Below are 72,089 nucleotides of genomic sequence, written 5' to 3'. Positions count from 1 at the left end.
TTTAACCCTTGAAACTGATAGCTGGTGTAGCCAAGCCACTCAACAAGTCCTGAAGACTAATTTATCCAGATCAAACATATCATAATGCGGTCATAAATGATTTTGGCTAGTCAATGTTTCAAAACAAAAGGCTGAACGGAGTGAAAACAATAGGTGAACAAAATGTATCAAATCCCCAAATACTTAACATGTTCATATGCATGTGATGCTTAGTAATGTAGATAAAATCCTTGCTATAGGATGAAAACCAGGCAAAGCTCTCAACTCTATCAACTTAGTTTACAACTAGAGCAAGCTACTGTGAAGCCCACGCATCACATTGATAAGCATTTAAAACTGAATGGTACTGATTCTCGACATACAAAATTTATGGCAGCATTAAACTACAGTATCAAGTATTGCTACTCTGGAGTTATTAGCCATCGTCAGAGTTTCTAAGGATTTCAGGGTAGGGCAATGTGTTACGAGCTCATGAGGTTCTTCCTCACATAAATTTTCGAAACTTGAAAGCTTGTAATATGTTATACACTGGCCTAAACATTTTAAATGTGCTAAAATTTCAACTGAGCAAACATACCAATCTATGTCTCCTATCGACCGTGGCTAAAGCACGCCTTCGACTAGTATCATCATCTGGAATATCCGTTAAGAATGATGCTGACCTTTGATTGGGTTGATGCTGTGCCCGACTGGTCGATGCTGCTTCGTGTGAGGATGAAGATGCAGAAGGAAAAAGGGCAGAGTGACTTCTCTGAGTTTCAGAATCAGAGTCAATGTTAAGAAAAGGAATCCAGGGAGCGACTGCGACTTCTGACAATCGTTGACCAATTTGCGAAGCCATGTTTAGATGAGGCAACCAGGCTCCAGAAGAATCCGGGCCACCAGAACTGGGACCACTCCGTGATCCAGAAGAATGGTTTCTAGGTGATGTTGAAGTTCCAGGAGCAAAACTCCAATCGATTTGATCATGAAAATAATTTCTTGTCTCAGGTGCAGGAAAAATCATGGGAAGCTCGGAATTAGTTCTATAAGAACTCCTAGCATTAGCTAAAGATCCTCTTTCTCCAAAGACCACAGAAGAACTCGATGAACCACCATCTAGTAAAGTAGATTCCCTCCATGGATGCGATGGCAGGCCCCTAACCTCATTTAAGTGCATTGAATGAGATTGATATGGGATATTGGTCGGATTCAACGGTAGTTCAAATGGTGACCTCAATTCCAACGAATTAGTGCTCAAGATAGGTCGCGATAGCAGCTGGGAAGAATGCACACTAGAATGCCTTGCAGAAGTGCCTCTAGATGTTTCAAGTGGATCTGACTCACAGTGTTCAAGGTTTGATGTGACAGAGAAATTTATGGCAGGGCATTGTTCACTTGTTGGAATTCTCGGAGAAGGGAAAAATGCAGGGGATGCTCTATTAACACCAACATTAACACCAACACCAACACCAACACCAACACCATCACTTGGATTTAGCTGCTCGGGGTCATTAAGTTGAGACAAGTTCAGTGGGCCAGATGCTATACCTAAATTTCCTGGATCTTTGTAACATCCTGAAACCGAATGCATCATCATTTCCTCCATTCGCTGGTTGGTGCTTGAACTTCCACCATGGTAAGACTGTCCAGAAGTACCTTCAATAGCCTTTCTCTTGCAAGATGTCCCCCAAGTACTGAAACACGGTCCTGATGTTTCGTTATTTTCCATGTACATACTTGAATCACCTACAGAAGATCCTACGTGACTGGAAGAAGCATTGAAATTATGAATATGCTGAGTGTCTGTAAGGCTACAGGGGTATTGAATATGAGGTGGGCCTGATCCTAACTTGATATAACTACCGCTCTCTCTCACATATTCATGGTTTGAACTTACTTTCAGCGAACCACAATTTGAGTAGTAATTTCGAGCACTCAAGCACCCGCCATCTACTTGATTTCCAACATAACTGGCACTACAGATATTAGATTGTTCAAAGGACTTATCTTCGGATCTTGCAGCAAAATAATCAGGAAAAGAGGGCCGACATCCAAGCCTTGTTTTGGGATCATCACTGCAAGCTTGGTCTTGCAGATTATTTGTACTGGAGCTGGATTCACCACATTCCCAACCACAAAACCTCTGACCACAATTTTTGGTGTCATTCGTGCATCTAATGTTTTCATCACTGGATGCAAACATATAATTTGGTAATCGATTTTCAACGGGATTTACCATGTTATCCCAAGAAGGTGGATAATCTATGGACGTATTATTGGGAAAAGATCCTTGATTCAAATCAATTGTTTCCGGAAAGGAATTGAAGGTACTTCTTTCCTCTTGCATATTTGCTGCTAGGCTCACGATACCACCGGATGCTGAAACATTCTGCCAAATCTGCAAATGATAAGAAAAATAAAGAATTATCTCTAAACAGTATATTGATGCAAAATTGTTAAAACACTCAAAAGCATTGAAAAGTTTAAATAGTGCAGCTAGCATCATTAACTTGCATTAAAAGAAAAAAAAAGAAAGAAGGTTTATGAGAAAAAGCAATAATGGGATACTGCCATATCAATCATAATTTCAAGAGATATACAGGCAGCAGAATCATGGATCCAAAAAATTGAGAAACAACATCCCAAATTTATTGGCAAAAGAAAAAAAATCAACAAAAATAAGATTCAACATCTTGTAGTAAAGATCCCCATTTTCCATATTTTCGATCTCATCCCACGTTGTTCCAACAAAAAATTAACAAATTCATGACATCAAATGCAAAAAATCAGTAAAATTCAGCTAACAAATATTCACAAACAAAAGAAAAACAGCAAAAAATAACAAAAATATATGAGATGGGTCATGAATAAAACCTCCAATTGAGAAGAACAGGCGATCGGATGATTGATTTTCTTCAGCTATTTCCTCTTTTCTTCTGTGGAATTTTTCCAAGAAATCAGTGGGTGGAGAGTGAGAGGCGTTGTTTCTGAGCTCATTTTATTTCTCTTTGAAATTAATAAATAGAGTAAAAATAAAATAACATAAAATAAAATAAAGAAAATGTAATCCGCTATACATACCTGTATCAAATAATCTAGCTAACGTAATAGTCTGTAAATTAAATTTATAAAATAAATTATATATATTACAAGCTCGTCCGAGATAAATAACAAAAAACAAAAAATGTTAGGGTGAGTTTCATGTGAGATCGTCTCACTGGATCATAATTTATGAGACAGGTCAATCCTACCCATATTCACAATAAAAATTAATACTCTTAGCATAAAAAGTGATACTTTTTCATGAGTGACCCAAACAAGAGATCCGTCTCACAAATAAGATCCGTGAGACGATCTCACATAAATTTTTGCTAAATTGTTAATGTGTCACAGTGAGACAATGGTTTCATATGTGGAGAGATCAAAGAACATGATCACCAAATAGATTGTTAAATGAAAGTTACCTTGTTAATGAAAATGTGGACATTAGACCCAACTAATTCGGAGTCAAGTCATTTAACCACTTATATTATATTATATATATATATATATATAATATTTTTTTACTTCCAAAATCATATTACATCCGACTAATCATTTAACATTTATCGTGTGATGAGTTATTTTAATACTTAAATATTGACTGACAATAATAAAATTAGAGTTTAACAATGATTTTCGATTTTTTTTATAGTTTTTGAAACGCATATGGCTAAAAACATGGCTAATATATCTTATATTATATTAATTTAAAGGTTGGATGATAAGAGCATGTACAATGGTATGATGTAGGGGTGGGCAATCGGCAGATCGGGTGCAATTTTAGAGTAAAATCGAGTAATTAGTCGGGTTTGGGTACTACTCGAACCCGACTATATTTTAGTCGGATCGGGTTCGGATATAGAGTTGCTACCCTCGGGTATCCGATTGTTTTTTAAAAATAAAAAAATATATATGAGCTTATAATTGGACCGATCGAGTTTAATAAATTGGAAAAAGTTGCACCACAGCTAATCAATTATTACATTCTCATCCAAAGCTGTATATGTACGTTTCTCATTCCAAAGCACCACAATTACTGACCTTTACTTGGAACGAATGTCGGTGATTGTGAGCGGCAGTCCCGGGAGAAAATGTTGTTTTGTAAAAAAAAAAAAAACCCGAACCCGACCTTATCAGGTACCCGAAAACACGGGTAGTGTCCAGAATTGAATCGATTTCGGGTAATAAAAATGCTACCCGAAAAAATCGGATACCAGATCCGAACTACCCGAAACCCGAAAAACCCGACCCATACCCACCACTAGTATGATGAACTTGATAACTTCATTTCATGTTATGTTCATTCGATGATGAGATGATGTTGAAATATTGACTTTTTCTAATTTTTAATAACTTTGTTGATGGATCGATTCGGGCACATTTGAGGGTGCTTCAAACACAATATTCTCAATGAGGTGCAATAGCTTGTATTTTAAGAATGTATACACCGATGAATTAGATCGAGTTTGGTTACAAACCAAGCGGAAAATACTCGAAGTAATCATTCGTTAAGAAAAACTGAAAGATTTTGAAATCTAAATACTTGTGTAAACTGATCGACTGAAATACGTGGAATCATTTCTGGCTTTTATCAGTTCAGCTATGGATTTAGTCAAACTGATATCAGCTGAATTGATCAAATCAGTTTAAGACACAGTTAAAAATTTAATACACAAGATATGATTATGGGTGTCCGGAGACTTCTACTACTCATGCGTCACCCCTTCTACCACCTCATGTAGGATCCACTAGAAGACTTTGATTTATACAACACTTTGTACAAACCCACCCAGCTTAGGATTTACCCACTGCCTAACTGAACTCCTAGTTTGGACTATAGACATAACCTACCAGTCAACATTTGTTTAACGTCTGTGTGTCAAAGACTACAAACACAAGTTTTACATTTTTTGCGCAAGATGGTATTTTGAGTGGTGGTGTAAGGACCGTGTATCGTATTATCGTAAATCTTATGTTGATTATCGATAATTCATGAAATTGTCATGCGATTACGTGTATGATGTATATTATGACAATGAAAGTGAGAAAATAGGTGGTGAGGATGAGAGATTGTATTAGAAAGTGATTTGTGCTTGAAAAATATGCTGAACCGCGACAGAAAAGTGACACATGTTACGGTTTTTGGCATAATCATTTGAGTGTTAGTCCAAATGGTATGAGACTAATTCCATTAGAAAGCTAGTACATAGTACTAAAACTTTCATGTTTTGAGTTTTGTCCAAATCCATTTGAAAATAGGGGCAAAAGCATTCCGAAAGTGTATCATGTGCGTTGCAGTTCTTGCACTGACACATTTGGGGAGAATGAGCATAACTCTCGCATCCCATATCCAAATTGAGTGAGATTGGTGGCAAATGAAAGCCACGACTTAGATCTACAACTTTCATGTTTACCACTTTTGCAAATTCGAAACATAAAATAGCATTTCGTACAGAGCAATGCGCGTACCCGCGCAGAACTGCGCGCGCGGGCAGAACTATGCACGCATATGCGCGAGTTTGGTCGTTTGTACAGATTTCTTCATCCCTTTGCTGAAGCTTCGAGAGAGAAAGAGGGAAATCGATTTCTTTTGTACGGAATCACCTCGAAACGTTATCCAAACGTGAAACAAATTACATATTCGGAATCCTCGCGTTGAGAGGTTTCTTTTGAGGTAAGTTTCTTATAGTTTCAGCACCTTTATAAATTAAAGTGCTTGAATAACATGTATTTGAAGTTGATTTCAATATATGCGATAGAATAACCTACAAGAAACTAAGCTTTGAAGTTGGAATTGAATTATATTATGATTTCAATTTGATATGAAATTTCAAAGTTTCAAAAGATATTTGAAACTTATATTGTTGATTTTGAATGATGATATTGATTGAAATGAATATGTTATTGATGTAGATAGATTATTATACTGATATCTTCAAGCTACATCGACTGGAACGAAGAATTGATGTATGTTGCGACCGGGTAACATACGACATGTATCTGTATTATATGATATATGTTTTATTGATTGGATTGAGAATACATGTCTATATGTCTTATTTGTTGAGTTTATGTGGCATACATGACATTCACGTTGAGCTATGGTCCTTGGATACCCTGATATGATTGGATTTGATTCTGGGGTTTGTGAACACGATGCTATGTTTGTCATTATGTGGCCCTTAAAACATAGTCATTAGTGGCCCCGATGATTGATTGAGATTTGGGATTTGATGGCGCTTTGTCAACGCTATCATACGAGTATCCCTGATTGAGGCCGGTGTGCCAGCTCGAGCATTGATTTGATAGTGATTCGATTGATTCTGACATGTGCTTAGTGGATGTGCATTTGACTTGATACCTCCACGACATACATGCATTGCATATCATATATTATTGTTTAGATACTTGTGATATATATTATGGTTGTTTCAGACTGAGCTTTGCTCACCCCAGATGGGGCTGTTGTTGTATTTGTATGTGGACAATGACAGGTACTCCAGGATATCAGGAGACCGGAGATGGTGCTTCTGGAGGGAGTCACAGTTTGAGCAGAGGTTTTATGTTTTGTTTCCCAGTATATATATGTATCTATATACCGTGGCATGTCCCGAGGATATGAGTTGTTTGTATGTGATTGGTTTTGATTATGTGTGGGCATATTTTGTGATATGAGATGAAATACTATTTTTAGTATTCAAATATGATATTTTGGACTCATTGTAAAGAAGATTTAAACTCGTTTTCCGCTGTAAGTAATTAGCCCTAATCAGATTGAATTGTAATAACTCGTTTTCAGCTAACTGCATACTTATGTAAGTTCATTAGTAACAAAATAACAAGTTTTATCAACATTAAAATCAAGTAAGATTGCGAACATGAAATGTTCCAACATTTACATTTAAAAACAGAATAAAAATGTACATATATTTTTTTAAAAAAAATATAATTAAACTTAATTAAATTTTAAAACTTACACGTAATTTTTTTAAAAAAAAAAACATAACATAATTAGAAAAATTAAAAAATACATAATTAAAAAAACACATTATAAAAAATGACATGTGATAAAAAAGTGGATGAATTTCACTTTTGATCATCGTATAAAATCTAAATACATTTGATCGTGTATTTTTTAAGCATGTGGTCCAATTTTCAGCGCTGAATGTCGACACATTACTCCATAAAGGCGTTGAACTATGTGGTATGATTTTTCAAATGGACAACATCTGAGGACCATCCATATATTCATCATCTCGAACTGAGAAATCATGATCTTCGAGTATATCACCATTTTCATCCTCCACAATAATATTATCGAGAATGATACATGTTTTCATAATATAATCTAAATCAATTAGATCTCACATACGATATAAACCTCACTATATTTCAAAGTTCTTGGAGCACTGTTGCGTGTTTTCTTGAATGCTCGCAAGCGCACGACGTCAAGTTATAGTAAAATGTATTTTTGAGCACAATTGTCGATCTCACGAGGAGTGTGTATAAAAATGTATATCAGTTCTTGTAATTAAAATAGTCAAGACTTTTAGAAAAATCAATAACCAGATTGGTTTGTTTGAACGAACTAATTGAAAACAAATAATTAATCTAATCACCGAGCTAAAGAATAACAATGAGAGAAAATATCTAGAGAGATGATTTCACCATGTTTCCACGACAATTATTCCGAGTTAAAATTATATTCCGGAATTCCAATTATTTAATGGCCAATAACACTTAATTATTTTATTCCCCCTTTCCCAAGTGACGAATAGCTGTATCAACCCTTAGCTGCAAGATTTGACGTGCTTCGATACCCTCCCTGCATCTTCTAATTACTTGGTCAGCACACCTCTTATACACAAATGGATCATCCCAATAATAGAACTTGATATCATGGACGAACTTCTTCTTCTGATGATAGCCCAAATCTGGAGGGAGGGTGCCGCAAGACAAAAAATTAGCAATATCAGCAAACCAAAGAAGTACAGAATTTACCTCAAAAAGTTGTTCATCTGGGAATGTTTCTTGTATAGATCCCTCTTCTTTCTTATCCTCCAGCTCAAGCCTCGACAGGTGGTCAGCTACTTGATTCTCACTACCCCTTTTATCCTTGACCTCAAAGTCAAATTCTTGTAATAGAAAAATCCACCTTATCAAGCGTGGTTTTGTATCCTTTTTTGCGAATAGGTAGCGAATAGCTGCATGGTCAGTGAAAACGATTACCTTTGTGCCAATCAAATAAGGTCTGAATTTGTCGAATGCAAATACTACTGCAAGCATCTCCTTCTCGGTCGTAGTGTAATTTTGTTGTGCAGCATCCATCGTGCGGCTTGCGTAGTAAATCGCCTTAAACATCTTTTCCTTTCTTTGGCCTAAGACCTCGCCCACTGCATAATCACTTGCATCATATATGAGCTCAAAGGGCTCATTACAATCTAGCGCTATCATGATCAGTTCAGTCACCAATGCCATTTTGATTTTCTCAAACGCCTGCAAACAATTATCATCAAATATAAAATCAGAATCTTTTTCTAGCAAATTAGAGGGGTTTAGTGATCTTAGAGAAATCATTAATAAATCTACGATAAAACCCCGCATGTCCTAGAAAGCTCCTTATTCCCTTGATGTTCCTTGGTGGGGGAAGCTTTTCGATTACAACGACTTTAACTCGGTCCACCTCTAATCCCTTAGAAGAAACTTTATGTCCAAGAAAATTACCCTCTTGGACCATAAAGTAACACTTCTCCCAATTAAGAATTAAGTTCTTATCCTGACATCTCTGCAAAACAAGGGATATGTTATGTAAACAATGATCAAACGACGAACCAAATACCGAAAAGTCATCCATGAAGACTTCCATTATTTCCTCCACCATATCTGCAAGTATGGCGATCATGCACCTCTGGAAAAGTGGCAGGTGCATTGCATAGCCCAAACGGCATTCTCCTAAAAGCAAACGTGTCATAGGGACACGTGAAAGTAGTCTTCTCCTGATCTTCTGGCGCTATAGCAATTTGGTTATAACCTGAATAACCATCTAAAAAGCAATAATGACAATAGCCAGCAAGTCTATCAAGCATTTGATCAATAAAAGGCAGTGGAAAATGATCTTTACGTGTAGCATTGTTCAACTTTCTATAATCAATACATACTCGCCAACCGGTTACAATACGAGTAGATATCAGCTCATCATTTTAGTTTCTAACTACAGTTATTCCATCCTTTTTAGGCACAACTTATACATGAGATACCCAACTACTATCAGAAATGACATAAATTACACCCTCATTTAACAATTTTAGCACCTCACTTTTTACAACTTCCTTCATTGCTGGATTCAATCTCCTCTGATGATCCACATAAGGAGTATACGACTCCTCCATCAAAATTTTATGCATGCATATAGTAGGGCTAATTCCCCTAATATCAGAAATCGACCATCTTAAAGCAATTTTAAATTTCCTCAATACTCTCAATAATTTATCTTTTTCAGTACAAGTAAGAGAGGAAGAGATGATTATCGGATATGTCGATTTTTCACCTAAAAATGCATAACAAAGGTGGCTTGGCAGTGCTTTCAAGTCAGGAGAAGGTGGTTTTACCTCAATTTTTTCATTTACATTCAACTCCTCAGGCGGTGCATCTTTTCTCCTTTCTTTCTGCAGTGCTTCAAGAGCCATCATTTGCTCTTTCACTTCCCAATCATCTTCATCAACAATTCCTGTAGCACTTGTCAAACAGCTCTCCAAAGGATCCCTTGCTCCTGCACATTCAAGAGACATACATGAGTCTATAACATCAATACTCTTACAAGTGCTTACCTCATTCGATCCCTTCATGGCGTGATAGATGTTAAAAATGACTGCTTTACCACCAACTCTCAAGGTGAGTTCACCCTTATGCACATCTATCAATGCCCTTCCAGTTGCCAGGAACGGTCTCCTAAAGATTAATGGAGCATCATGATCTTCTTCCATATCTAATATCACAAAGTCAGCATGAAAAATAAATTTATCCACTTTTACCAGTACATCCTCAACGATCCCACGTGGATACGTGAGACTTATGTCTGCAAGCTGTAAGGTGATAGTGGTTGGTTTGACATCTCCAAGCTCCAGTTCCCTGTAAATAGAAAATGACATCAAATTAATACTTGCTCTCAAATCACATAAAGCTTTAGTACATTTAGAACCACCAATAAAGCAAGGAACAGTAAAACTCCCTGGATCTTTTAGTTTTTGTGGTAGCTTCTTTTGCAGTATGGCGCTACATTCTTCTGTCAGTTTCACAGTCTCAAACTCCCGCAACTTCCTCTTTTTAGACATCACATCTTTAATAAATTTTGCATAGTTCGGCATTTGCTCCAAAGCATCAGCAAATGGTATGTTGATATGTATCTTCTAAAAAATCTCTAAAAATTTTGCAAACTGATCATCTAAATTCTTCTTTTTGAATCTCTGAGGATAAGGAAGAGTTGGCTTAAATACTGGAAGTTGTTCAACTTCAACTTCAGCTTTGGATCCCTCAGTTTCTTCTTCTTCAACTGTCTTCTCCTTGTCCATTCTCTCCTTAGTACTTTGTAACTCTAATTCCTTTCCACTCCTTAAAGTGACTGCTTTGCACTGCTCTTTTGGATTTACTTCGGTGTTACTAGGAAATTGACCCCTGTTCTGTCTCTCAAAGCGTTGGCCAACTGCCCAATTTGCGTCTCCAAAGATTTTATTGTGGCACCCATATTTCCCATGTGAGTCTCCATGTTGTTAAGACGAGAATCAGTCCTTGCCATTCTTTTTCCAGATTCAGCAACAAACGTTCCTAATAAATCTTCAAATGAAGGCTTTCCTTCCCCCTTTGATGTATTGAACCCCGGTGGAGGATTCAACACATTTTTATTATTTGCATAAGAAAAATTTTCATGATTTCTCAATCCTGGATGATAAGTATTAGGGGGAGGTTACCTCTATATCCTTCGAATCCACCAAAATTTCGGTTATTGATGTACTGAGCCTCTTAAGGTAGGGATGGTTCTTCAACAACAGTCGATGGATCCTCGGTTTCTGAAGTGCTCACTTTATTCATCGCTGCTATTTGTGTGGTCAATGCAGATACCTGTGCAGTGAGTGATGTAATAGGGTCCACAGCATACACTCCGGCTGTCTTTTTTACTCTTGCCCTTTCAGATGGCCACTTGGTAGCTATTTATCGTCATCTGTTCGAGCAAGTCATAAGCTTGCTCAGGAGATTTAGCAAAGATCGTGCTACCAGCTGCGGCATCCATTGTTCCTCTAGTTTGCCCATTTAGACCGTTGTAGAATAATTCAATTTGCACCCAGTCCTCAAAACCATGGTTCGGGCATTTCCTCAACATCTCCTTGTATCTCTCCCATGCCTCATACAATTGTTCAAAATCAGTCTGCTTGAACGTGCTAATCTCGATCTTCAACTGTGCAGACTTTGCAGGAGGAAAGTACTTTGCCAGAAATTTCGTCGCCAGCTCCTGCCATGTCGTGATACTTCCCAAGGGAAGCGATTTGAGCCATCCTCTTGCTTGATCCCTGAGAGAAAACGGAAACAAACGCAGTCTAATAATATCATCAGGAACATTATTAATCTTTACTATATCCGTTATCTTCAAGAAGGTCCTCAAATGAACGTGAGGATCAGAAGTGGAAGTCCCAGCAAACTGGTTTTGCTGAACCATATTGATCAGAGCAGGCTTCAGCTCGAAATTATTTGCGTTGATGGTCCCTCTTGCAATACCAGAGTAATGATTGTTGATCACTGGTCGGAAGTGATCTCTGATAGGTATAGTCTCTGGCGGGATGTGTCTGTCATTTTCTCTGTGTTCAGCCATTGCTTGGAACTCTTCCCTTCTTGCTTTTCGTAATTTTCTCGTAGTTCTTTCGATCTCCGGGTAAAAAATCAGCAAGTCTGAGTTTTGCGATCTTAGCATACACTATCAAGCAGGAAAAAATGAAAAACTCAATCAATATAAAATAAAATAAAAAATAAAAGCTCTAAATTAAAATCTAGATTAATTGGTAACAATACTGATATAAATTCAAATTTGACACTTCCCTGGTAACGACGCCAAAAAGTTGTTGCATGTTTTCTTGAATGCTCAGAAGTGCACGACGTCAAGTTATAGTAAAATGTATTTTTGAGCACAAGTGTCGATCCCATCAAATGCTCCTGGTTTCTCGCCTATGTTCCTTTGCGCGTGGCTGCGCGTGAAGTGGCGCGACCGCGCGCGCACTTCTGTCCAATACCATGCTCTCGGTTATTCTTCATGGTGCACAGCTCTGTTTTCTTGCATTTACTTGGCTTCGTGTGCACTTTTTATCTATTCCTGCAATGATATCAAAAACAAACCAAAAATGCATAATTCTGTTCGAAACCAGCATAATTCAGAATGGATTCTAAGGTAAATTAAATGCAAATCTTGCACTTATCAAGCACATCAAATGCTCACTCAACATCTTTACTCATTCTCTCTTGATATAAAACAAAAATCTTATGTTTTTGTGAGATGGATTGAGTGATGGTTTTCATAAAGACATCTCAGGATGGATAAATACCATCGTTCATCTCAAACAGCATTGGAGTGGCTTCTCCCTTTGCATGTTTAAGAACAACTTGTACCTCTTCCGTACGTTGATGTCGATATTGTATCCTGGTACGCCGAAATAGGCATGCCAAATTAATAAATCTTTAGATGCAACTGCATGTGGTATGATTGAAGTTTTTTTTTGGTGTTCACTTTGATATTGTCTTGTCCTCAGTGTATGCAATAAAAATTTCCAAGCATCTCCGGAAATCCCTTTGAGCATTTCAGCATTTAGCCGAGCAATGTCTGTAGGTGTTGGTTGTCTCATATATTTCTTAGAAAGTATATCGCACATCCACTGCAAAATTCTTTCAAACATTCCAATGTTGTAGATGCACCTGTCCTCAAATATTTGTAACATCTCATGCAACATCATATACAATCATTCAGACCACAATCGCAACTTTTTGAAGTGATGACAACTCGAGCTTACCAATCGTGTTTCTCAATTGGATAGAGTAAGACATTTTGATTTGTAAAGATTCCACAATTCTATAAAACAAAGGTCACCTCATTAGAAATCGCCTTCGAAAATATTTCTAGATGTAAATGGGACTATTGAAGAAGTAATCTTTAAATAATTTTTGTGATTTTAACTTTGTACACATTTAGTTTATTTAAATTATTTAAATTTTTTTTATAAAGAAACTGATTTAAAATCCTAAAAATTACACAATCATGCCCGTATACACAAAGGAGAAACTTTAAAGGCTCAATAATGATGAATTTTTATCTAATAAGAACTGTAAATATAAAATTGTATTTTTAGAGAAATTCTTCGTACAAAAAAATTGGAGAACCTCTTCTTAGACATATTTTTATAAATATATACATGAATATGATACAAATATTTTAAAAATATTAATATAATTATATCTAAAACAAATCCAAGGCCCAACGGTATCAGTCAAAATAATTTAGTCGGCCCATAAAGGCCCAACACCATTTGGTTTAAACTTTAAACCTCTCATTGCATTCTCACTTGTCAGCTTCTAGGGCTTCCCCACCGGCGTAGTCAGAGATTAACGAAAGAAACCACCACCTCAACCATGGCGGCGCCAACGGAATCCGTCCAATGCTTCGGCCGTAAGAAAACAGCGGTAGCCGTTACCCACTGCAAACGCGGCCGTGGCTTGATCAAGATCAACGGTGTCCCCATCGAGCTCGTGCAACCGGAGATCCTCCGCTACAAAGCCTTCGAGCCAATCCTCCTCCTTGGACGCCATCGTTTCGCAGGAGTTGACATGCGTATCCGCGTCAAAGGCGGAGGTCACACCTCTCAGATTTACGCCATCCGCCAGTCCATCGCAAAAGCACTTGTCGCATTCTACCAGAAGTACGTCGACGAGCAGTCGAAGAAGGAGATAAAGGATATCCTCGTGAGGTACGACAGGACTTTGCTTGTGGCTGATCCCAGGCGCTGCGAGCCGAAGAAGTTTGGTGGACGCGGTGCTCGCGCGAGGTTCCAGAAGTCATACCGTTGAAATATTGGCAGTACATGTGTTCTTCATGTCATAATTATCATCAGTACTATGCTTTTTGGGATATATTAAGATTAATTTCTGGTTATGTTTTTGATATTATGGTGGTTGTTTCCTTTTCTGTTAAAGGATCTTATTAGAGTTTTTTTGACAGCTTTTATCTGATACTTTTTACATTTCACAGTATAATTAGCATGATAATAGCTTCAAATGTTAAATCTGTGGCATTTAATTTCTCTGTGTTTGTTTCATCTGTTGCTATGACTTGCGTTCTGGTACCATTTGGGATTTGATGCAAATATTATTTTTTTATCCAATTATCATAGTGTGTTGGAAGATCAATAACAACTGCAAAGTGATGCATATCTACGAACTCGTTTGTGCTTTTGGCGACATTATACTATGGATTGAGAACATGCACGTTGTGTTAGTACGCCCATTTGTTTGCTTGAATCAATTTCTCTTCTGGGATTTTGTGGTACTCTTTGTCTGCCATTGCTGATATTATCGTGTATTTATGGATCACTAGGCCTAGCTAAGCTCGTAAATTAGCATCATTGTGCTGTGTGTTGGAATCTATCAGCTGAGTCTGTGGTTCTTTTTGGTTTCCATTTCATATTAGTGTGCATATATTGATAAATTAGTTAGGCTTCCATATTTGTGCCATCGGTCTGTATGTTTGAATAAACTTCTAGCCTGATTGTATGCGGTTCTTGTCGAATCTAGAGATTATTATGTTCTCGTGCATTTACATGATCATTTAGCTGAGGTTTTGAATTAGTATCATGATGTTAGATGATTTCTTCAGGCCAGGTGAAGCTCGATTCTTACTTGATATATAGAGCAATAAGGTGGGAGTGCTTTCCTTTTTATTTAGCAGTATTCGGGTACATATGTGTTGACAAATTTGTTATCAAAGTCTTGAATCTCATTTGGATGGTTTTTGAGCAGAAATTATGCACGAGAGTGCTGGTTTTAGGTTATTGGCAATCAAGGCTCAATCTGTGGTTGGTTTGAATTAGAACTAGTAACATGTAGAAGAACTCTTGAAAAATCATGGACACGTAAAGGTTCCTATTTTTCAAATGAGTCTGTGATTTCCCAGGGAATTATCAAAACATACTGGATCCTTCTTCTTAAACCCAATTACTTGAGCTGACATCCTCTGTTTGGCATCCAAACGAAAGTAACCGTTCTGCTGCTGAATTTTCGCTATTACCCTCAAGATTTGGGCCAATGATGCCCATTGAATCAATGGTAGGAGATTGATAATACTCCCACTGGAACAACTCATCAAACCCTGTTATTCTGGCATCTTAGATGCCTTTGAAACATGAAGTCCGAGGCTTAATAATGCGCTAGCACTATGAATTATGAGGTTCAGAACACCTTGTTTTAGAAGAATTATACAAAATTTATTATTATTTTTTGTTATTTGAAAGCATTGATCAATCGCATGCCACATACCCTCCCCTAGTTGTGGGTTGGCCATCTGCACAGCCAACAAGGCGAATTCTCGTGGTGAAACAAGTAATCCCTGAGCTGAAGATACTGAATACTTATGCCTTCGGAATGAAAAAAGAACGGGACATCGACGTTAAACCTCGAGGAAAGCGTGTATTATAGCAATATATTTGCAAAATTCTGACTTGAATGGATGCATATTTAAGAAGATCAATATATACAGATCATGCTGTTTTTTCCACACGATTTCGATCTTAATTTTCGATTCATCACACACAAGCATTATTGTATATATATTCAGTAGCTCGAAATCCCACGGCAATGGTACAACATCAGTATAAGAAAACCAAGTAACCCCATAAAACAGAAGGCAAAATTATAAGCATATGAAGTCGATGTCCAAAGCTGAAAAATACACCAAAATAAAAAGAAAAAGAAAATATTTAATTTCATCACAACTTGCCATCCATAATCCCAAAGTAGAAAGTTCAGCGAGAACTCTTACTTCTGAGCATCAGCTTTCTAAGAAAACCTAGTCGCCCCTTCTTTCTGCTCGGAAAAAATCACCAAGGCCCTTCCTTTAAATAAACAGATTTCAAGTTTGCAATAGAGAAAATAAGGTAAGGCCAAAAGTTATCTTTATTGGATTATTATATGCCAAAAAAAAAAAGGTATAGGGAAGGAGCTAACCTTTGTTATTTATTGGAGGGATTTAGCTTTTGAATTTTTATGTTTCATATCAGAGAGTCGTTGTTAGGATCGAGAAAAAGTTTAGAGGAGGTAAATAATTTTTTTAATAATATTTGCTTTTAAAATCTGTTTTCAAATGTTTTTGGGCTGTTGAAATTTTTTCTCAAATGGTTAGAAATATGAACCACTCGACAAGTGCGAAAATTGGTTCAATATTTCTAAAGATGATTAAGCGGTTGGCAATCTAATTAACAAGATACAATTAAAACTGTAAGAACTTGCGGAAAATAAAAACACGAGATTTTTATGGATGTCCAGGAATAAAACTCCTACGTCACCCCTTCTTCCTTTTTAGAAAGGATTCCACTAAAAGACTTTGGCTTTACAAAACTCTTTGCAACAGCCCACTCCAATCAGGATTTATCACACTGCTTATTTTGAAACTTTTAGTTATCACTTTACACTTCTGGATTTTAAGAACTCTCGGTACACCATACGCAACTATTAACAAAATAACCGAAATTGACATAAAGTAAACAATCTTGTTTTGGTAGCACGAAAAAGATCCTTGAAAGATCAGTATCTTTCTGTTGAGTGCATGCTTGATGAGCTATTGAATTATGTAATCTTTAATTGCGCTCATATTCTTGAAATATGCAAGCTTGGAATTCTATCTGTAGAAAAGCTTGATGATTGTATATGTTGGATCGGGAAAATCCTCTAAAAACATGATGAGCTGCAATAGTTCGTATTCTAAGAATGTATACACCGATGAATTAGATCGAGTTTGAAATTAAATCAAGCGGAAAATACTCGAAGTAATCATTCGTTAAGAAAACTGATCGGTTAAAGCTTTTAATCTCGTGTAACTAGTTAACTGAAGATAAGGGGATCAGTTCTTGCATGTATCAGTTCAGTTATGAAGCAAGGGGTTAACAGTTATAGTACACAAGATATGTTTTGGATGGAAACTTCAACTGCTCCTACGTCACCCCTTCTACCACCTCGGGTAGGATCCACTAGAAAACTTTGATTTATACAACTACTTGTACAAACCCACCCAGCTTAGGACTTACCCACTGCCTAACTGAACTCCTAGTCTAGACTGAAGGCATCACATTCCAGCCAACACTTATTTAACGTCTATGTGAGAAAGACTACACACACAAGTTTAACGTCTTTGTGCAAGACTGTATGCTGGGTGGTGGTGGTGTGTGTGTGTGAACTGATATCTGAAAACTACCCGAAAGTGTTGTCACATACTGAGGGAAATATGCTTCTAAACTAAGTTGATATAACTTTGGAGTGTTCCCTCAACTGGGCGGTTGCTTCTTTGTAAGCTGATACGCGATATGCATGCCCTCTCTGTATTTTATTTTTTCACTCGTCAACTCTCATCATCACTCATCATCGTCTTCACTGAGCTTCGGCTTCTATTCATAGACGTTTGGCTGAACGTATAGTGAGACTCAGTGAATGAAGTCGTTGCTATTTGAATTTGTTCCCCCAATTAGATATCTGGAACATTTGACTTTAAGCGCTGCTGCAACGTCTCTTATTGTAGCTTGATCGTACAATAGCTTTTGTAACTTTGTGCACGGCTGGATTAAGCATGTCGTATATGCAAACTGGTTCGCTCCTAACTGATGTTTTGAACTGGTCAGTTGAACTGGTCTTGAACTGGTGAGGTGAAATCAGTTGACTCGTCAGCTGAATTGATTTCACTGATTCAGTTAAACTGATCAGTTGGGCTCTTCATCAGTTGAACACTTCATCAGCTGGTCGGGCTTCTGAAGGTCTTCTGCTGAACCACCTATCAACTGGACAATCATTTGAACTGCTCTTGATACTTCAGTTGTCCTGGTTCAGTTCGATCGATCAGTTGACACTTTCAGTTTGCATCTCGATAGCTTCAGTTTAAGCTTGGTAACTGATCAGTTCGATGCTGGTCAGTTTCAGATTCTGCGCACTTAGGTAAACTCATTATAAATAAATAAACAAGTTTTGTTAACATCAAAATAATGATTGCGAACATGAAATGTTCCAACAGTATATCTCATTTTCTCGCCAACATCTTGCATACTACCAGCTCTGCTTATATAAGTTTTCATTCCAACGGTCGGAAAGAGATGAGCAACGTTAACTTGTACCCTTGGAATGATGTGTCACTATTAACCGTAAATATATTAAATGTTCTCTAGCAATGCATTTAATGTTCTCTTTGCTAGCACAACTTTGAATCTCGTTCCTTGAAGAGTTACTTCCAAGTATCCTTTTATGGCAACTGTTTTTACCATCAGAACTTGTAGGACACAAATTAATCTTTCTCTTCTGGGACAGTGACTTAAATGCATATCGATATAGGGATTTGTGAATAACATGGTTGACTTGTGACTATGCATACCCATTTGAATGTACTAAATCGTTAAGAAAATGTCTTTCATTAAGTAAGCAATAAATGAATTTTAATGACTGTGATATCGTGTTCTTCGAACATCCGGTTTTAACTTCTTCTTCTATAAACGGTTGAATTGATATGCGGTCTAAAATCTTGAAGCTGTAGAACTGGTATGTAGCCTAAACTCTTAAGCAGTTGAACCGCTACCTGTTATACATAAAAACTTTGCGGTTGTTTCCTGAAATAATCAAGTACTATTTTCGATTTCGTCGATCACCAAAACTTTTGAGTAATAACAATTCTCTTTTTTTGATGATGACTAAACCCAGCTCCAAATCTATACAATAGTTTACAAATAATTGCACCAGCTAAATAAAAAGTTGTATTTCTTTGAGTGAATGAAATTACAAGCTACAGTTAAAAAAAATCAGAATGCAAAGACATCTAAACAGATACAATACATTAACCTTTTTTTTTGTCCTCAGATTTGTTTAGCTTGTTCTTCTTTAGCTTGCTATGTAACCCTTTTCCTAACTGACTCTTCTGCTCTCAAAACTTCCTTTTGCCACTCTCTTTCCCCTTTTTTGACATCGTCATGGATAAGAAATTTCATGATTTTAGTAAGTTGTGCTCCTTGGACATCCATGCGTTGGTTAACATGTGCTTTAAGACGTGAAAGCTTAGTTCACATGTTGAGATATGAAGATTTGTGATTGTATTGCCGGATGGTAACACTTGTATGCATAGCAGAGAATTCCTTGGAGGGAGCAAACTTCATTGATTGAAATGTTTCTTTGAGATCAAAATGCTTACGGTTAAGAGAAAGAATCGAATGATTCATATTTGTTAGTTTGTCCAAAATCTCCCTTTGGATATTTTCCGTTATTAATTCTTATTCTTCCGGTTCAATTTGATCTGATGAAGAGATTAATCTTGCCTTGAATTAGACTAATTGAGAAAATGAACCTTTTTCAGTTGACTTTGAGGATTGAGGGTCATCGAATTCAGCAGCTATATTTTCAATCACTGTCAATTTCTTCCTTTGAGGCAGGAAGTACTTTGTCTATAGCTTCCTGTGCTTCCAGAGTGTTTGAAGGAACTTTAGATGTAGGGGAATTTTGAGGCAATAGTTACCTTGTCTTTCTGTGGATTTTTAGGAGATGACACCAATTGTGCTTGGAGAGGGCCTTGAGCAGGGTCATTAGCAGAGGTAGATTGGGGAGAATGAGATTTTTTCTTGCGAGTCGTGTCCTGATCAAAATCAGACAAAAATGGCATATCTTCAGAAATCGGTTGGACTTCGGAAGGTCGATGTGTGCTAAGACAGAAGACATAATAAGGCCGGTTGGTGGAGCAGATGCATCGTGTACATCCCAAAATCAGTACACGTAAACTCATGTATTTATTTAATTGTTAAATCATTTATTTAATTTTAAAATGATTTTAACGATGAATGATTTATAATTGGCATTATTTTAAATTATTACATGTTTATTTGATGCACGTTAAAACGTTTTCTTGAGTTTTATGTTTCAGGCGAATATTCGATGCGGGATCGGGGAAAGAGACCGATGACTGATTTAGGCGATTCATGAATAATCGAGTATTTTATTTTTGTCAAATTGATATTTTAAATGATTTTTGAAATTTTAAGCATTTTAAAGTCTAATTTAATTTACTAGATGATTTTAAGATTTTCAAATATACTAATTTGAATTTGAGAATTTTAATCTTGAAAATTTGGTACTTATTTAGATTATTAAATCTTTGAGTATGATTAAATTATTAGATTATTATTATTTTATCACTAATTATTTAACTAAGTTTTTTTTCTAGCCCCTAAATTAACCCCCCCAACACTTGTTTTGGGTCACTTGCTTTGAAAAGTAGTAATACATACTTGAAAATATGGGTCTTTTGCTTTGAAACATATCTCTACGCAAAATGATGATGTTTATGCATGTTTAAGTATGTATGATTCATCACGTTTATGAAAAAATTATGAAATGGTGGCACATTTATGTTTATATAAATATGTTCAGAGTTCAAGTATGTATGTACTACTTTGTAATGAATGTGATTTTATTATGTATTATTTGCTATTCTTAGTTTATACATGTAGAGTCTTTAGATTTACTAGACTTGATCGATGCAGGTGAGGACAAGTACGAGAAGGCGAGAGGTGGGGCCCAGTTAGTTGGCTCGGACTGTGCGGAGGCCTAACCCGAGGACCGCTAAAGTTTTCAAGAGTTTTATGCATGTTAAATTCATTTAACTGATTTTAATGAAATTACATCATGTTGTTTAAACTAGTACTTTTCGCAAGCTCGTTTTGGTTGTGATATTGATGACAAGGAAATAGTTGTGCTCGTTTATATTTCAAATATTTAGTCAAGCATTTTATTTATATTGCTATTTCGAAAGATTATTATTTATTTAAGAAAATTTTTATTTTCGCAAATTTAAAGTAGTTTTAAGGTACGGTACGTTACAGTTGGTATCAGAGTGATGTTTTTGTAATGGGTTATGCCTAATGCCGGTTGCAAGAATCTCAAGAAGTCACGCCTCAAGTCTGTAAGTTTTAAAGTTTTAAAACATGTTTAAGCTCGATTTACGTTCATCTTATGATATGGATATTATGTTTTTGCATGTTGGTTTACTTGTTGGATAAATTTTGGAACGATATGCCTCCTAGACTTATGATCGCACGTGGAGCAGGCGAAGAGGATAGTGAGGCTCGGGATGGAGAGGGCCACTCTCGTTCACCGCCAGATATCCAGGCACAGATGCCTGTAGGGATGACACAGTTCTTCGCACAGTTTGTAGGGAACAATGCTTGGAGTAGATACTGGGAGCGAGGCCCAGGTCAGAGATGGTGTATGAGAGATTCTGGAGGATAGATCCAAAGAAATTCTCGGGGACTACTGATCCGATGATAGCTGAGGAATGAATTAAGTCTATCGAGGTGATATTCACTTTTATGGAGTTGCAGGATGCAGACATAGTCAGATGTGCCACTTTTCTGCTGACAGGGACGTTAGATTGTGGTGGGAGAACGCGTATGTGTCAGTAAATTTGCAGACCCTGATTTGGACAGGTTTTAAGGAGGTCTTCTATTCCAATTACTTTACCGAGGAAGTATGCTCTCGCCTGACCAGAGAGTTTATTACTTTGCGACAGGGAGACAACAACGTAGCAGAGTTTGTAAGGAAGTTTGAGAGGGAGTGTCACTTCGTGCCCCTAATTGAGAATGATGCCCGAGAGAAACTGAGGCATTTATTGATGGATTACGGCCGATCTTGCGCCGCGATGTTAGAGTTGATGGTCCTACCACTTATTCTATTGTTTTGTCGAGAGCTTTGGCAGCCGATCAGGACCAGAGGGATATTGAGAATGACAGGCAGGGCAAGAGACCCTATCAGGCACCCCAGCAACATCACTCACAGCAACAACAATTTAAGAAACCTTTCCAGGGACTGCAGGGAAAGAGGCCGTTTCAAGGACCGCCGAAAGATAAAGGTCCTATTCCGCAAAAAAAAAAAATCTCCTCAGAAGCCTGGTGAGTATCCAGCGTGCCCGAAATGTAACCATCATCATATGGAACAGTGTTTATGGGGTTCGGACAAATGCTTCAAGTGTCGAGCCAGTGATCACATCTGAAGGACTGCCCGCAGTGGAGGCAGCCAACTCAAGGGAGAGTGTTCGCCATGCATGCCGAGGAGGCGAACCCATACATGACTTTACTGACTGGTAACCTATTTAATTTAACATCGTATTATTTTTGCCATTCATGCTTCAAATTTTACTCGGGATTAATAGTTTGTTCTCGTATTTTTGAGACTTTGATTAGAGATTTCTAACCACGCATGAGGTTATAATTAGTATTTTGGGGTATAAGTTTATGCGTCGTGCTAATGTCCCTCAGGAAATATCTTCATAAAGAGAGTAGCTACAAAGGCCTTGTTAGATTCCTGGCCACTCACTCTTTTATCTCAGAGATGTTCGTTAATTATTTGGATGTCAAGTCCATTGGACTCGATGTGAGCTACTCCGTAACGGTCCCATCAGGGGAGGAGTTATCAGCTACTAGCGTCGTATTTTGTGGGTCGAGTCCTGAGAAAAGTGAGTATTTGTAGAAGCAACAAATAATCTTGGAAAGATATTGGCTAAAATAAAAATTCACTTGGTATATGGGGGAGGTAATATTGGGTTAATATGATCTGTTTCAACATCTGTTCATCTTGAATGTAGTCAGATTTTGGGTATTATTCCTACAACTTTAGCTGAAGGAAATATTATATGTAATACGATTGAGGAGGAATCAAAAGTTTCTTCTATGTATGAAAGAATCATCAAAATCATTTTTTTTTTTTAAAAAACAAACTTAAATAAAAAAAATAGATGTTGAATATTTATGTAATTTTAAAGTTATATGCTACGACTCATTTATCTCTCATAAAAAAAAAATAGAAAGAAAGAAATATATTATATAAATTAAATAAATATGTGGTCAAAGAGCATAAACTTAGTCTTATTCTATGATTATTTGAAAGGAAAAAAAATCTCAAAAGAAGACCAGGAAAAAATATAATAAGAATAACTATATTTTGAATCAATGGATTTCATATCTTTTGATTAATTTGGCTCGTTTGTCTGTTTGCAATCTGTAAACCATTTTCCTGAGCATTTATCTGTATTCTAACTCAATGAGAGAAATCATTCCCATGAATTGAAACATTTATTAACCTGTGAGGATATGGAGTCGGGACTCTTATTAGGAATTTCTGAAGGTCATGTACATTTAATTACCTGAAAATAAGCTTTGAATTGATCAGCTCAGATTATTTCGTAAATTATAATTATGATGATCTTGATATAACTTTGACAGTTTTCAACTCTAATTTAAACAATTGGATAGTTCTGATTATATTTCTATTTAAATTAATCAATATGTTTTGTGTTGCTATTAACGCTTAAATTTCTAGGGACTAGCAATAAGTTGGTTGAGGTGTGATAAACATAAAAAATTATACATTAATCAAATGTTTTATAATATACATTTATAGTTTTTGTTTCATTAAGTGTTTAAATATTATATGTTTTATAATAAATTGTATAAAATATAAGTAGTTGTGTAATTATAAGTTTTTATTATTTTTACAGTTTCAATAAAACAAGAATAACATTGGCTTTGCAAATGGGATTAAGATAATTATTGACTTATAGAAATTTGATTTTAGTATCTAAAATATTAATGGCAAGCATGAGATAAAAATCTTCTTACAATTGAGATCAAATTAAGCAACAAATAGAGTTACCAAAGGAGTGACAGTTTTACCATATTAGAGCATTTTTACTATATCTCTCAAATTACTTGGTCAAATGGTAACAAAAAAATAACACAATTCAAACAACTCAATTATCTATATGTTTTGTTTTATGTTGAAAAGCAAAATCGGTTGAGAATATTTTTAAAAGTGATGTGTATGATGACACAATTTATTGGAATACCAATGAAGACTTATATGTACAAAATAATATTTTATTTGTGATTTTCTTCCAAATTTGGCTATAAACAGGGGTGCATTGTAATGTATTGAGATATCCGTAATTTTATAAATAAACATTTGAGTTAATAATATTTCTCTCTTTGTTTTTCTTTTATTTCTTCATTTAAATATAATTAACATGTTAATTTCATATTCAAATTTTTACACTTTGAATAATAAGTAGGTAACTTTCTCAAAGTTGAGATGAAAAGTTGAAACTCTTGGTATGATAATATATAAGATAATTTAAAAGGTTTAAGTTTATGTTTTATATTATTTATTCATTATTTATTGTTTATGTTATATTTATTTCTTTAAACATTATTATACCTTACTTATAAGTGAGAGTTTTGATTTATTGTTGTTATATGTTACACTAAATTTTGAAACCATTTAAATGTTAATTTGATATTACCAATCATTTAAAGTGGATGCCTTGATTTATTATATATGAATATATCATAATATTAATTTTTTGGTACTATTTAAATGTTTGTTTGGTTTACCAACCATTTAAAGTGGAAACCTTGATTTTAGTGTTAACAAATATATATATAGCACAATAAATACTTGACAACATTTATAAGTTTTGGTATATATTATATACTTATAAGATAATAATATTTAACATAATATAAATATGAATATTTAATATATTTGAATTATTTTATTAAGTAGATTTCAATAATATTCATTAATGTTAACTTTTTAAAATACCAAGAGTGGATCCTCTAATCTCAATTGCTTCAACTAAAATTTGAATGATTAAAAATTACCAATTAAAGATTCATACAATTAAAAGAAAAAAAAAAAAACAAAAGGACATTGTAGTGGACTTGTAATTAACTTAGTTTCCTTGTGGATACGATGTTCAAACTCACCGAATTATACTACTTGTGGACAACCTGCTTTTGGAATTTCAACAATCAAAGTCGCACCACTGGACAGTCACGTTTAAAATGCCCTTCTTTTTGGCATATAAAGCACTTATATATGATGTGGCTTTTGGATCTTGATCGGCCTCTTTTGTTCTTATATTGTTTTCTTTTAGTTCTTCCCCGAGTGTTCAGACTCTCACCATGAACTTGCCCTTGTGACTGAATTCTCTTCTGTAGTTCTTTGGCTTAGATGGCAGATTGAACCTCTTCAAGGGTGATGGATTGTTCCCTTCCATACAATAAGGCATCTCTAAAATGTTCATAGGAGTTTGGGAGGGAATTCAGCAATATCAGAGCCTTGTCCTCTTCTTCCAACTTCACCTCGATATTTTCAAGATCATCAAGAATCTTGATGAAGTCATCTATCTGATCAGGATCCCCTTGCCTTCTCCAATCTTGAACAAATGTCATGCCCCAGCCCACATGTGATATTGTTCGCTTTGGCCCGAGGCCTCACGGTTTTAAAATGCGTCACATCGTGCGGCACCCACACACTGGCTCAAACCTAGCTCTGATACCAAATGTCACGGCTCAGCCTCGGGCCAAAGCGGACAATATCACAAGTGGGCTGGACCGTGACATTTGGTATCAGAGCTAGGTTTGAGCCAGTGTGTGTGCGCCGCACGATGCGACGCGTTTTAAGGCAGTGAGGCCTCGGGCCAAAGCGGACAATATCACAAGTGGGCTGAGCCGTGACATTTGGTATCAGAACCAGTGTGTGAGGGCGCCGCACGATGTGACGAGTTTTAAAGTCGTGAGACCTCGAGCCAAAGTGGACAATATCACAAGTGGGCTGGATCATGACATTTGGTATCAGAGCGAGGTTTGAGCCAGCGTGTGGGCGCCTCATGATCTGACGCGTTTCAAAGCCGTGAGGCCTCGGACCAAAGTGGACAATATCATAAGTGGGCTGAGCCGTGACAAGAAATAAAATCTTTGTTTCAGGTACAACCTATTGGCAAGATACTTGGTCATATACAACTTCTCAATTTTGCACCACATGGCAGGCTGCAGTGGTTTCTTTGGAGAATCATGAAGTGGTTTGTCCCCCAAACATAGAATTATGGCACTTTGAGCCTTGGCTGCAATGACTATCTGTTCTTTTAAATCTTCTTCTGTTGTTACTCCACCTTTCAAGGCTTCAACTAGCCCTTGTTGAATCAAAATAGCACGCATCTTGATTCTCCACATCCCAAAGTCATTGTTTCCTGTGAATTTCTCTATGTTGTACTTCATAGAGCACATCTTCTTGATTTGTCAGTCGATTTGTGGATTGGTTACCCACGGACGTCGCCACTTGTGATGGTTTTGTTTCCAAATCAGTAAGATGATGAACACGTTCCTTGCTTGCGAGTTGGTGTACCAGCACTCAAGCATAAAAGAAAATGATAGACAAAGAAATTACTTGGTTCGGCCTTGAATGACCTACGTCCACGGGAAAAAAAACGACCCACTCTTTATTCAATCACCAGGGAGTATTTACAATTATAGAGATATGAATAGCACTCAAGAATTTTCAATCAAGCCTAATCTCCTTGATCTCTTCTCTCTTCTTGGGCTTGAGCCTCTCGTAATCCTCTTCTGTGTGTTCTATATATATCTTTTCTTTCAGCCGAGAAACTCTCCAAAGTAACAGCTCCCAACTCTTTCCAACTGACAAAACACATCTGTAAGGTCCATAAAATTCGATTTACGTAACCTGAATACATGCAATCTAGTGTTTTATTTAAAAGATGTGTTTAAAGATTTTTATGCATTTAATGCGTGATTATTGCATGGTTAGAGTTTATTGCATGATTATTTTAAAGTTTCATACATTAGGGTTTTAAGTTACATTTCGAGCTCGAACAAGGAACGGAGACCGGGGGTTATCAGGAAAAATATTTTTTTATTGAATGATTAATTTTAAATAATTAGTTTGAAGTGTTATAAGGGTATTTTTTCGAAAGTGAGCCTTGGTTGGGTATTTTTACTTTCCGGGTTATAATTTTTACCGATACACAAATTTTAACGATTCGTAAAACTTTTTGAGGGTTCGGGCAATATTTTCTAAAACGTATCAAAACAAAATATTTTCGGGAGTGTTATTGAACTTGTTGGGTTTGTTTTATAGCCTAATGGACTCAAAACCCTTTTAATTTTTAATTAAGGCTCATTAGTGCATATTTTATTAACCTAAACTACACTTAATCAAACGCTAACCCTACATAACACCCTTTGCTGCCCACTTCACATTTCAGCAGCCACTCCCCAACGTTTTTCAGCAGCCTTCCCTCCCTTTGCAGTAGCAAGCTTCGGCCCCAATATTTTCAAGAAAACATCTCCCCCGCCTCTCCAGTTCACGTCCCGCACGTAGATATTCTCATTTAAACGCTAAGGCACACATGTATTTTCTTTTTCGCTTCATTCATGCCAATATTAGGCTAAAGTTTATGTAAATGCATAGAAATCTTTTGATCTACCATGTGTTCACGTTTTTGTATAAATTTGACATGAAAATTGCCTTTTACATGACTCATGCTCATGTCTTCCTTGATTTGTTTGTGTAAGGGGGCTACTAACCTTCGTGCTAGGGGGCTGTTAAAGTCATGAACTAAGGTAGCAAGGGGCTGGAGTTGGCTTAGTGTCGAAAGCATTGAGGGCCGATCAATGCTTAGCGATTGTTGGCTCGGTTTTGGTGAGATCAAAGACTTTGGGTTGTGCCATCGTTCATGTCTTGAATCCAGCCAAGAAACTGACCCTCATGGGTCCGTGACAGAGCTGGGAGAGGGCCATGAACGGCTTTTCGTGGTCTAGGAGTCGGCCGAAGGGGTTTGGTCGAGGGAGGGTTCGTTAGCTTGTGCGGCGCAGTTTCAAGGGTAGCGCACGGAGCTGATGTTTTGGGAAGTAGGGTCAGCTAGGGTTCGTAAACAAGAGCCTCTTGGGTTCGAACTTGGTCCCAGAATAGATGGTTAGCTGCTGGTCCGCTTGGTCTTGAGCTAGGGTCGAAAATATGGAAGCGTGGTGCACTAGGGTTCGAGTATGCATGTTCAGAATTTCCAGCAACTTGTGGTTACTAATTGAGGGTCATAAGGGGTCTGAAATAAGTGGTTTTTAGGCTAGTCCCGTAGTTTTTAGTCACGGTTTAAGTTTGGAAAAATTTGGTTAAGTTTCAGGTTGATTCGGGATAAAACCGGGACTCCGGTCCAAGTTTTAAAATGAATCGTATAAGTTTTGATACGGGCTCGGTTTTAAGTCGAAGAAATGCTTATAATTATGTTTTGGGATGTTTTGAGGAGTTTGGTAAGTTTCAGGTCGAAATTTTGAGATCCAGGGTAAAGTGGTCATTTTGGGTTTCCAGGGGCAAAATGATCATTTTGCACCTGAGTCGAGATTTTAGTCCTGACAGCGGCCTGAGCACAATTTGGCATGTTTTATTTAAATTTTTTTGTATCACGAGCATGATTTTTGTGAATTATGAAAAAATACGTTGCATGCTTGATTTAAGAAAAAATTTCGTATAAGTATGATTTTAATAAGTGTTGAAAATGATAATGCTTTTGAAGGAGATAGTTGGTTGTGACTGACGATATATGTATACGATGATGATGAGGCCTAGGCACAGTGGATGGATAATACTGTCGCTAATGTTATGTATATGTATTTGCTATTAACTATACAAATATGTTGAATCTTTAGACTCACTAGGCATGTATGATGCAAGTGATTGTTGAGGAGGCTGGGGGTGCCGAATTCTGAGTAGGTAGGGCTGGATTTGCGCACATGACCCGAGGACCATATTTTCCGCACATCACGTTTTTATTATTTTAGAGTGAACATGAACATTTTTATGCACTGATTTTGACATGTTAATGATTATTAGGACTTTTACTTGTTTATTTTAACTCACATTTTTTGATGGACGAGTTGGTCAATTTTAACTGTATTGTTTTATTTGTTATTTAATTACGATTATTTTTAAAAGGGTATTTTTCAGCAATGTCGTACGCATACAAATTTTAAGAATTTCGAAGATGAGCTTGTAAAAAAAAAGCTCTAACAATATTTTAAGTCGCAGATGTTTCAATATCCATGCAACTAACTCAATGGTTTTCAGCTCCCATTAACTGAACTTTGAGGCATATTTTGAGAAACATCAACCTTCTCTCAACACTTATTATAATTTATATTTTTGTAATATTTTAAAGGGTTTTCTTTCAATTGATCGAATTTTCTATTACATGTTTCTATGAAATAAAGTCACACCATGTCGCTTTGGACATTCGTCAACCAGTAACGAAAATGGTAGATTTTCTTGTATAACAATATATAAATGTAATAGTCGACTATAAATACATTATCTACGCAACATCTTGTGTTCGTCAAAATAGTCAAATCTTGGTAAGAGCGAAGGACACGTCACATCGAAGGGTTTGATTGCCGAAGAGAGAACTAAACGAACGACTTAGTTATTATGATTCCATGACTTGAATATTTAAGATAAAATAGATATTTTGTGACACGTTATATATATAATATATATTTTGTGACACGTTTTATATATATATATATACAAAGAATTATGTGAGATGGTCTCACGGTCGTATTTTGTGAGACAGATCTCTTATTTGGGTCGTCCATGAAGAAATATTACTTTTTATGCTAAGATTATTATTTTTTATTGTGAATATCGGTAGTGTTGACCCGTCTCATAGATAAATATTCGTGAGATCCGTCTCAAAAAAATATATTCACACATATATATACCTCGATGCAACTAATTCATTGAAAAATAATATTTTTTATGAGTTAATTAAGTTAGATCAAATTAAATCGAATAAATGTCATCTGCACATGGGAAGGGGACATATTTATATTTCACAAATTTTTTTCTAGAAAGTAATTGAGGCCGCCATGCCCTTCCATTGCATTCCCACTATTAATTTCCCGGTCAATGCTAAACCACCGCAACCGGCAATCCGCGGACAGTATATACATGCGCGTTTCCCAAAATGTCCTCCACGGCAGGGGCAAAACCGTCACCTCAGTTATTCTCCACTAATAAATAGTCTCATCTAAAATCAAATTAGACCAAATCTTAACCCCACCTCCATTCCGGAACGCACAAATTTTAACGTACCCTAAGGGTTCACCTGGTTTATCCCGCCGGCTGGATGGAGATCGGATCGGCAACGGAGGCGGCGTCGGCTGGATCTTCGTCCTCGTCTCACGCGGTGGCGGAGCCGTCGTCTGTTGATTCTTCGCTTGATTCTTCGCCAGGCGTGAGCAGTTATGGCAGCAGTAACACCATGAAAAATATTGATATTAACGGGGTAAGCAAGTACGATTTGTTGGATGAGGAGGAGGAAGAGGATGTTTGCCGGATCTGCCGGAATCCTGGGGACATCGATAATCCGCTGCAGTACCCCTGCGCGTGCAGCGGAAGCATCAAGTTTGTGCACCAGGAATGCCTTCTTCAGTGGCTTACTCATAGTAACGCTCGCCAATGCGAGGTTTGTAGTATTTGATTGTTGTGGTTATGACTTGCGAGTCTTCAATTTTGTTATTGCGAGTTGTAGTTTGGTTGCTGTGATTTCTGTTGACTTGGTTTAATTTCATTTCAAATGGATTTGATGAGATTTTTGGCGAGTCAAGATGTTCCGGGAACTTTATTTGGTGATTAGGCCGCTGGTAATTAGTTGTTTTGGTTTAGTTAGTACCGAAATGAAAGTAAGACGAGACGGGAAAATAAATTCCTGGACTTTCCGTGTTTTTCCTCGTGGGAGGTGGAATTCGATTGTCTGATTGTTCTCTTTATCTCACTTGTTGGTATATTTTTGTAAAAAATGTTTACTTAGGTAGGCACTAGGAACCTGAATTTGTGTCATTGAAGTTTCACGTACCATTAATTAATAAGACTTTTCATGAATCTGTCATCTTTAATATACTGCAGAAATTTATGATTGACGGCTTATCTAGTTAAAAATTTCTGGTTGTTAATTGTTCAGCATTCTGCTATGAAAAATTAATCCTGTCTTGTGTCTTAATTCCAGGACGTTCTAAGCCTTACTCGCTGATTTCATTCAATGTAGGTCTGCAAACATCCATTTTCATTTTCTCCGGTTTACGCAGATAATGCTCCAACTAGACTTCCATTTCTGGAATTCATTGCTGGGATTACCATGAAAGCTTACCATGTTCTACACTTCTTTCTACGCCTCAGCTTTGTGCTTTGTGTCTGGCTTCTCATAATTCCATTTATCACGTTTTGGATATGGCGGTTGGCCTTTGTTAGAAGTTTTGGTGAAGCTCAAAGGCTATTTTTGAGTCATTTGGGTACGACGGTCATTCTTACAGACTGTTTACATGGATTTCTGCTCTCAGCGAGCATCGTGTTCATTTTCCTTGGAGCAACTTCACTGAGAGATTACTTCAGACATTTACGCGAACTTGGGGGCCATGATGCTGATAGAGAAGATGAAGGAGATAGAAATGGAGTTCGAGGTGCAAGAAGGCAAGCTGCTCAAGCCAATAGAAATGTTGCAGCAGATGGGAATGGCGAGGATGGTGGAGCACAGGGAATTGGTGGGGCCGGTCAGATGATCCGAAGGAATGCAGAAAATGTTGCAGCCAGGTGGGAGATGCAAGCAGCTCGCCTTGAGGCCCATGTTGAGCAGATGTTTGATGGTCTGGATGATGCCGATGGTGCAGAGGATGTACCTTTTGATGAACTGGTTGGCATGCAGGGACCTGTATTTCATCTGGTGGAAAATGCATTCACTGTGAGATGTCCTCCATTAATTTCTCTGTGAAAATCATGATTAGATTGCATTTCTTTCAAATATCATGTTTTAGATTAACTGTATTTTTTTTTCTTTCCCCCGATCTATTGCATGGATTTCATGGGCTTCTGTTAGCTTCTGTATGCATGCATGTAGGAGAGTTTCAAGTTTCTTACAGGATTGAATATAATGTTTGAATCCCATATCTGTCTTTCTTTGGAATCAATTGTCATTTAAAATTTCTCTGTCGTGTTAAATTGACCAGCTAATTAGTCTCCTTTTTTAGTTGAAGCCGCCTTCACTCGTCTCTATTGCATTAGGAGGACTTATACTGTATGGTCAGTTCATTCTATTTCCTTCTCTTTTTCCTCAGGTTCTTGCAAGCAACATGATATTCCTCGGTGTTGTGATTTTCGTCCCCTTTTCATTAGGACGACTTATACTCTTCTATATGTCATGGTTTTTATCTTCTGCTGCTAGTCCTTTGCTATCTGCATTTGTGCCTCTTACTGAGTCAGCACTTTCATTGGCCAGTCTTACACTGAAGAATGCATTGACGGCTTCTGTAAATTTGACATCTGATAGCAATGAAAATAGTATGCTTGGTCAGGTTGTCGATGCTCTGAAAATAAATGCAACAGGACAAACTGAGGTCAACATTAGCTCTGCCATTGCAATGGACCTTTTGAAAGTTCAGTCTACTGGGGTGTCACGCCTTTCTGATGTCACCACCCTTGCTGTTGGATACATGTTTATATTTGCATTTATTATCTTCTATGTCGGGATAATTACGTTAATTCGGTATTCCAGAGGAGAGCCTTTGACCATGGGGAGGTTCTATGGTTTTACGTCCATCGCAGAAACTATTCCATCCCTCTTCAGGCAGTTTGTGGCAGCCATGAGACATTTAATGACTACGATTAAGGTTGCCTTCCTCCTGGTTATTGAACTTGGGGTTTTTCCTCTCATGTGCGGTTGGTGGCTTGATCTTTGCACTATTAGGATGTTCGGGAAGACAATATCACAGAGGGTTGAGTTCTTCTCAGTCTCACCATTGGCGAGTGCCTTGGTTCATTGGGTTGTAGGTATTGTTTACATGCTGCAAATAAGCATCTTCGTCAGCCTTCTTCGAGGGGTACTTATTGTTCCAAATTATTAATTTCCTATTGTATGGTATATAAAGTAAGACTTATTTTACATACCCTTGGATCGTGTTATATGTCCATGTAGGTATTGCGTAATGGTGTGCTGTATTTTCTCCGGGATCCTGCTGATCCGAATTACAACCCTTTTCGTGATCTGATTGATGATCCTGTCCACAAACATGCTCGTAGGGTTCTGTTGTCTGTTTTTGTCTATGGGAGTTTGATAGTGATGCTTGTATTTTTGCCAGTCAAGCTCGCAATGAGGATGGCTCCATCCATTTTCCCTCTTGATATTTCGTAAGATTGCTTTTCCCGCATGGAAATCTTATTGCTAATTTGGTCTTGCATTGTCCTCTTAACGGACTCGCTCCTTTCAATTCTTAAGACTACTCTTGTTATTTGCAGGGTATCCGACCCATTTACTGAAATTCCTGCAGACATGCTTCTCTTTCAAATATGCATTCCTTTCGCTGTCCAACATTTTAAACTAAGACATACTCTCAAATCCATTCTCCGGTATTGGTTTACTGCTGTTGGTTGGGCACTTGGTTTAACAGATTTTCTTCTACCAAAGCCAGAGGATAATGGTGGTCAAGAACATGGAAACCGGGATCTAGGTCGGCAGGATAGAGGACAAGCCCATGCTGCTTTGCAGGAACGAGCTCTGGCCCTTGGACTTGTAAACAGACACAGACGTGTAGCGACAAATACTAATGTTGGAGAGTATGAAGCTGACGAAACAACTGACCCAGAGTAAGTTTGATGGTATTCTTATCGTCTACCATCATGTGCGAGAGGGGGTCGGTCAGACTGCCTTAATTTTATTTATGATTTAAACAGTTAATGATTCCTATTCTTGCACTTGTTTAATTTTCACTTACATACATCATTTGAGCATGGTGTTGGCGGTGTGGCCAATAGAAATTGAGGTTATATATATATATATCTTGAGTGACTGTTTAGGAAAATTATTGGTAGAGTCTAATTTTGGAGAGAAGAAAATATTTTTCAGCCTACGCCCTAGGGGCGATGTCAATTCATGGAAAATGGATTAAAGAATTTACCTGACACCCAAAATTTAAAAAAAAACATGTTTCTATTCATCAGTAAATAGTGAAGGTTCAAAATTTTCTAAGTTAGAGGTTTTAGATAATGTGACCGTCAAGTATGGTTTGGAAAGTAAGCCAATAAGGAGATTTACTGGTTCAACTCTCACACCGTTTCCGCTTTGTGAAAGAATTTCATGTGGTAGGCTTCATTAAAGGAAATCTAAATTCTCTATAGCTTGAGTTTTGGATGAGTTTTTTATTTAGCCGCTTGTATGATCAGCTGTTATTCTATGAAGCAGCCTACATTCTCATAAGCATTTTATGTTCTTGCTATGAAGGGGATCGCCGGCTAATTAATATCACGATTTCAGTTTGATAATTTTTGCTTGGTTGAGCTTTTCATGACACTGTCTGATTGTTCTTTGAGAGGGTGGGTCACGTCAATATCTTGAGTTTGGCTAAGGTATTGCAGGACTGAGATGCTTCTGGTGAAACCCTTGGAATTGGTTATCTCATTAATTTCTGCACCATCTGTTTTAATTTTATAGGTTGCACTTAGCAGTCAAGTTTACTAATTGATGAATTTGATGAATCCTAATATTTTATTATCAGTTTTATGAAATTTTTTATTTAGCCAAATCTTAGCTTTGCCTTGTGTAGAGCGCTTATAATTGTATTGGCATTCTGTGCAAGTTTTTTGATCTCCTTTTAAAATGATTGTCGACTATGGCTTTTTTTCTTTATACCATCTACGTTAATCTTTTAGAAGGTGGGCCTTTGTACTCCGTATCGTGCTGCTGTTGGTTGTGGCTTGGATGACCCTGCTGGTCTTCAACTCTGCGTTGATAATTGTACCCATTTCAATTGGTCGATTGCTCTTCAATGCCATCCCACTTCTCCCAATTACTCATGGCATCAAATGCAATGGTATTTTATTGGATGAATCAATTAATTATCCTTTTTTTATTCTTTGATATTAGGATAAGCTAAAATTGCTCACATGTTCTTTTATTAGATATATATGCTTTTGTGATCGGAAGCTATGTTATTTGGACTGCTTCGGCTGGAACAAGGTATTGTCTTGAGCTTGTAAGAACCAGAAGAACTCGAGTTTTACTCAAACAGATTACAAAATGGTGTGGCATTATTCTCAAGAGCTCTTTTCTCTTGTCGATATGGGTAAGAATGTGTTGGTCTGTGATTAAATAGTGTCATATGTATTAGTTCTGCTAACTAGTGTATTGCCTCAATATTCCAGATTTTTGTCATTCCTGTGTTGATTGGACTGCTTTTTGAACTTCTCGTGATCGTGCCTATGCGGGTGCCTGTGGATGAAAGTCCAGTTTTTCTTTTGTACCAGGATTGGGCTCTAGGACTGATCTTTTTGAAGATCTGGACTAGACTGGTAAGCAGTAGACTTCTTTGTCCATATCTTCTCAGGAAAACCTTCTATTTTACTGTGATTTAATTAGTTACCACTTGTCCACAAATTTGTGTTTTATCCAAGTCTTTTTGAGTGTAGAAGGGATTGTAGATGGATGGTTTGATGCAGGTCAGGTTGAACTTGTGTTTTCATTATAACAGGTTATGCTGGATCACATGATGCCACTAATGGACGAGAGCTGGCGTGTTAAATTTGAAAGGGTTAGAGACGATGGTTTCTCGAGGCTCCAAGGTCTTTGGGTGATGCGCGAGATAGTCTTCCCAATCATTATGAAGCTGCTTACGGCTTTATGTGTTCCCTACGTTTTAGCAAGAGGGGTCTTTCCGATATTGGGGTACCCATTAATAGTGAACTCTGCTGTCTATCGATTCGCCTGGGTGGGATGTCTCATCCTCAGTTTGATATTTTTCTGCGCCAAACGCTTTCATGTCTGGTTCACCAATCTCCACAATTCTATACGCGATGACCGATATTTGATCGGTCGTAGACTCCATAATTTTGGGGAGAAGTTGGAGAATCAACAATCTGATTCCCATCCTACCCTTGAGAACCAAGATTCTACTGCTAATGGCACTGACGTTAACGAAGACAATCCGGCAGCTGCTGTGGTTGGAATGAGACAAAGGCAAGTTGCTCGCTTGGATGCTTAAAATTTGAAGCTGTGCTGTGTCAACGGAGAAACTATTTTGAGGCCCAAACGTGACTCCTTTCCAAAGAGTAAAGTCTGGTCGGGTCGACCGAGGTTGGGCGAGTTTTGTAAATATTCTGTACTAATTAGGACTAGTTCGTACAAAGCTTGTTTATTCAACAGTTCGAATATGACCATAGATATACACGATCTTGGTAGTCAGTTACACAATCGATCCTGAATTCACAAGGTTTAAGTTGATTCAGATTCTACTTTATATAAGACATCAAGTCAAAAATGATCCTTAAATAACGTTTCACCGGCATTTGTAAGTCGAGTTGTTCGTGCAGACCTACTTTTTGTCACTAGTGTTAATTCTATAAGGTTATTTCAAGGAAAATTGCTATTTGGTAATTAGCACTTCCAAAACATTTTAAATAAAACTGTAATCTGAAAAATAAGTCATTTGGGTCTATGGATGTTGTCAAATGCATCATATAACCAATACTGGAGGATTTGGATACATTGATGATTAGGTCAATCGACAATGGATCTGAATAATTATCCAAAACATGCTGATTCCAAAATCGTAATATCCTATGTATAATTAATCGGACTTTGCTTTTTAAGATCATGCATAAAACTCACCATCAGAAAGTATACACGTGTCGAGTTTTTATGACAGGTGAAATACGTTTGATTCTTTTAAAAATAAAGATGTATCAATCTATTGTTCGAAAGGACGAGGGTTTTTGTCGAACAGACGGTCGATGCGAGTTGGTTCTTGTGTGTTATTTTCCCTCCCATGAGGAACAGAACTAAGTGAACATATCGCGTCGCTTAAACCTTCAGAATGTAAATAGATACCAATCAATCGTACTTGAGCTACACTGACAAGCAATGATAGTCAAGAGAGAATCAAAACATCAACCAAATCAGCCCAAAATCGTCTGGTTAAATATTGGAAAAAAGAGCACACATAAATAAAGGTTCCACAACACATCCAACATTCAACTTGCCAACAAAAAAAAAAAGATTCAAGGTGGCATAGAAAATCCCAAACTTTGAAGTCTCACGCATCAAAAGTAAAAACTAAAAACAGTTGCCTTTAACTGACTTGACACATTTGCACGACAATGTTTTCCTCAAACCAAGTCAATCATTCAAAGACAGAGAAGCCAATTGGTCGGCAGAGTGGCCAGCCTGCTGCTGAGACACATTCCGCAGGACGTCCATAGCCTCCGCAACCTTAGCCTTAAGAGCCTCTGGTGACTCCAACAAGTGCAAAACCTCAGTCTGATCCATCTCCAATAGCATGCCTGTCACCTTGGCTGCCATCTCTGGCTCCAATTGTTCCACAAGTGGATACAAATTTTCACCCAGCATCTATTTATACCAAAAACCAAACTCATCCGTATCAAAAGACATCATCATCACAAGATAAATGTAGGGCCAAAGCCAAGCTGCTTGTGAATGGTATATCAACTAAATGGCAAGTGTTGCGTCCAGAATCTTAACCAAGAAATCAAAATACAATCTAATATGCACTCTTGAATATTGTTTTGATAATTCAAAGCAATAATAAATAAAGGCATGCCAAAATTAACAAGACTAAATTTCACAAGAATAAATGGTGACTTGGAAAATTAAATTCAATAATCACTATGTTCTTAGACACCATATAGCCAAAACAGCTGAAAGGGAAAAGAAAACAACTTTTTGGTGCAGTAACTCCTTTAATGGGAAAAGACTATCAAGAAATATGACATGGAATGACATATGGTCACATTTGAATGGGACACATTCTACAACTCTTGGATATATTTCATAAGTATAGGCCAAAAGTCGTACAATGATAACGTGTAAATGAGGGAGACACGTGGCAATGCTCACCGTCCGCTGTTCTATGGGCGAAGCATTTGCGAGTGCAGATGCCAGCGCGCCAATTGGAATGGGCTGAGACACTCCTGATTCACGCAACGGCATGCCACCCATCTCATAAGGGACAGGAATCATGCTTCCAGCCATCCCTTGCAAAGAGACATCAGGAATGCTACGCACAGGGGGGTAGCGATAGCCGCGTCCCCTAGGAAGCATCTGCACAAAAGAAACAAATGAAAAAAGCCAAGAATTCAAGGGGAAAAAGCACGAGTCAAAGGGCCACAAACCGGCTGCTGCATTACAGAAACAGGCTGTGGGACTTGTTGCATAGGAACACCGTTGGCACGCCTACCACCAGGACGTGGACCTTGAGGCCCTTGTTGGACCATAGGCAAAAACATATTTGGCATGAGAGGCCCAGCAGGTCTCATACCAGGAACAAGCTGCTGCTGATACCCAAATCCAGGCTGAAAAGAAGACATGGCATGACATACATTGTAAAGTTCTCGAAACACATGGCCAAATCCGGAGCTGATACAAGTTGAAATATTTCATAAAAAATCTACCATACAAATTCAGTTGCACGATAATTTTCAGCTACAAACAATTTACCAGTAATATTAACACCCCTCGTATCTCCAAGAACCTCAAGTGTTTGCAATAGTAATTTCAAATATGCTGCGTTATCCAATACTACTTTTCCAATACGAAATATCCACTAAATATCGAACTTTCTAAACTAAGTATCATGCGAAAATGTAATTGCTTGAACCAAGTATCATGTGAAAATATAATTACTTGGGGTGGGAGCATGGCAGGTGGAGGTTGTCCGTAAAATATTTGCTGCCCTAAGCCAGCGCCACCAGGAGAGTACATAGGCATGCGAGGAGTGGCAGTAGGCATGACAGAAATTGGCCGCATTTGAGCAAATTGAGCCTGAATAAAATGATTGAAAAATCAAAATTTACATCCAATCATTCACAAGGTACTACAAAAGTGACAAGTATAAAGCTGAACAATATAGAAATGGAGAAACAAAAATAAACTGCTCAGGGAAGAACTAAAAAAGCTTTGCAAATGGAGAAAGAAAAAAAGAAGCTGTACAGAACAACAATCAATCTATCAGGTCCACAAGATTATAATTGATCCTTCAGATTTTCAGTTTCAATGTTCCTAGCAATACGTCGCAAGTTCGAAAAACAAGCAACAATACCTGCAACCGTGCTCTTCTATCCTCCTTCCTTTGAGCAAGTGCAACATAAAGAGGTTTGCTAGCAATCATCTTGCCATTCATTTCAGAAAGCTAAAAAAATTGAAATGAAATAATTAAGTGAGAAGGCAACAAAAGATGAGAATGCACACAAGTATACTCACAGCTCTAGAGGCCTCGTCAGGTGAGGAGAATGCAACAAATCCTGACCCTCTGCTTATTCCTTTGGGATCTCGCATCACCTGAATGAGAATTAGAGAAAATCCAGAGAGCCACAGAATACCAGAGGATTAAATATCAATAAAATTGGTGACACTATCCAACCAAATTCAAGAATTATCCACCAACCTTGCATGATGTTATCGATCCAAATGAAGAGAACATTTCCTTCAGTTTCTCATCACTGATGCTATCATCAAGATTTTTTATATACAGGTTTAGTCCCTGGGATTTGTCTACTGTTTCCTTCACAGTCTGCTCAAAACGATGTTTCAATTCTGATTCCCTCTCAGATTTCTTCTGAGCTCTTCCAACATACCATTCCTTACTATCAAATTTCAGGCCATTAAGAGAGTCAACAGCTCTAGAAGCATCCTCTGCATTGTCAAAGTTCACAAATCCAAAGCATCTTGATGTTCCATCTTCATTTCTCATCACCGCTGCACTAGTTATTGATCCAAATTCGCCAAATGTCTTCTTAAGATCTTCTTCAGTTGTTGATTCAGATAAATTCTTTACGAACACATTGTTAAATATTGTTTTGTCTACTGACATCTCTCTTTCTTGCTTGCGCAGGAATGGCCCAACATAGACTTGCTTTCCATTCAATAGCATGCCATTGAGCTTCTCGATAGCTTTCTGGGCAGATTCCTCACCAGCATATTGCACAAAGCCATAGCCCATTGACTGACCAGAAGAATTTGTAACCACTTTGCAAGAGAGAATGTTCCCAAACGCAGAAAATGTATCATGAAGACCTTTATGATCGATGTCCTTGTCCAAATTCTGCTCAAACCAATTACATCATAACAAGTATTAGTAGTTATGGTAAGAATTGCAGTAAGTATGGACCTCACAGCTTGTATCTCCATGATTGTGCTATGCAGGCATGCAAAGGAATATTGAGACAAAAATATAGGAAAACAAACCTTAATAAAGATATTTCCTGCACCACTTCTACGTATACTAGGATCGCGATGAGAATACATTACCCTAACCGGCCTTCCATTGAGAGGAGTGAAATTCAGCTCCTCCATTGCTCTCTCAGCTGTCATCGAGAGAGAAATTTTTTGACAGAAAAATAATATAAGAAAGGGATTCTCTGATTCTGGACGAATAAATTGACATGAAAATAAGGTCACGATTAATCTTAACCATATGATGTAACCTTTAACAGGTAACTCCAAAGAAAATTCAAATGTTTAATTGCCATCAAATCTAAAGGATAGGAGTACATTAATATCTGACAACTAAAAACAAGGTGAAATATACCTATTATATGGAGCCAATACAAGTTAAATGGGAACATAAAATAAATTTGTTCGCTACTATCGTCATTCACAACACAGCACAATATATAGCATATAAGAGAAGATCCTGAATCCAAACGATTAACAACACAGACGTAAAAAATGTCATCTTTGAAGCACTTCCACTTTCCAGAAACAACACCATAATTAAACACAAAGATACATGATAGACTGCCCATATTAAATCAAAATTCGAATTGTAATAAAGGGGCGTAATAATCGAACCATCTTGAGGGTTGCCGTAGTTGACGTAGCCATATCCAAGTGAACGACGGCTAGTCAAATCCCTACAAACCCTAACAGAAACCACATCTCCCATCTGGATGAACAAATCGTACAATTGCGAATCCGTCACGTTCGCGTCGAGATCACCGACGTAAAGTGACGTCACGAACGGCGCCCCGCCGGAGGGAACCGCATTCACCACCTGCAATTGAGTCTGCATCTGAACAGGCGCCGACATATCAAAATCCTAAGAGATGATTTTTTTTTTTGCCCTTTTCGGAGAATTTTCAATTTTTTTTTTATTTTTTTTTTCAAATGACTTCCCTCTCCTCTTTCTTATTACCAAAATCAGAGAAATAAAAAAATTCGAAACAGATTGAAAAAGCTTGACCAAAAGTAGAAACACAACGGGGTAAGAATTTGGACTTTTCGGAAGATTTTTCGATTTTTTTTTAGTTTTCAGTAAAGGGAGGAGAGGGAAGGATGCATAGGTCGGATAACCGACGGAGGGGGTAGATATGGCCGCCGGACCGACGGGCGGCTATGCCTGAGAGAAGCGGAGAGGGGTAAACGAAAGGGCAGTTCGAAACTGCTCATTGTTATACTTTAGGGTTATTATATTATTACTGCGTGGAGTGATTTGTAGGAGTGGGATTACGTGTGTCAATTTTGACCGTCGATGTTACAAACTACGTTGTCATCCGTCGATTACGAAAGTTGGTCCCACATTTGCGCGTCGTTTGATTCTTCTCTCACTTACGTGTTTTAAGTATGAATAATAATTTTTAGTTTGTGTTTCAAGTTTATTAAAAATAAATGTTTATGATAAAGATGGTTAATATTGGATAATCACCTATCTGGAAACTGCCGATTGGACGAGGCAACTAGAGAGGAGATTTTAGACTTCTAAAAAAGCCTAATCTTCTCAAAACATAAATGGTTCTCCAAAGTTTTTAAAAGAGAAAGGTGGAGTTTTCATTCCTGACGAATAAGTAAATGTGAACTAATGAGCTTGAGTGTATATAATTTTGTTAGTTGTCCCACGTCGGTTGGATAAAATATCTTGGAGTTGTATATATGGTCTTGGACAATCCTCTCCCCTTAAGCTAGCTTTTGGGGTTGAGTTAGGCCCAAGTTCCAATCTTAACATGGTATCAGAGCTCAGGTTGCACCGTTATATGTTGGACTGCCTATAGTTGGGTCACCCGTTCTGCCCATAATTGAGTCATTTGTAAACTTCACGCTCCAGATGTTCATTCCTGGACGGGAAGGGTGTGTTAGTTGTCCGACATCGGTTGGATAAAATACCTTGAAGTTGGATATATGGTCTTGGACAATCTTCTCCTCTTGAGCTAGCTTTTGAGATTGAGTTAGAATGCAAGTTCCAATCTTTTAACAAGTTTCATACACGAGAGCAAGCAAGTTGTGAGGGCTTGTGTCCGCCGAAAGCCGCATTTACTTTTACAAATTTTTTTTAGACAGATTTGATATTCGAATGTCGTGTTATCATATGTTTTTTTATTATTATTAAGGGATGGTGGGGTCTGTGGGTCTAGAATCCATGACTTTTCTCAAATTTCAAACCGAATGAATAATAATCATTTCACAAAATGGTATGTGTGTAATCTCTAGATCATCAATTTACTGCCGAAGCTTGTGTTTTTTCCATTAAAATTAGGGAAACAAACTCGTTCATCTATTTTATTTGTGTTTTTTGTTCACTATGATACTATGCCAAATTGAAATTTAGTCTTTTGATAATTTGTTTCGCAATTTTAGTACTTATTTCATTGAAATATTTATGTGATACATAATATGTTATCGTCAGGTAACGACACGTCAACATCGAATGGAAAAATGACTAACATCGTAAAAGGAAACAAATCGAGCCTCTTCGTTCATCATTATTGGACGAAGGATCTTAGCGTGTGTCGAGTAGCTCAATAGCCGAAACAACTTCCTCTATATTTTGGAATTGTCTCCTGTCCTTGAGCAGAGTCTTGGCGAAATTTAGAGCTTTACGTTCACAATCTGCACGGTTGTCTGCCTCTTCGATTGATTCGAAATCTTCTACGTGAGATGCACCAACAACTCTCCTGTATATCAACAAGATAACTTTAAGACATGTGCCGTTTAACACGTGCTTTTCTAACAGATCAAGAAGTCTGAAAGAAAAAAAAAGAGTACTAGTTCAACAAAAAGGAAAGGTTTTATCTATAACCGGATCATTTTGGCAGCACCAAATCCTAGTGTGTCATGAAAAACATCGTCCATTTATTTTTTCTTTATCAGAATCTGGAGGTCTAGATTACTATAAATTTCTGGGAGATATGCTTCACCAGCACCATCTTGGTGTTTGTCCCAAAGAGCAGTGAACTTCGAGTAGAAGAGGTTCCAAGTCTCCGAGATCGTCTTCAAAATCCACACTTTGTACAGCTGATTTAAATTATGCAGACAAGGTTAACAAGCCAATGAGCCATCAAGCTAGAGAATATGTAATGCTCACGAAATAATCTGATAAACATCATAGTTTTCTGAAGGGTGTGTTTGTGCATTCACCAATTCGCTTTAAATGATTCAGAGATAAAAATTTAAAATGTCTACTTCTGTACAAAGGATTAGCATTCAAAACGCAAATAAAAATAATTCTTCGAACTTCCTTCAAGGAAAGAGTAAAATTTTGGTGAAGTTTTTTGGTAGTAAAAAAAAGCCAACAAAATAAAAACGCCTACATTTATTGACAGAAGCAACCTCACACTTATTCAGATCAAAAGTGTGACTAACAAGAATCAAAGCCATCTTAAAGTCGTAATATTGATTTTAATATTAATAATTACTCGTATAAACCTATCTTCCATGGACCGGACCAGACCAGAATTGTAACCATGGGCCATCTCTAACTAGCAATGCTCGATTGAAAATCATTATTAAAAATATCATCCATCCCGAAAAAAGAGTTGAACAATACTAAAACCCAGGATGAAAAATGTATTTCAGGTGCTCAAGAGACAGAGAAAGGTACAGGAGAATAAATTTGTAGACTAATAAACCCTAAAGAATGAGAAAACAATGTATATACATAATAATATAAAACTGGCACAATAGGCTGAACAAAATATTAATATGGTATATATAAATAAGACCGAAATATTGGTATATAAGACCACAGGGACAGAACATACTTTTCGATCAGCCCCCTCGTTTGAATGCCCATCTTGTGCAAAATAAGTTAATATAAGGTTTCCAATAAAAGCTCCTACATCAAATCCCATAGGCCCATAGAAAGAAAACTCGGGATCTATGACTTGAGTAGATTTAGTAGTAATCATGACAGAACCTGTATGTAGATCACCATGTATAAGAACTTGGGTTCTTTCACAGAACCTGAATAGGAAAGATGCCAAACAAAAAGCAAACACTTTGTATCACATCATACAGCAAAAGGTAAAAGATTTACATAAAATATGAAGAAGAGGCATCCAATTATGCGTTTTACTTGGATTTTAGCTCAGCAATTTCAAGTTTCAAAATGTTATCCCCCCGAACTGCCTCAGCATCAGCATCAAGGTAAGGGGTTGTCCATCGGTTATATTCAGACACTTTGTAGGGGTCAGAAAAAATGACCTGTTCTGTGAGTCTACATAACTCCACATTTCCACAATACTTTGCAACTGTCAATATAGAGCAAAAAAAATGGTTACATCAGTTCAAACATTTCAGAATGGTTAAAATAGAATTCTTAGGACAAACTTAAAATCTATTGAAATAATGACAAAGAATAATCCAAAAGATCTCGAGTCAATATCGTATGTTTAGCAAATTAAATGTATGAAAATCAAAGTCTTCCGCCACATGTTCAAAACTTCTGCAGCATGAAACCTTACATATTTTGTAAATTTGGTCTTAGTAGTTAGTAGCATAGCTTTTTTTGTTTCTCATAGTGATCATTTTTATGATAGTCCTACCATGATTGCGCAAGATGGTCATCAAAAGGAGTAATGCCAAATACAGATTACGCAATTAAGATGCATGTTTAAACATAACCATAAAATAAAAATTAGTTTCACGGTTGTTCAATAGCTTACCTGCACTTTTATGAATGGTGGTGGTCAGATAAAGTAGGGAAGTATAGAACAAAGTTTTGGCCATATATTCAGACGTGTTAAGCAAGTAATGGGTACTCAATCCCAGCTATCAATCCTTTTCTTAAGATTATATGTGGTGGCTCTAGGTATCGCATTCCAATCAGACACATTGTCCGGTCAAAATGGTAAACTTCAGGAACATGTTCAGGACACAAACGGCCATGTTCTTGCAAAGTTGATGCTTCAAAATAGGCACGCTCCTTCATCATAGGCCATGAGTCCCCTATGCAACGAATATATGGAAGAGCCTGTAGAGATTTTTAGCCAGTTTAAAAAAGATGAAAATAGTTCTCAAAAAAGCCACCGACATAAAATTTGACACTATACACAAGATTCTAAGGCACTTGCACCTCAGCCATTTAAGATACAGAGAGTAGGTAGAATTCTAATAGACAAAAAGGAAAACACCCCAAGTGCAAGAAGCGCATCTAGTATAAGATAAAAAAACTTGCACACAAAAAATAAAAAAATAAAAATGAAATAAAGGGTACTTCTCTTCGGGAAAAAACATTACCATCAATTTCTTTTCCCTTGATTTATCATTAATTTTAGTATCAGAGCACCTTAGATTGATATGATGAAAGGAAGAACAAAACATCATTATCAAAGCACGCTCATACAAGCAGGCCGCCACATTCTTGAGGAGTCTAATAAATAAATAAGTAATTTTCGGAGATTGTGATATTGGACATAATAATCATTGTTTCGCCGAGTTTCTAGCTTTTCTGTGATTGTCATGATCAGAAGCCACAGAAAGACCAAAAAATTGGGGCAAAAGGTTCTAGCAATGTGAAAATTTTCTACCCGCAAACAAAGAAAACAACATCCATAAATCAAATCCTACGAGTAAATAAAAATAAAACTAAGCAAATCCCACTTGAAGATCACGAAATTATCCCAGTAAAAACACAAATTCTAAGCATAACAATCATTTCCTACCTGCTTGATGACCAAAGATCCAACTGGAGCAATAACAATGTAGACGAAGTTAAGATTTCCATCTCCCACTTCTTTGATTTCCAAATCATCAATCTGGTTGCCCAGCTTCGCTGCCACAGAAGGGGTGGCCTTCAAGTACTCCACCAATATCTTCTCGTCAAGCGGCAAAAACCGGCCGAAGGCCATGGCTTTACTAGCGGCGGAGACAGCTCAAAGACTCCGTGGAGTGGCGCAAGGGTATATAATGAGCATTTGAATGGGTTTGAATGGGGGGTGATGATCCCGGGTCAATTGGATGAGGTGGGTTGGATGTGTACTTTTTCTATAAAATGTTTTGCCACAGAGTATGACATCGGATGGTCTGACTTGCCATGTGACTGACTATATTTGATTGGGTAACAAGGTTAGATGATCTGCACACATAATAAGAAAATGTCATTGAACTTCGAAGGATTTTTGACGTGATTATTCTGACACTCGAATCAATACATGACATATTAAATAGAAAGATAATTTATTAAATGTATTAGAATGCAATATCTCTTGTCTCAAATGAATGAACAAACATGATTATTTATAATAGAGAAAATGACATTGATTGTAGCGCCTATACATTGTTCCTGATAAAACATATATCAATGTCCTGTCTTCTGATAGTAGCCATGACGACCCATATTATCCTTAGTTTTGTTAGAGCATTGATTTGTCATGTTAATGATTACGAATGGTGACTTGTACTTATGGGCCTCGCTCACATCTCCTCATGGTTGGTCTGAGTAGGAAGGTACCAACCTGGACGGTTCCTGCTTGTGATCAGGTAAAGTGAACAGGGGTCGGATGATCTGGAAACATGGAGGGGAAGATACCCTTTGATTGCCGATGGACATGGTCCACGATAATTTTACTTAATCTTCTCGGATATCATGTCTTGCCTGGTCAGGGAAAAATCCAAAATGTTGCAAGTGTTCGGGATGACAACGACTTCCTTTTCTTTCCGGACACTTTTTTCACCCTGACAGTATCATTCAACCCTATCTTGCCCATACAAGAATATAAGCTCGGGCTTATATGAATCCATATTAATCTGATATGCTTCCTGGGTTGCTGCATGTGGGGATTGTTTAAACATGTTACTTTTTCTTTACCCGGGCTGGCTTCCACCTGGTCTCCTCTTAGGCTTCTTGAGACCAAATCTGGACTAGCGCTGTTTTGATCTTCCATTCATGCTCGAGTCCAAGGATGACCCGCACTTTTTACAGGGCATCACCACTCCCTCTTTAAATAATCGGGCTAAAATCATACTTGTTGTTTCGATTAGTCATGCTTGGACTCCACCGAAAAAATAATTAATTTTTGCTTTCAGATCATATCCTATAAAAAATGAGCACTTTGAAGATGGTGACGTTCTCTCTACGTACATGGAAGGAAGACTTCTCTAATTTGGATAAGCCCATTGATTCTTTCCTTGACGATGAGGAGACTCTTGTCCTCAACCTCTCTGTTGTATTTTTCAGCTATTAATGAAATTTCTAGTCCAATCTTTTCTTTTTTGAATTTTCGTTAGTTAGTAAGGTTAACTGCGAGGTTTTGATCACTGACCGAGGACTAAGTAGCCCCAACGCTTTGTAAAATTTTCTAAATGTTGAAAAGTAATTAGGGCCTTATGCCTCCCGGACTTGAATAAGGTGTCGAGACCTCATAATTCCCTGGCTCTGAATAAGGTATTGGGACCTCATGTCTTCCGTATTTAGATAAGGTGCTGTGACCTCATCCCTTCCAGGCTTAGATAAATCACTTTCAATCATATTGAAAACAAAAAATTTAATTTAATTGATAATCAAATGCTGAATAGAAGAACTAAACATTATTGAAGTGAGAATCATATCGGAGTATCATGCCTCCCAGATATTTTGGTTGCTTTCCCGAGCTACCTAGGAACTATCTCCACCTCTCCCTCTCCCTATGGATGTTTTTGGTGAGGAGGAAACATGTCTGTCGTTAGGGATGTAAATGAACCAAACCGTTTACGAGCTATTCGAAGCTCGGCTCGATAAAAAGCTCGTTTGAGTTTGTTTGTTAATCATATCAAACCAAACCTAAGCTCGATTTTGAGTTCGAAAATTTAATCAAACCGAGCTCAACCCTAAGGATATTCGGCTCGTGAGCTCGCAAACATGTTTGATAATAGGCATGCAAGCTCGAGCTCGGCTCATTTAGGTGGCTCGTAAGCTCGAGCTTAAGTCGTTTAGGTGGCTCGTAAGCTCGAGCTTAAGTCGTTTAGGTGGCTCGTAAGCTTGAGCTTGGCTCATTTGTTGAGTTGACAAATAAAAATATTAGTAATAATGTCAATGAAATGAATTGAATACAAGATATGTTTGAAAAAATGGTAATTCACACCATTTAGTCACAATTACATTTTTAATCTTATTTGCATATCATTATACTAAAATGTTTTTTAAAATACAATAAATAAAATAAATTAACAGAAATACATCAACTTATTCTTTTTCCCTAAAAATTTACATAACCAAGTCATATACAAGTTGAGTAACTTTACAAATTATTATACTAAAATATTATATTAATTTGACTTTGTTTGGATCATTCATCATTTACTATTAGTCTATGAAGGTTAATTAAAAATTTTACATACTAAATTGATATGCCATTTGACATTAATCAATAATTTAAGTTAATTATGTCGAATTCATTTCATAATGATGTGATGTCTTCGATCTACTATATTTAAATCTCTACTTTCAAAATATAAAGAGTATAATGGTGAGTACAGTTGAATACATAGGAAATGAGAGATTATTTTAAAGCTCCAACTTTATTTGTCTTGTTATTTTGTATCTATTACTATTTGACTTTTAATAACATGTTACTCACTATTTATAATTATACTTGTATAAAAAATGATTTACATGTAACATATATTTTTTAAAATTTGGGAAACACATTATTATTTTTATTTATAGGTTTTTATAATATCTATATATGTGTTATCACCTTTATTATCTTATTTAATTACATTATTTCTATAAAAATTTATGAATATTAATACACAATTCCGAATATAAATTTTTTAATTGTATTGTTATTTAGCTTCTACAAAATTCCGAATATACAATTTTTATGAATATATTATGTTATATAAGAAATTATACACAATTCCGAATATAAATTTTTTAAATTGTATTATGTTAGCTTATACACAAACAACAATATCTGTTATGAAAATACTTTTATTTTCGAATATTGTTATTTAGCTTCTACACAATTCCGAATATATATTATTTATATATAAAAAATTTGAATATCAATTCACAATTCTGAATATACCATATTTTTTAATTGTATTGTTATTTAGTCACTTTGAATTGAGTGGCTTACACCGTGACACGTTCCTGGTTCCTCCACTCAAACCTAATCAAAACACTTATGCTTTAGACTTAAATCTTAATCTCTTACGCCGCCCTACTCAGTTCGGCCTTTCCTGTGAAGAAGGAAAAAAATCTTCTCTACGACGCCCTCCCCAACTCGGTAAATTTTTCACAATTTTTATCATCCACCTCTTGGTTATACTTTTTATCATCTGCCATCCCCAACTCGGTGTATTTTTCACAAAATTTTACAATCTTCTCTTATCTCGTCGATGATTTTGGAAATACTTTTTATACTTGCAAACACTTTTGGAAAATTTTGATAAAGTATTGTTTTTGTACTAATTGTTCATCTAATCCAAACATGACAACTCCAAACACATTATCTGCTCAAGAATCGAGCACAACCCCAGTTATGAGAGGAGTTCAACAAAGTACAAATGACGAAAATGAAGCTTCTCAAAGCAAGAATGCTGTTGAACTTGATAATATTGAAGATGTTGATACTAATCCATATGGTCCGAAGAAAAGGAAACACACATCTAAGGTATGGTTGAATTTTGAAGTGATTATTGTTGCAGAAACATCGGTTGGCATATAATAAAAATTCGGGTGTTACATCACATTTGGTTAGGCATAGCAAAGGCTGTGTAAGGAAGAAGGTGAATGAGAGTGGGCAACAAAATTTAAGTGTAATCCCAACCATTTCAGAGTCAGAAACAGTTAGTACAGTGCATAACTTCAAATATGATAAAGCAAAGATCAGAGAGATTCTCTCTCACATTATTGTTGTTCATGAACTACCATTCATATTTGCAGAGTATGAATTGTTCAACTTATTGATGAAGAAAGCTACACCACATTATGAAAAAATCAGTCGTGCCGCCACAAGGAAAGATTGTATTACTTCTTACGAAATGGAGAAGAGAAAATTAATGGCAGAACTAAAGCAAGTGAATAGGGTCAGCGTGACTACTGATTTATGGAGGTCTGATAAAAAAGTTTCATATATGGTTGTCACTAGTCGTTACGTGGACTCTAGTTGGAATTTGCAAAAACGAAATTTGAATTTTTGTGAAGTCTCACCACCCCATACATGTATTGTTTTTTGTGATGTGTTGAATAAGTGTTTGGTGGAATGACGAATTGAAAACAAGGTGTGGACAGTCACAGTTGATAATGCTGCATACAATGATGTAGCTACTCGATTTTTAAAGGAGATTCTTTCTTACAAAAATAGCCTTCCTCTTAGCGGAAAATTGTTCCATGTGAGATGTTATGCTCATATCTTCAATATTTTGGTACAAGATGGTCTTTCAGAGATCCAAAATATAATTTTCAATGTGTGTGACACTGTGAAACACATACCTGCATCAGAACACCGTATAAAAATGTTCAGTGAAATCGCAAAACAATTGCAATTATCTTCAAAGAAACTTATAATGGATTGTTGCACTAGGTGGAATGCGACATATTTCTTGTTGTCTACTTCTTTGGAGTTCAAAGATGTTTTTCCAAGATATCAACAGCGGGATTCTACTTATAACTCTTTGCCAAGTGACGAGGATTGGGAGAAGGTTCTTGTAGTTTGTTCATTTCTTGAAGAATTTAATGAAGTTACCCACATCATTTAAGGTAATGAATTTCTTGAAGAATTTAATGAAGTTACCCACATCATTTAAGGTAATGAATGAATATCCAACTTTAAACTTGTTCCTTACTATATTGCATCGTGTTCCTATTCTAGCTAGGTACTTCATTGCATTTGGGGGTTCCTGTCAAAACGAGAGACACAAAGATGTGTCCAGTGTCATGCTATAGAACTTGATCGTATTGAAAATGCTCTTGTGTGGAAAATAATGGGGCTAACATGCTACATGAAGTGCTTGTTTTCGGTCACATATCATGTGTGATTTGTAAATGATCTTTCCATGAGAATCAGCGCATGAAAACCAAGAGTTTAGGAGAAACGTTTGTGTTCAGTTTCTGGATATAGGAGTTTTTTTGGTTTGGCGATAAATTAATTCTCAAGGTCCTACCATTATATTCCTGTAACAAAACAATATGAATGTTTGTATGAGTTTCTGGATATAGGGGTTCTTCCTATATTGTTTAATTTTTACAATCTAATATATTACTTACCTTGTTTCAGGTTCAGAATATCCGACTTCGAATTTGTTTCTTCCTGAACTCTATAACATACAAAAAGTTATTGTGGCGCCTCGAACCTCGCCACGTAATCATACAACATATGACGTCATAAAAAAAATTATTTTCGACGACGTAATAATATAATACATATACGACAAAATAGTGCAATCACCACACTATCTACGTCAATGCAGCAGAAACAGTAAAATAAATACACACATACAACTCAAGTAAGACAATAAGCTATACTGTCTCTATCTACTATCAACTACAGGACTGTTTGACTAGACACACCTAGTCCTTCACCACTATCCTGTCTCACGCATAGTCCTGTAACCTGCCCAACAGAAACAGCCCTCAAAGGGTGAGCATATACAACAATCATCATCGTAATACATAACAGTTATATTAACAACATAAAATATAACTGCAATCATAATAGAAATACCCCCTTTGCCGTTTCTGGACAATCAGCCAACAACAACCTCAACAACATCACAATGCAACAACATCGACGATACGTCGCACCGCAACACCGGCGACAGCAATATCGTCGAACGAACAACAACATCGACGATACGTCGCACCCCAACACCGGCGACAGCAATATCGTCGAACGAACAACAACATCGACGATACGTCGCACCCCAACACTGGCGACAGCAATATCGTCGAACGAATAACAACATCAATGATACGTCGCACCCCAACACCGGCGACAACAATATCGTTGAACGAACAACATCAACGTGACAACATCAACGAGACGTCTCCCAACAACGATAGTCAACAATATTAACAATAATAAACAACAACAAATATAATACCAAATCACCCAATTCCAGTGATTTATCATCGTTCAACACAATAGTAATCATCAATACTAAACAATAACAACATATGCTCGTACGTCAACACGTACTTGATAATCGAGTATATATATAATCTGGCTATTTTTTTGATCCCGAGGCTTGTGATGTATCTAAATAATTCAACAATAATTATCAGATCATTGTCACCGTATCAACACAGTTATAACAGCCTCAATATACTACAATAAATAGCTCAACAACAATTAATTCAACAAAATATAAAAACTCGATTATAAATCCGTATTTTTCAACAATTTAATATTCTGATGTATTTAATTCACAATACTACCATCAAATACACCCTAATTAATTTAACATCAAATAATAGGCTATTTTACAACATCCGTCAAATTGTGAAAACTTTATATCAACGTGTAGCCTATACTTCGTAGACTCCAAATATATAATCAGAATTAATAACAACTGACAAACAGCTCTCCAATCTCAATCCAACAATTAAAAATCCCTAATTAAAACAAATTATGAATAATTCAAAATAACACCACTATAATCTTCTCTACTTCGTTAAAATCATACACTACTCAACAATCTTCAATTTCAGTATTATTTCACAATTTATCAGGTTTATTCCAGAAATCGACGAATTTCAAACATCACCAAAACTATAAAATTTATACCTCAAATCGAAGAGCTCGTGTCAACGATCCCAGAAATGAAGTCGGTTCGTCGATTGGATAAACCGATAAGTCGCACGATCGAAAAGAAAATTTAAAACTGTATATTCTTTTTCCTTCTCCTCTCTACGAGTTCTCTGTTCAAATTTCTCCCACATAATGAAACTCACGTGAGTTTCATATTTATCATCTTTTTTTAATTTTTATTATATTATATTAATAAAATTAAATAATATAATATAATATATAATATTTAACATTTTAACACCGGTACATCCCTTTGGACCAGTCAAACGATCAAATTTTCCAAAACTCAAAACATGAAACTTCTATATCTTTGAGTTTTCTACGTCATATCCAAATTTCAAATCATTTGGACTTCATATGAACAAACTATGTCATATTTCTCTCTATAAAATCATTAATTATTTAGTAATCTCACGTTACTAAATCAACAACTTGTAATATTTACTTCAGGCATTACATTTCTACCCCCTTAAATGAATTTCGATCCCAAAATTAATCAACAACAGTAATAACATGCATAAATAAAGATACGTCATACCATCAGAATAAGTAGGGGTAGAGCTCCCTCATATGCCGCTCTGTCTCCCAAGTGGCCTCTTCGACACCTCTATGCTCCCACTGAACCTTCACCATCGGTATAAGCTTACTACGAAGCTTCCGTTCAGATCATTCCAAAATACAAACTGGTCTCTCAACATAAGACACATTAGGATCTAACTGAACATCAGAAATATCCAACACATGTGAAGGATCAGGCTAATACTTCCGCAACATCGACACATGAAACACATCATGAATACCAGATAAAGATGGAGGTAGAGCCAATCGATAAGCCAAAGTGCCTATCCGCTGAAATATCTCATACGGACCAACATACCTCGGTGCCAACTTTCCTTTCATGCCAAATCGCACTGTGCCACGAAAAGGAGAAACTTTCAAAAATACTCGACCGCCCAGCTGAAACTCTAAAGGTCTTCGTCTTTTATTTGCATAGGCGGGCCTGTCTATCTTGCGCTGCTTTTAATAGTTGCTGTATCAACTTTACTTTCTGTTCCATCTCATGAATCATATCAGGACCGGCAACCGCAGCTCGATCAACATCATCCCAATATAACGGAGATCTACAACGTCTCCCATACAAATCTGAATACTACTTTGATAACTATTGTTATACGCAAACTCCACCAATGGAATAGATGACTGCCAAACTGATTTAAAATCCATAACATAAGCACGCAACATATCCTCCAGCGTCTGAATAGTACGCTCAGTCTGACCATCTGTCTGAGGATGATAAGCATCTCAACTCTGTCCCCATCACAGTATGCAATCCTTCCCAAAAATGAGAAGTAAATCGAGGATCTCTATCAGATATAATAGACACTGGAATCCCATGCAACCGTACAATCTCTCGTATATATAGCTGTGCCATCGTCAAGTACGTACTACTCATGCTATAGGGTATAAAATGTGCAACTTTCGTCAATCGATCAACAATCACCCAAATAGCATCAATAGTTCCAGTGCTTCTTGGCAAATGAGTCACAAAATCCATCGATATGTGTTCCCATTTAGAAGTCGGTACTTCTAAACTCCTCAATTCACCTCCCGGCCTTCTCCTCTCCGCTTTGATTTGTTGACAATTGAGATATCGACGTACAAAATCAATCACATCACGTTTCATTCCCTTCCACCAAAACTGAGAGCGTAGATCCTTATACATCTTCTTGCCACCAGGGTGGATAGAATATTGACTACAATGTGCACGCCGCAACAGGCCCTGACGCAACTCAGATATATTAGGAACTATACATCTATCATTCATCCTTAAACTGCCATCATCAGCCATTCTAAAATGGGTATCTTGTTTCCGAGAAACCAACTCCTTCCACCGCTGAACTCTCTCATCTGTCATCTGTGCATCACGAATACAACCATATATATCAGGTTCAGCTAATAAGGTAGATACCTGGATAAGAGTCGTCGAGATATTAAAATCATATCCCAAGGAACAACAAGACATCATCATAGCTGATAAACGACCCACATCTTCTGCAGTACAGCTAACTTTACGACTCAATGCATCAGCAGTAAGATTAGCTCGACCAGGATGATATTCAATCTCACAATCATAATCCTTCAGCAAATCTAACCATCGTCTCTGTCTCATATTCAACTCTGTCTGTGTAAACAGAAATCTCAAGCTCTTATGATCAGTATAAATCGTAAACGAGGTACCATATAAATAGTGTCGCCATATCTTCAAGGCAAAGATAATGGCTGCTAACTCCAAGTCATGCACGGGGTACCTTGTTTCGTGTGGTTTCAGCTGTCTCGAGGAATATGCCACAACATGTTGATCCTGCATCAAAACACATCCCAAACCATGTAATGATGTATCAGTATAAACAACAAACCTCTCGTTTTCTGTAGGGATTGATAACACCGGTGCAGTCGTCAGTCGGTGCTTCAAATCCTGAAAACTCATCTCACATGCTTCAGACCACTGAAATCGCACACCTTTCTGAGTCAATTGTGTCAAAGGTCTAGCAATCTTTGAAAATCCCTCGATAAATCGACGATAATAACCTGCTAAACCCAAGAAACTACGGATCTCTGGTACATATGTAGGTGCAGACCACTGTAACACGGCTTCGACCTTCGTTGGATCAACAGAAATCCCATTTCTCAATATAACATGACCCAAGAAGACCACTCGATCCAACCAAAACTCACACTTACTGAGTTTGGCATACAACTGTCTATCTCGCAACACCTGTAACACTGAACGCAAATACCCTGCATGCTCAGCCTCACTCCTGGAATATATCAATATATAATCAATAAACACAATAACAAACCGATCGAGATAAGGCTGAAATACCCTATTCATCAAACTCATGAACACAGCTGGAGCATTCGTCAACCCAAACGGCATAACTAAAAACTCATAATGCCCATATCTGGTCCTGAATGCTGTCTTCTGAATATCCTCCTCTCTAACTCGTATCTGATGATATCCTGACCTCAAATCAATCTTCGAATATACCGAGGTTCCCTGTAACTGATCAAACAAATCATCAATACGAGGGAGGGGATATTTATTCTTAATCGTTACCTTATTCAGCTGTCGATAGTCAATACAAAGCCGCATCGTTCCGTCTTTCTTTCTCACAAATAGGACTGGTGCACCCCAAGGCGATACACTAGGGTGAATGTATCCCTTGTCCAGCAAGTCCTGCAACTGGTCTTTCAACTCTCTCAACTCTGCTGGTGCCATTCTGTAAGGAGTACGAGAAATAGGGGAAGTACCTGTCATCAACTCAATCCCAAACTCCACTTCACGGGCTGGTGGGAAGTCTGGAATCTCATCAGGAAATACATCAGCAAACTCAGCAACTACAGGTATCTTCTCTATTCCCACCTCCTTCTTCTTCTCTGTCACATCTACAACATAAATAAGATAACCCTCATGTCCATGCTCCAATAACCGAGACATCCGGATAGCAGATACCAATGGAACACGGGGACGAGAACCTTTACCATATAAGGTCCAACGCTCTTTCTCATCTGTATAAAAATATACTACCCGCTGATAACAATCAACAGTCGCACAATATCTCCTCAGCACATTAATTCCCATAATACAATCAAAATCAGTCATCTCTAGAATAATCATATCAGATCTCAGCTCATAGCCCTCATAAGAAATAATACCATCTGATATCATAGATACAACTGATATATCAACTCCAGAAGGTGTCGAAACAGAAAGAGGCATAAACAATGGAGACGAGCGCATATGATGCTCAACCACAAACCTCTTCGATATAAATGTATGCGAAGCACCAGTATCAATAAGAATATAAGCAGGATAAGAACATAAATAACACTTACCCGCTATCATCTCCTCTCGTGCCTCCTCTGCCTGCTCTCGTGTCAAAGCATACACCTGTGCCTGAGGCGGACCAGCTCCCTGCATACGTGGCTGTCCTCCAGAAGGTCGTGGTGTAAACTGCTGAGGCTGTCGTCCTCCTCTCTCTGAGGATATACCTCTAGCACTCCTAGGCTCTCGCTGTCCCTCACGACTAGGACACTGTCTCGCCAGATGACCAACACCGCCACACTCAAAACAGGTGATCTCGGTCTGTGTACACTCTCTCCACAACGAAAACATCTCACTGCTCTGGACTCCCCTCTCTGCCCCTGAACAGACTGAGAACTGCTCCCACGACTCTCAACACGTCGTGAATCAAATCGGTGCTTCCCAGATGATGCTGAAGAAGAAGATGAACCCTTCTGATATTTAAAAGACTGTCCCTGTGGTCGCAATGACTCCCTAGTCGGCTCTGATAATCGTCCCTGAGCCCCATACTCCTGCATAACCAACTCAGCCATCTCAGCCCTCGTCACTGCATCCTCAAATGATATTGGGTTGTTCGATTGCACACGATCAAATAACTTTAACTTCAACCCTTTCAAGAAATGCCTCATCTTAGCATGAACATTCGTAGCAATATGTGGCACATATTTCAGCAATGCAGAATACCGAGACTCATACTCAGCAACAGACATACTGCCCTGTCTCAAATCCTCAAATTCTCTCTCTTTTTTCTGTCTGGCTACTATAGAAAAATACTTATCAAGAAAACGAGAGCGAAACACATCCCAATCAACAGTACGGCCCTGGGCTCTCAATCCGGCCTCAGTCGTCTGCCACCACAATAATACATTCCGCGAAAGCTGAAATGTAGCCAATCGTTACCAAGAAGACCTAGCACACGGAGCGGTCACAAATATCTGCTCTATCATCTCAATCCACTCCTCTGCTCGCTCACCAATCCCAGAACTATCAAATCTCGGCGGAAGATAACTACTGAACTGTGCCAAAGTCAACTTACCAGGTAATAAAGGCTGATCTGCAGGTGCCTGTCCCATAGGAGGAGGTGACAATGGATTCATCTGTCCAAACCCACTGTCAACCTCTTCTGTTTCCTCGTGTGGATGTACCTGTTCTCTAGCTGCCATCACTGGAAATCAAATTGTTAATCATAACATTTAACAATTACAATCCAGTAATAATCATCATCACACCTTTCGCACGAAAGCACATGCAACTAAAGAACAATCAATCACATCGAGAAATAATCAATAAGAAGTCAAATGCACAGACAAACGCAGATAATATCGCCATCCAACTCCCTCATCACAAACCCAACTCCTAACCATCCCAAACATCTAACATATGCTCTGATACCACCAATGTGACGCCTCAAACCTCGCCACGTAATCATACAACATATGACGTCATAAAAAAATTTATTTTCGACGACGTAATAATATAATGCATATACGACAAAATAGTGCAATCACCATACTATCTACGTCAATGCAGCAGAAACAGTATAATAAATACACACATACAACTCAAGTAAGACAATAAGCTATACTGTCTCTATCTACTATCAACTACAGGACTGTTTGACTAGACACACCTAGTCCTTCACCACTATCATGTCTCAAGCATAGTCTTGTAACCTGCTCAACATAAACAGCCCTCAAAGGGTGAGCATATACAACAATCATCATCGTAATACATAACAGTTATATTAACAACATAAAATATAACTGAAATCATAATAGAAATACCCTCTTTGCCGTTTCTGGACAATCAGCCAACAACAACCTCAACAACATCACAATGCAACAACATCGACGATACGTCGCACCGCAACACCGGCGACAGCAATATCGTCGAACGAACAACAACATCGACGATACGTCGCACCCCAACACCGGCGACAGCAATATCGTCGAACGAACAACAACATCGACGATACGTCGCACCCCAACACTGGCGACAGCAATATCGTCGAACGAATAACAACATCAATGATACGTCGCACCCCAACACCGGCGACAACAATATCGTTGAACGAACAACATCAACGTGACAACATCAACGACAACATCAACGAGACGTCTCCCAACAACGATAGTCAACAATATTAACAATAATAAACAACAACAAATATAATACCAAATCACCCAATTCCAGTGATTTATCATCGTTCAACACAATAGTAATCATCAATACTAAACAATAACAACATATGCTCGTACGTCAACACGTACTTGATAATCGAGTATATATATAATCTGGCTATTTTTTTGATCCCGAGGCTTGTGATGTATCTAAATAATTCAACAATAATTATCAGATCATTGTCACCGTATCAACACAGTTATAACAGCCTCAATATACTACAATAAATAGCCCAACAACAATTAATTCAACAAAATATAAAAACTCGATTATAAATTCGTATTTTTCAACAATTTAATATTCTGATGTATTTAATTCACAATACTACCATCAAATACACCCTAATTAATTTAACATCAAATAATAGGCTATTTTACAACATCCGTCAAATTGTGAAAACTTTATATCAACGTGTAGCCTATACTTCGTAGACTCCAAATATATAATCAGAATTAATAACAACTGACAAACAGCTCTCCAATCTCAATCCAACAATTAAAAATCCCTAATTAAAACAAATTATGAATAATTCAAAATAACACCACTATAATCTTCTCTACTTCGTTAAAATCATACACTACTCAACAATCTTCAATTTCAGTATTATTTCACAATTTATCAGGTTTATTCCAGAAATCGACGAATTTCAAACATTACCAAAACTATAAAATTTATACCTCAAATCGAAGAGCTCGTGTCAACGATCCCAGAACTGAAGTCGGTTCGTCGATTGGATAAACCGATAAGTCGCACGATCGAAAAGAAAATTTAAAACTGTATATTCTTTTTCCTTCTCCTCTCTACGAGCTCTCTGTTCAAATTTCTCCCACATAATGAAACTCACGTGAGTTTCAGATTTATCATCTTTTTTTTTTTAATTTATATTATATTATATTATATTAATAAAATTAAATAATATAATATAATATATAATATTTAACATTTTAACACCGGTACATCCCTTTGGACCAGTCAAACGATCAAATTTTCCAAAACTCAAAACATGAAACTTCTATATCTTTGAGTTTTCTACGTCATATCCAAATTTCAAATCATTTGGACTTCATATGAATAAACTATGTCATATTTCTCTCTATAAAATCATTAATTATTTAGTAATCTCACGTTACTAAATCAACAACTTGTAATATTTACTTCAGGCATTACAGTTATTGAAGAATAAAAATGTGGGTGAAGATAGTTTCATGGCAGATATGATTAAGAAGATGAAGAATAAATTTGATAAATATTGGGGTGATTGTAACTTGTTAATTTCTATAGCGGCAGTATTAGATCCAAGGAATAAGATGAAGTTGATTGAATGGTGCTGATAAGTGCAAGATTTGCACTTAATTTATATTAAATTCCATTTTGAATTATGGTTGCTTCGAACAGAATTATGCGTTTTTGGTTTGTTTTTGTTGTCGTTTCAGGAATGGAGAAAATAGGTAGCAGGAAACCAAGTGGACTAAGAAAACAGAGGTGTGCGCGCGGCCGCGCCACTTCACGCGCAGCCGCGCACACATACATGCAAGATGAAAAACAGAGGAGTGCGCGCGGCAGTGCCACTTGACGCGCAACCGCGTGCGCGCAGACTCGAGCCATCAAACAGAAGCTCGAGCGCAACCGCGCGAGATCATGCGCCACCGCGTGCGCCGTGCGTCCAGAATATTATAAATTGCGCGAATTAGGTCAGAATTGGGGATACAGCTGTCATTAGATAAAGACACGAGAAATCGGAGCGCATACACAAGACGAAGATTCAGAGTGCGAAGAAGAGTCAGAAATACGAAGAACAACGGATCTGGGGACAGAGACGACACTTCGGATTTGTTATCTCTTCCTTCGCTTCTTTATTTCATCGTGTAGCGATGTCTAGAACTACGAATATGTCTTGTTTTCGCTTGGATTTCGTGATGAACTAAATTTTCATTCTAGATGATGACGTAATTTTGTCTATACGATAATTTGACGTGGTTGTTTAATTGATTGAATTCCGTTTTTGGTTTAATTGTGTTCTCTATGTTTATTTCACTGCAATTTACTGGTCATAAATTGTGTGTTGTCTGATTAATTCTACAACTCGGGAGAGTGACTAGGATTATATATCATTAGAGACGCATCATTGAATGTTTATATCGCTCGGAAGGCGTATAACTTTAGCGAAGCTTAGGTAAGAACATGGTTTGCATCTATTTTTAATCAAATTTAGATTTTTATTAGGAATAACTGAATCGAAAGTTGATTGATACAATTTATTCGTCACTTGAGAAATGGGGAATAAAACAAGTAAGTGTTATTGGCTATTAAATAATAGGAATTCATGAATTTAAATCCAACCACGAAGAATTATCGTGGAAACTTAGTGAAATCATTCCTATAGATATTTTCTATCATTGATATTTCTCCATTCGGTAATTCGATTTATTATTTATTCGCAATTGAACTGTTTTAAATACACCAATTCTCTTTTGATTCTTCTAAATAAAATCGTGACTATTTTAATTACGAGTATTGATATATTTTTACATTTACACTCCTCGTGGGATCGACACTTGCACTCATAAATACATTTTACTATAATTTGACATCGTGCGCTTGCGAGCAATCAAGAAAACACGCAACAGGTGCTTTCTAGAGATCTATTCTGAAGTTGATTCAGTTGAGCATATAGTTACAGTTTGTGAGACCTTGCGTAATGTGGGGACCCGGACGCTAATCATCATCTTAATCATCTTTGGGATTTAATTATCCATTAAGATAAACATGGTCTAAATTTTTTTTTCTTTAAAATGCGGAAGGTAATGGAATCAATCTATTATACAAACTAGTATAATAATACAAATATTGTACAACATGCTTCTAGTTCAAACTAGTCTAAGGTTTAACTACTAAATTTCAAGTATTAAACCAAGTCTACAATAAATCCGGAGTCACCACTCTAAACTCGTCTTCTCTCATCATCTTCTTGACCCCGATCTTGTCCCACCTGTTGTCATGCACACATACAAACAAGACAACAGCCGGATACTCCGGTGAGAATAAATCCCAGTATAAATAATGTATACATGCAATTAACTGGATTAACATAAAAGCATTAATTATATCTTATCACATGTAGCATAATCAAACAACATGTATCAATACCAGTCTGTAAATAAAACATGAATCATAATCTACGAAACATAAATCAATACGGATCTGTAAATCAAATTCTAGTCTCAATATCTAAGACTCGACTCATCTCTCATTCTAATATAGGGATCCCGGTGAATAAGAACGTAACAAGTCTCCCACCTACTACTACCAGTCGCGGTGGTGGTACGTTCTTATTTCTGGACTTTGGTCTAGCTGTATCGAATAATCTACAATAAGAACAATGTCTGTATCTTAAGCATATCGATACACAAAACGTCCAGTGCCTTGGCGTATCTACCAAGACTAAGCATAGTCTGACAATGTGCAATGGGTCAGTGACTATACTGCCAAAATCTAACCCTTCTGTCAGTGACTTTCACTCAATAGCTCTCTGCTTTCTATTTCTAATTCAATATAATAAACATAATCATGAAAATGCAAATGTATAAAAACAATACCATACAAGTATGTGGTTTAGGGAAACTCGAGTTAAATCTAACTCAAGTCGATCTCCCAATTAACATCAATTTATACCTTTCTCTTCACGATCTGATGAAGACGAAGTCTCGTATCCCAATCTGTCCATATCCAAATCTGATAATGACAATCATATAAATACCATATCAGTATATAACTCAATTCAAGATCTGTTCTGATCAATACTCAAATCGGTTTATAATCTGATCCATATATGAACAAGGTACAATCTAATTCATATCAATGATATCACGATACAATCGAAATCATTACTGAATCTGATCAATCTCAATCTACTGCTGTTTCGACAGCATAGCAATACAGTCTTGATACCCCGTCAATCTCAACATCACAGATATAATACCAGAACTCATAATCAGTATCCGTAAAATTCAAAATCTGAATAATAACACAACTCTGATATAGAATCTCAACTAAATCAACTCTGAAATTCATAATAATTGTATAACCAGTCTATTCTTTAATCTGACTTCAATTATACAATGTCTACTGTAGCAGGAACATCATATCTTATTCATATTCAATTATGACAATATCATAAATTCAAATCATGTCTAAACGTAACAAAACTTACGTCCAGTTGTAGCTGTCGTCGCTAGTAACACGATACCATACTCGGATTCAAAATCAGACGGACGGAATTTGCGTGGCGTTCAATTTTCACACATCAGGAACTTGGAGCTTCGGTTCCTCTCTTCTTTTTATTTCTGAGAATTCGACGTTGCTTATATATATATATACCTATACACGTCGCACGGTGATGGCAAGTGGCATCCTTCCGTTTTGCATGCCTCGCGCATATGCGCGCACAAGGTCGCGCATATGCGCCTAGCTTTCTGCCCGGCACCGTGTGTTTTATCCTCTCGCGCATATGCGCGACATTTCTCGCGCATATGCGCGAGATGTTCTGTCTCGCACATTCCCTTACTCGCGCATATGCGCGCCTTCCGCCGCGCATGTGCGCCGAACTCTCTGGACGTTCCGCGCATATGCGCGCATTCAAGCCGCGCATGTGCGCCGATTATATTCTTCACACCTAATGTGATTCCTTCTTTCGGCTCTCCCGATCTGATCCGTTCCGTCTATAATCATCTTTAAATAAATAAATAAATCATTTCAGATTAATCTCAGATTACAGTAACAAAATCTCGGGCCTTACATTTCTCCCCCTCTTAGATCGGAGTTCGTCCTCGAACTCGCAAGTAATCAATTCAGATATATCAGAAGAATGTATACAGAGTTTAAATCAGAAACTCATCTCAATGAATCCATTTTGAAATCTCAATCTCATATCAGATTCTGTCTTTCAAATAATCTCTTTGCTATTTTGAAAATCTTACTGTGTTTTCAACAACATAATAATTTTCATTTTCTTCTGAATCAGTTCCATTTTTCTTGCTCTATCTCAGACTGTATCAGATCTTATCTCAGATATCTTTGAGTCATTATCCTTATACGCAGGAAATCTGCAGTTCTCATTGGACCAGAATGCACAAAGTAATAATGTTTCGTTTTCACTAGTGCTAACATCCAGCACTACGGCTCTATAAATAACTTCCCATATCTGGATAGTATAGAAAAGAGTTCGTGGTATATTCTGCCACAAGCACAAAATCAAGCAAAATCACAATCTGATATACTCTACTTCGGCATTCTAGTTATTCTGACCACTTTTCTGATATCGAACTGTGTCATTTGGTCATGTTTGTATGTTATCTGGTACAAACTAATAGATATAGATTGAACAATCTGTCAATCACAATCATATTACATCACAATCTGGAAAGTATTGCAGTGATCTCATTACGAAATTCATCGAAATATACTCCCCATGTCTAGTCAAGAATATACAAATTCTGTAATAAATCTTCTGTTCTCTATCTTTCTATTTTCATTTTTTGGCGATTCAGACATTTCAGTACAATTCTGCCAACATTTCAGCATAAATTCTGCCATAACTGATTTAATCTGTCTATATCAAAACTATCTGTTCGAATTATCATATACTTTTTGTTACCTGAACGACTACTGAATCCATTTCTGTGTGCTTCTGACCCTATCTGTCATTTCCAATTCGAACTATTTGGTATAAACAATCAGTTAATAATATAAATTAAAGAAAAATACCTACCTGGTATTCGGTTCTGATTATCGATATCAAATTCTGTTGTACAATTTTGAAACATTTGACATTACAAGATAATCATTTTCATACAGTAAAAATCACATATATGTCACCGTGATCGATGCTCTGCTCTGATTATCGAAATTAAGTTCTGGACATTCTAGTTAAATCTCTGAACTGCCGTAATTCTTGAATTCAGTTCTGATTCTGTTTGAATAATCTATATCAAACACTGACTCAGAATAACCGTACTATCAAATCAGATTCGGAATATCAATAATCTATATTTATCTAGAAGCTAACAATTCTTAAGCAGTTCAAAACATACTCGGATAATATAATCTGCCCACTCTGACAAAATAAATTCTCTGATATTTCTGATATCGGTATCGTTCTCAGTCACTGATCATAATTTTAACTGTGTCAAGAACAATCGGTATACTAACTTCAGATATCGCATATTCTGAATACAATCTGTTTCAAGCAGAATTCATATCTGAAAACTTTCTGTATACAATAATCACATTTCTCAGAATATCCCATTTAATCTTCAGTTATTCGATTCAATCAATCAGATGCTGCGAATATATCAAAATATCATAGATACAACGAGCATGAAATCATCAGAATATCTCTGAACATACTGAAATATACCAAAGAGAAACACTAAATCAGATGTAACTCCTGGTCGGTACTCTTTTACTGATCTTTTAATTCTTTCAATTCATTCAGTGTCATTCTGGACATTCAATATCATTCTGTACTGAATTCTAAAACCACAAACAGTACCTGGTCTCAATTCAATTCTGAAATCTATCTTTCTGATATAAAGCAAATCTGAAATCTTATCTGGGCAAACATCAGCCAACTCGTACATCATTGGCAAATCTGCCAATGCTAGACTCGATTTCAGTATGTCTACTGAATACATAAGGATGCCATCTGCTCCTTTCTGTAACAATTGAGTCCCTAGACAACACAAATATCAAAGGAATTCTGAATCTAGAATCCTTACCGTGAAATCTCTACTCAGCCATATCTGGTCTGAATCTTATATTCTCCTGAAAGGAATCAATAATAACTATGTACTTGTTCAGCATATTAATATCAATAATGCGATTAAATCAGAAAACACAAGTACAATCACAATCTAACTCAATTTCATCCTCATCCTACTGTAGTATACGATATTTCACAGAAATCTCTGATATCAATTCTTCTACCCAAAAGGTACGGAAATCAATACTACAGTATAAACAGACTCAACAGATACAGCATATCTCAATGCAACTCAGTCAAAGATAATCGTAGAGAATGCATTAGTATATATCATTACCTATGCAATATAATCATAAAAGAACAATACCTGCCACTCTATCATCAGGTGTGTCCTATGTCTGTTCCTCGGTCTTCTGCTCCCTAAAATCTTCGGGAACTTCTCTGAGGACAAACTCTAGCAAAATGCCCCGGCTGTCGGCAGATACGACAACTACCAGTAACTCCCTGGCATTGTTATGTGGGATGTCTTCCTCCACAAGTTCTGCAATACACTCCAGTATAACTTGGGCTGGAACCACTGGAGCTAGTTGAACCGCTCAGTCCGCTCCTTAACTTCTTGAATGGTTTCTTTCGAGCTTTCAGCAAATCTTGCTTTCCACTCGTGCTGCCGCGATCAAATCGGAGAGGGGATTGCTGTGTCTGGGGTTGCATCGCACACACCCTTTTTAGTTGTCTAATCAGACTCGCCTCCGCTCTCTTTGCTTTACTCAAGGCATCAGCAAAATGATAAGGTAGCTGCATATTCATCAATGCAACTATCTCCGAGTTCAATCCTCTGATGAACTGATCCGCTACCGCTTCATCATTCCCAATTACATGAGGAGCAAAACGCAGTAGAGTAGAGAATTTCGCAACATATTCTTCAATATTCAGTCGGCCTTGTCTCAAATTCTCAAATTCTGCTTTCTTGTCCTCCCGGTACGAAACTGAGAAAAATCTTCGATAAAATTCAGTTCTGAATATTTCCCACGAAATCACTGTACCTCTCTGTTCTAGCATTCTTTTACTTGTAATCCACCAACTCCTGGCAGTCTCTCGTAACTGGTGGAATATCAGTTTAATTCTCTGCTCATCTGAATAATCAAGTAAATCAAACAGTATTTCTATGTCATCAAACCAGTTCTCACAATCTTCAGACGTCTCGGTACCACTCAGGATCGGCGGCTGAAATACCTGAAATTCTTTCAACTGTATTTCCATCTGAGTTTCTGATACATCTATCTGTTCAGTCGAAGTACTACCCCTTTCTGGAATTCTCCGTGGAGGTATATCTGCTTATCAAAACATTAGTACTCAAATACTACAAATCTGTTCCAAATCTTTCTCTGATCATCTTACTGCTGATCATGAATCAGATCTGATTCATACTCAATAATACATAATACCAACTCAAATCAATTAATCAGGTAACCATGTATTTCAAAGCAGTAAAACATAATCTCATGCTAGCATACACAATGTAAATCAACATTAAAATAAATCTCATGCTAGCAATCACATGCAAGGAAAGAAAAATAAATCTATCTACCCCGCTCATTCTCTTCTATCTCAGTCTAAAGGATCTATCGCTCTGATACCACTTGTTGTGGGGACCCGGACGCTAATCATCATCTTAATCATCTTTGGGATTTAATTATCCATTAAGATAAACAGGGTCTAAAATTTTTTTTTTCTTTAAAATGCGGAAGGTAATGGAATCAATCTATTATACAAACTAGTATAATAATACAAATCTTGTACAACATGCTTCTAGTTCAAACTAGTCTAAGGTTTAACTACTAAATTTCAAGTATTAAACCAAGTCTACAATAAATCCGGAGTCACCACTCTAAACTCGTCTTCTCTCATCATCTTCTTGACCCCGATCTTGTCCCACCTGTTGTCATGCACACATACAAACAAGACAACAGCCGGATACTCCGGTGAGAATAAATCCCAGTATAAATAATGTATACATGCAATTAACTGGATTAACATAAAAGCATTAATTATATCTTATCACATGTAGCATAATCAAACAACATGTATCAATACCAGTCTGTAAATAAAACATGAATCGTAATCTACGAAACATAAATCAATACGGATCTGTAAATCAAATTCTAGTCTCAATATCTAAGACTCGACTCATCTCTCATTCTAATCTAGGGATCCCGGTGAATAAGAACGTAACAAGTCTCCCACCTACTACTACCAGTCGCGGTGGTGGTACGTTCTTATTTCTGGACTTTGGTCTAGCTGTATCGAATAATCTACAATAAGAACAATGTCTGTATCTTAAGCATATCGATACACCAAACGTCCAGTGCCTTGGCGTATCTACCAAGACTAAGCCTAGTCTGACAATGTGCAATGGGTCAGTGACTATACTGCCAAAATCTAACCCCTCTGTCAGTGACTTTCACTCAATAGCTCTCTGCTTTCTATTTCTAATTCAATATAATAAACATAATCATGAAAATGCAAATGTATAAAAACAATACCATACAAGTATGTGGTTTAGGGAAACTCAGTTAAATCTAACTCAAGTCGATCTCCCAATTAACATCAATTTATACCTTTCTCTTCACGATCTGATGAAGACGAAGTCTCGTATCCCAATCTGTCCATATCCAAATCTGATAATGACAATCATATAAATACCATATCAGTATATAACTCAATTCAAGATCTGTTCTGATCAATACTCAAATCGGTTTATAATCTGATCCATATATGAACAAGGTACAATCTAATTCATATCAATGATATCACGATACAATCGAAATCATTACTGAATCTGATCAATCTCAATCTACTGCTGTTTCGACAGCATAACAATACAGTCTTGATACCCCGTCAATCTCAACATCACAGATATAATACCAGAACTCATAATCAGTATCCGTACAATCCAAAATCTGAATAGTAACACAACTCTGATATAGAATCTCAACTAAATCAACTCTGAAATTCATAATAATTATATAACCAGTCTATTCTTTAATCTGACTTCAATTATACAATGTCTACTGTAGCAGGAACATCATATCTGATTCACATTCAATTCTGACAATATCATAAATTCAAATCATGTCTAAACGTAACAAAACTTACGTCCAGTTGTAGCTGTCGTCGCTAGTAAAATGATATCGTACTCGGATTCAAAATCAGACGGACGGAATTTGCGTGGGGTTCAATTTTCGCACATCAGGAACTTGGAGCTTCGGTTCCTCTCTTCTTTTTATTTCTGAGAATTTGACGTTGCTTATATATATATATACCTATACACGTCGCACGGTTATGGCAAGTGGCATCCTTCCGTTTTGCATGCCTCGCGCATATGCGCGCACAAGGTCGCGCATATGCGCCTGGCTTTCTGCCCGGCACCGTGTGGTTTATCCTCTCGCGCATATGCGCGACATTTCTCGCGCATATGCGCGAGATGTTCTGTCTCGCACATTCCCTTACTCGCGCATATGCGCGCCTTCCGCCGCGCATGTGCGCCGAACTCTCTGGACGTTCCGCGCATATGCGCGCATTCAAGCCGCGCATGTGCGCCGATTATATTCTTCACACCTAATGTGATTCCTTCTTTCGGCTCTCCCGATCTGATCCGTTCCGTCTATAATCATCTTTAAATAAATAAATAAATCATTTCAGATTAATCTCAGATTACAGTAACAAAATCTCGGGCCTTACACGTAACTTGTATAATGAATATGTTGAGGCTCACAAAAAAAATATTGGTGAAAAGGATGTTCAAAGTGAGAGTAAAAAAGAAAGCTCTAATTGTACAAGCAGTATTGTCAGTGGAAAAACAAAAGGTAAAGTAAGGGCACAATTTGCCAACTACATTAAGAATGTTGATAGTGTAGAGCAAGTGAAGTCTGAGCTTGAAGTTTACTTTGAGGAAGGAATTGTTTTTTGTGAAGATGATCAAGAATTTGATGCATTGTCATGGTGGAAGATGAACAACTTAAAGTTTATGATTTTGTCAAAGATGGCGTGTTATGTACTATCAATTCCAATAATTTCTGTGGCTTTTGAATCAGCTTTCAGTGCAGGTGGTAGAGTTATTGATCCATATCACGCCAATTTGGGAGTAGAGATATCTCAAATGTCGCTTTGCGCAGAAGATTGGTTACGTGCTCGTTACCAAATCAAGAGAAAAGCAAAAGTAAGTAAATTGATATAATTTAATTATGTATTTATTAATTATGTGTTATATATCTAATTTATTGTGTTTCATCAAATTTGGTTATTTATGTCCAACATATTGAATTTTTGTATTTGTATGTAAAAGGGGAATTTGGAGCTTAAAGAGATTAATTTGACTTAAAATACTTGGAATCAACTATCAAGAGCTCTTATAAAGTTTTTTGTAGTTAAATTGGTAAATTTTATTTTTTTAAAAATTTAAATATATTGTTTTCTTCTTGATTAAATTGATAACTCATTTTTATTAAAAAATTGTTATTATGGACTTTGCAGGGTAGTTGACTAGTTGTTATTGGAGATGATTATGTCATTTTTGATTTTAATGGATTCTCTAACGTCCTCTCTACTCTCACCAGACTTAGTTGGAGTATTAAATGGGTGAAATTATTTCATTGTTATTTATATGGTGATATCAGTGTATAATGAATATTCTAGATGTATGATTTTGGAATGTTCAATAATATACTGATTTATGTGTTTTTTAGCTCTTATTTGTGTCGTTTGGTTATTTATGAATGAATTTATATTTTTATGTCTAATTTAAAATTAGTTTATAGATATATTTAATTTTTAACAAGCTCGATTCAAACTCAAACTCGAGATCAATTCTATGCTTATCGAGCTCGAAAACGAGACGAGCTCAAGCCAGGCTTGTTAAACATGCTAAACGAACTATTAATGAATCAAGCTCGAGCTTGGCTGGATTAACATGCTAAACGAGCTTTATCGAGCCGAGCTCGAGCTTTTCTCGAGCTCAGTAATTTCAATACAAACCGAGCTCGAGCCTGATAATAGATGCTCGAATCGAGCTCGAGCCTCCAACAATTTTAAACAAACCAAGGTCGATCTTAATACTGTTTGGTTTGGTTTGGATCGTTTACATCCCTATCTGTCGTTGCCTCTTGAACAACCGCCGCTATCAACTGTGCTAGTTCTTCTGGAGCAACAATAATTGTTGGTTGAGAGTCACTAGAGAGTGAATTACCCTAGGGGACCCCAAAGTCTGTGGTCTCCCTCCTAGAAGGATATCTCCGAGTTGAGTTTCAATTGAAAACCATAGTTATGTCTATAGATTCGGTTTCTAACAGACGGTGCCAATGATAATGCCCGGGTCGATTGGATGAGCTAGGTGGACAATGTATTGGACATAGATGTATAATTTCATTGTGAACATTTTTGACAAAATGAGATGAGCTCGGGTGGCCTGGCATGCACTACGAGTACTCATGACCGAATAGGATGAGCTCAGGTAAGATGATCTGCAACACACTCAACAACAAAATGTCAGTGGGCGCCATAAATTTTTGGTATCACCACTCCGACGCTCAAATCAATACAAGACACACTAAGTAGATAGAGAATTTATTGAATGTAGTAGAATGCAACACCTTCTGTTCCAAATGAATGAGAAAACCTAGATATTTATAAGAGAGAAAATGACCTTGATTGCACTGGACACGGTTCTTGATTAGACATCTACCCATGCTCTGCAGACTGATAGTAGGCATGTCGACCCATATTATCCCTAGTCTTGTCATGAACACTGATTTGTCATATTAATAATTACGATATATGGTGACCCATACTTATGGGCCCCGTTCCCATCTTCTCATGGTTGGTTTGAGTAGGAAGGAACCGATCTGGACTGTTTCTGCTGGTGACCGGGTAATGTGAGACCGGGTGGATGGTTTGGAAATTTGGAGAGGAACATACCCCTCGATCATTGGTGAACATGGTCTACGATCACTTAACTTAATCTTCTCGAGAACCCTTCCTTGTCTGGTTAGGGAAGACTCCAAAATGTTGCATGTGCCCGGGATGTCAAGGGATTTCCTGCGT

The 72,089-nt window shown here is 37.1% G+C and overlaps 5 protein-coding genes, 2 long non-coding RNA genes and 1 pseudogene across 10 annotated transcripts in view; 4 read left to right on the top strand and 4 right to left on the bottom strand.

Moving 5' to 3' along the window:
• LOC142541566 (E3 ubiquitin-protein ligase MBR2-like) overlaps window positions 1-3,008 on the bottom strand; it is a 5,198-nt gene extending 2,190 nt beyond the window's left edge. The window contains exons 1-3 of one of the 2 annotated variants that reach the window (XM_075648081.1): window positions 2,857-3,008; window positions 1,447-2,380; window positions 578-1,416 (exon numbers count right to left, since the gene is read on the bottom strand). In XM_075648081.1, coding sequence (XP_075504196.1) covers window positions 578-1,416; window positions 1,447-2,329 — 1,722 coding nt within the window. In that variant the 5' untranslated portion in view covers window positions 2,330-2,380; window positions 2,857-3,008. Of the gene's footprint in view, window positions 1-577; window positions 2,381-2,856 lie in introns of both variants that reach the window. The other variant, XM_075648076.1, reaches the window with a different exon arrangement.
• A 10,599-nt stretch (window positions 3,009-13,607) lies between these two features.
• Window positions 13,608-14,382, top strand: LOC142541552 (small ribosomal subunit protein uS9). Of its 2 annotated transcripts, XR_012819394.1 has the most exons (2): window positions 13,608-14,222; window positions 14,312-14,382. XR_012819394.1 is itself a non-coding variant. In XM_075648067.1 (1 exon), the coding sequence occupies exon 1, from the start codon at window positions 13,687-13,689 to the stop codon at window positions 14,119-14,121; it is 435 nt and encodes a 144-aa protein (XP_075504182.1). In that variant the 5' UTR covers window positions 13,608-13,686; the 3' UTR covers window positions 14,122-14,299. The 2 variants fall into 2 exon arrangements, 1 of the variants encoding a protein (XP_075504182.1); XM_075648067.1 differs by lacking the exon at window positions 14,312-14,382 and having other exon boundaries at window positions 13,608-14,299.
• A 15,837-nt stretch (window positions 14,383-30,219) lies between these two features.
• Window positions 30,220-36,456, top strand: LOC142541541 (putative E3 ubiquitin ligase SUD1). The gene is made up of 9 exons (XM_075648063.1): window positions 30,220-30,649; window positions 31,229-31,918; window positions 32,292-33,053; window positions 33,149-33,360; window positions 33,469-33,816; window positions 34,879-35,039; window positions 35,128-35,291; window positions 35,371-35,517; window positions 35,697-36,456. Exons 1-9 carry the CDS (start codon window positions 30,311-30,313, stop codon window positions 36,204-36,206), a joined length of 3,333 nt encoding a protein of 1,110 aa, XP_075504178.1. The 5' UTR covers window positions 30,220-30,310; the 3' UTR covers window positions 36,207-36,456.
• A 663-nt stretch (window positions 36,457-37,119) lies between these two features.
• On the bottom strand, window positions 37,120-41,633 carry LOC142541532 (polyadenylate-binding protein 2-like). Its single transcript, XM_075648055.1, has 9 exons — window positions 41,030-41,633; window positions 40,424-40,542; window positions 39,624-40,280; window positions 39,440-39,517; window positions 39,279-39,368; window positions 38,864-39,001; window positions 38,353-38,532; window positions 38,078-38,281; window positions 37,120-37,570 (listed from the first exon to the last, which is right to left on the bottom strand). The coding sequence occupies exons 1-9, from the start codon at window positions 41,265-41,267 to the stop codon at window positions 37,340-37,342; spliced, it is 1,935 nt and encodes a 644-aa protein (XP_075504170.1). The 5' UTR covers window positions 41,268-41,633; the 3' UTR covers window positions 37,120-37,339.
• Window positions 41,634-42,918: 1,285 nt separating this feature from the next.
• LOC142541512 (methylthioribose kinase-like) lies at window positions 42,919-46,464 on the bottom strand (annotated as a pseudogene).
• A 3,284-nt stretch (window positions 46,465-49,748) lies between these two features.
• LOC142541502 (uncharacterized) lies at window positions 49,749-61,255 on the top strand. Of its 2 annotated transcripts, XR_012819358.1 has the most exons (4): window positions 49,749-50,046; window positions 50,959-51,134; window positions 51,652-51,707; window positions 60,400-61,255. It is a non-coding gene; the product is annotated as an uncharacterized LOC142541502 (long non-coding RNA). The 2 variants fall into 2 exon arrangements; XR_012819359.1 differs by lacking the exon at window positions 50,959-51,134.
• Window positions 51,806-54,126, bottom strand: LOC142517946 (uncharacterized). The gene is made up of 3 exons (XR_012813435.1): window positions 53,161-54,126; window positions 52,573-52,632; window positions 51,806-51,987 (listed from the first exon to the last, which is right to left on the bottom strand). It is a non-coding gene; the product is annotated as an uncharacterized LOC142517946 (long non-coding RNA).
• A 7,920-nt stretch (window positions 61,256-69,175) lies between the features above and the next one.
• On the top strand, window positions 69,176-70,909 carry LOC142504964 (uncharacterized). The gene is made up of 4 exons (XM_075617801.1): window positions 69,176-69,258; window positions 69,693-70,209; window positions 70,336-70,425; window positions 70,524-70,909. The coding sequence occupies exons 1-3, from the start codon at window positions 69,176-69,178 to the stop codon at window positions 70,369-70,371; spliced, it is 636 nt and encodes a 211-aa protein (XP_075473916.1). The 3' UTR covers window positions 70,372-70,425; window positions 70,524-70,909.
• Window positions 70,910-72,089: the final 1,180 nt, after the last annotated feature.

Source organism: Primulina tabacum, chromosome 1 (assembly GCF_025594145.1).
Source record: "Primulina tabacum isolate GXHZ01 chromosome 1, ASM2559414v2, whole genome shotgun sequence".
Lineage (NCBI taxonomy): Eukaryota > Viridiplantae > Streptophyta > Magnoliopsida > Lamiales > Gesneriaceae > Primulina > Primulina tabacum.
The sequence above is the reverse complement of the archived record's forward strand: the minus strand, read 5'-3'. Positions and strand labels throughout refer to the sequence as shown.

Coding starts and splice junctions, on each gene's coding strand:
- LOC142541532 (XM_075648055.1), bottom strand. CDS start 41,267: ATGTCGGCGCCTGTTCAGATGCAGACTCAATTGCAGGTGGTGAATGCG. Junction 39,518..39,623: donor GATCGATAACATCATGCAAG/GTTGGTGGATAA, acceptor ATTCTCATTCAG/GTGATGCGAGATCCCAAAGG. Junction 38,282..38,352: donor TTTCTGTAATGCAGCAGCCG/GTTTGTGGCCCT, acceptor TCTTTTGTGCAG/ATGCTTCCTAGGGGACGCGG.
- LOC142541541 (XM_075648063.1), top strand. CDS start 30,311: ATGGAGATCGGATCGGCAACGGAGGCGGCGTCGGCTGGATCTTCGTCC. Junction 33,361..33,468: donor ATTTTCCCTCTTGATATTTC/GTAAGATTGCTT, acceptor TGTTATTTGCAG/GGTATCCGACCCATTTACTG. Junction 33,817..34,878: donor GACGAAACAACTGACCCAGA/GTAAGTTTGATG, acceptor TTAATCTTTTAG/AAGGTGGGCCTTTGTACTCC.
- LOC142541552 (XM_075648067.1), top strand. CDS start 13,687: ATGGCGGCGCCAACGGAATCCGTCCAATGCTTCGGCCGTAAGAAAACA.
- LOC142504964 (XM_075617801.1), top strand. CDS start 69,176: ATGATATCGTACTCGGATTCAAAATCAGACGGACGGAATTTGCGTGGG. Junction 69,259..69,692: donor ATCAGGAACTTGGAGCTTCG/GTTCCTCTCTTC, acceptor AAATCATTTCAG/ATTAATCTCAGATTACAGTA. Junction 70,210..70,335: donor AAATCAAGAGAAAAGCAAAA/GTAAGTAAATTG, acceptor TGTATGTAAAAG/GGGAATTTGGAGCTTAAAGA.